Here is a 69,344-nt window from a genome sequence, read left to right as displayed (position 1 = left end):
CAGAGTTACGGGCATGAAAAATCCCCTTCGATGTTACCAAGACGAAAGGGATGTGTAGGAGTAGATTTTATGTGGCAAAATGCATGAAGTCACAAGTGGCAAATCTTCACTTATTCTACGGCCAAGTGTGAGAAGTTAAGACATATTAGAGATGACTAATAGCCAAGGGTAATGATGGGTTATGATTATGTGTCAAATTAGTGCAAGAGCCAAGCTTAAGAATGGCATGTGGCCATGCATTTTGTCTCCAAATTTGGCATGTGGCCATCCATGAAGTCTTCAAATGCCACGAGAGTGTTTTGTGTCTTAAGAGAGATTTTGTGAGAAATTAAAAATAAAAACAGAATTGCTTCCCTTTATAACACCATATTATTAATCACTAATTAACTAAAATTTAAATTAATAATATTACCCATCAATTATTAAGACAACGGCGAATTAATTAACACCGTTATAATATTCACGTATTTTAATTTGCAACACGTCGAACTTGGATGATTTTGTTCACGAAAATCTTCCTTCGCGCCTCATAAAATTTACGATCCAACTAAGATTTCTACGTGTCCACCCGAATTTTAAACTAATAATACTTAGCTTTATGATCTAAGTATTATTACTGGAAACGTAAATTTTCCGAATATCACATAAATACTATTTCCAAAATTCCGGACGTCACACCCTTCATTTGGAATTTTTCTAAAAATGAATAAACGAAAAATATTATCATCATCTACGAGAATGTTTAAATATAAATTATTGTCAATAATAATAAAAATTCATTGACCAATTATTTCAAGTTAAACAATCGGTCATTTTAGAAAAATATTTTTCAAATCATTTATTTTTTGCAAAATAAACGGAACCTAAAGAGAAAATCCAAAAAAGCCAGCAAAGCCAAAGTACGGACCTTGATTAATCTCATGCGGAAGGCATTTAGCTTTCCCTTTTTACAGCAAACAAGGGCAAATACAAAATGCTAAACTCCGGACACTTGGCTTCAAGTTTTGTTCTTGGTCGCTGGCTTCAAGTTATTAGTTATGGATTTACACAAATGTGACTTGATAATATGATGTTCAGATTGTCTAAAATGAAAACACTTATTTCAGTTAAATACAAAAAGTACAACGGCATTTGTTCAAGAATCTTCATAATTACAAGGGAGAATCAATGGATAAAGGTAGAGCACAATGAATGTTGTGGAGATATTAGTTTCACTTAGGAAGAACCATCACTCCCACCGGCCATCCCGCACCCTTGCCGCCCTGGGTGCGGCAGTGGTAGCAAGGGCTGCAACCCTTACTGTTTGGTTTCTTCCTTTTTATTTTATTTTTAATTTAGTTTATTTTTAAAATTTATATAAATAAAATTTGTATTAAATATCATATTTGGACCTAAATGATGTTGTTTTAGGGGTTAATGCCACCAAAAACTCCAAACTGGTGCACTTGTGACAAATTTATCCAAAACTAATTTTTTGACCACTAAAAATCCTAAACTAGTACACCTGTGACAAATTTACCTTCGGTTAGTTTCCATTAAATTTTTTCGTCAAATTGCTAAATTGGATGACACGTAGCAGTTGACAAGTGTACCTAAATTTACCTTCGGTTATTTTAAAGCATGTGTCACATAGTTGACTTATGATGATCATATTGTAATTAAGATCTTTTACCAATGAAACATCATTGATAGTAAGTCCTCCAATTTTAACAGTTCCTTTTCCAACAATTTTTACTTTGTTATTTCCTCCAAAGGAAACACTTCCACCATTTAGACTTTGAAATTTGATAAACATGCTTGGATCTCCTGTCATATGTCTTGAACAACCACTGTCCAAGTACCGTTTCCTTTTTCTTTTGCTGGTAACCTGCAAAAATCATATACATTCAAGCTTTCTTTGGTACCCAGTTTTGTTTGGGTCCTTGAGAGTTAGTAGTATAGGCTGTTTTTACAAACTTTCTCCGAATTGGTCTCCAAATCTTAAGACAATCCTTCTCAAAGTGCTGTGGATCTCCACATTTTGAGCAATTAAGTGCATTTCAGCCAATAGGTTTTACAAAATTCCTTTGGAAGTGATTTTTGTAAGCTTGTCGAGGAGGTCTTTGCCTTAATCTCTCATTGACTTTTGGAAAATCAATCAAATGATCACTTTCCTTAACGAAATCAAGTCCTGATTTGTTGTAATAAGGAATTTGAATGGAAAGTATATGTTACAGTGTTTTTGAACCATTTGAAAATTTGGAAGTAATATCAGAAAACTTCCTTTTCAAAACAAAATTTTCTTCAGCAAGTAAATCTCGATTTTCCTTGATTTGATGAAATTCTTTTTGCAGAAAATCGATTTTGTTCTTTTGAGAAATATCTTGTTGCCTTAGCACTGAATTCTCCTTTTTTAGTTTGGAGATTCTCTTAAGAGCAGCTTTAAATTCTAAGCATAATTCATCAATGTAATTTGACACTTCAATTGGAATTTCAGGATACTTTACCTCAATCTCAACTTCAGTGCCAGAATCTGAGTTTGAACTTGAGTCTAAGTCTGAGTCTAAGTCTAACTTGGCCATCAGACAAAAGTTTGAGATATCTTCATCACTGTCTTCACATTCTGTGTCACTCCAGATTTCTGCTTTCAAGGCTTTCTTTGCCTTTTCAAATTTGCTCTTGTTTTTCTTCAGAAGTGGACAGTTTGGTTTGATGTGTCCACACTTCTTGCAATGGAAGCAGATTACTTCTTTTGATTTTTCTGTATCATCAAGGGTTTTCTGTTTCTCAAATGACTTCTTCCCTTTGAAGTTTCTTCTTTTCTTTATGAAGAGAGCCAGTTCTTCATCATCAACATCCTCTTCTTCTGAATCTGCATCATCAGAATCAATATTAGATTTTAAAGCGATTGACTTCTTACCTCTGGATTCATTCTCCTCATTCAGTTGTTCAGTTTCATATGACTGAAGAGTTCCAATCAGTTCATTTACTGATAGAGGCATGATCCTTTGAGTTTCTCGAAGTGAGGTTTTTATGTTATCCGATTCCTTTGATAGTTCCCTTAGAAGCTTGTTCACTTTCATTGCATCTGAGACTGATTGTCCTTGATATGCATGACCATTTATTATGTCAGTAAATCTGTCATACATATCTGTAACTGATTCTCCTGACTTTATTATGAAGAATTCATATTGTCCAAGCAATAGATTGATTTGAGTTTCCTTGGCTCGATCTATTCCTTCATATGTTGTATAGAGAGTGTCCCAGATGTCCTTTGCTGATTCACAGGAAGCAATTTTCTTATATTTAATAGGTGCAAAAGCACAATAAAATGAATAAATTGCTTTTGAATCTAAAGCTTCTCTTTTTGATATTTCAGCTTGAGATAATGGAACTTTTTTTGATTTGCCTCTATCTAGCTTTTCTTTTGAAGCAGAAGCTTGTACAGAAGACTTAGGATTGACTCCTTTGATGACAACATCCCATTGCATGTGATCAACTGATTTGATGAATGCCTTCATCTTGTTTTTCCAGACGCTGTATTCCTTGCCATCAAAATATGGTGGTCTGTAATTGCTTTGTCCTTCAATGAGATCTAGAGCACTCATGCTAGCCATAAGATCGTTAGCTCATAAGTAAAAACACTTCAATAAATGAGCAACCTTGCTCTAATACCAATTGATGTAGCTAGCAAGTATCATTTAGAGGGGGGTGAATAGGTGATTTTAGTGATTTTGAAGAATTTAAAGCGGAAACGATTTATAATCAGTAAAGTTGGAACAATGTTCATATTCTGAATGTGCTAGTGTGCAGTGTAAACAATATAATGAGAGATTAGGGATAAAGAGAACCGCACACAAGAAGTCATAGTGATTCGACTTAGATCAAGCCTACGTTCACTCTTCCACACTGACAACCTATTGGCTGGATTCCACTATATGATCAAAAGGGATTACAAGTTCTGAGTGATAACACTCGGTGAATGATAGAACTCTCTATCTCATGCAATCACTCTTACAGAATGTTCCTCGAAATCTCAGTATTTAGCTCAGGAAAGACAAGTAATAGAATCGGAATGTACTCAGACTTTGGACTTGTTGATTCTCAATTTCGTTCTCTACCTTCTGCTCCTCATTAATCTCTTTTTATACTCTTCAACTTCCAAACTAGCCGTTGAACAGTCTTCAAAGGATCATCTTCCAATCTTCACCTTGGACAGATTTGTACAAAATGGACTGAGTAGCCGTTGCTTGACAAAATCTGAATCCCACAGAATCTGGTCGCCCATATGTCGCGTCGCGCTTTTTTTTGGGTTCTTTCGGGGTTTGCGCACTAAGGAGGTATTTCCGTGCAAGGGTCTCTCCTAGACCATACCTCACGTGATAGTAGATGGTAATTTTCCTATTTGATCTAAGTTTTTGATTTTGGAGTCGCCACTAATCATTATTGGTAGGTTGACTAGAAACCTAATCGGGGTATGGGAGAAATACCACGATTCTACAAACCAGAGATTCTGAGTACGGGGACTTGGTTACGCTAATGATTCCAAATTGAGATCCCTAACGCCCTTTCGGTACCTAAGAACGATACGATGTCTAACGTGTCATGCAAGTTTCCGAGGCTTACCCACTAATTCTATCCATTCTAATTGCGGGGAAAATCAATCAAGAATTAAATGCGCAATAAAGGCTAATCAAACCAAACAATCCTAAATTGTCTCTAGAAATCAAAATGCACCCAAAAACATCCAAATCCTAATGAAGCCCTAAAAGCTTGTTCATTTCATAATTTGTGTCTTTTTTTAGGGTTTTTTAGGGATTATAACCCCTGAATTTGAGGTTTTCTAAAAATGCCACTTGGGCACTTCCAAAAATTCAAATTTTACTTTCCAAGGTTGGCCACAGTGTTTTTAAACCATTCTGTGAATTTTTGAAATTTTTGATTTTTGATTTTTTATTTCGAAAATTGAATTTCTGGGAATTTCATTAACCGAGAATTGATTTTTATGAATTTTCGAATTTTCGAATTTTTTTAGATTTTTCTGAATTTTTCACATTTTTTATTTGTATTTTCTGAATTTTCTGAATTTTTATTGATTTTCTGAAAATTTTTGAATTTTTATGAAATTTTCTAATTTTCTGAAATTTTTTATGTTTTCCAAATTTTTTCTGAATTTTTTTATTTTTTATGATCTTTTTATTATCTTTTTTTAGTTTTTTAGATTTTTTATTTGGATTTTTTATTTAAATTTTCTCGCAGGGAAAATGAACCGGACCGGCCCGGTTCAACCCGGTTCGGCTTGACCGAACCGAGCCTCACTGGCGCCGGTGCCGGTCGTCTTCTCCAGCTGATACGGTGCCCAAAACGGCACCATTTTGACTCGATCTCTTTGGGGCATTTCCCCGAACAGCTGGTGGGCATGATTCTGTATTACACATTTTCGAGGCCGCCACTTTGGCCACTATTCCGGCGACTTTCCGGCCAACATAACCGGTCCAAATCCTTCTCCTAACCTTCCTCTACGAATCCATGTCAATTTTGTTACCATTAGACACCCCTAAACCATTGATTTTTAAGTTCAAAGTTCCCTACTTGACATGATTTTCTGGATTTTTCAGTTTTAACATTGTCAAGGTAGCTATTTCAACCTAGCCTCCGAGGCCACATTTCGGCAATTCCATCCAATCCAAAACCTTCATTGTATGTCCCTATACACATCTATATTCATAATATGGCCATTTGACATTCTTAAGCCATATATTTTCGAGCTCAAAATACCCTACTTAGAACTGAAAATCAATACAAAACGTAACATGTTTAACATGCAAATCATCTAATCCAGATCGTCCTAGCCATTTCTAGTGATCAAAAATCAATCAATGAGTAAGAAAAACTGACCTGGATCGGCCAATGGCCACTGATCACAATCTAGTAAGGTTTCAGGAGTTTCGGCAAAGGATTTTTATGGACGACTCGAGCTGTTTTTTCGTTTCGTCGATCCAAAATACAAAAGATGAGAAACCACGTGATCAGAAACATGAAATGGGATCTAAATAACATTCTAAAACTGTGAAATCTCGAAAATCGCACAAGAATGCATTCGGTAACTCATTTGGACGTTTTATCGAACATGTAAAGTGCAGTAACTGAGCGTTTTTACCTTCAAAAATGGAGGCCGAAACCAAGATTCCGAGATGATCAGAGGCCACGAAATGGTTCACCGATACGCCGTATTCAAGATAATAGTGCTCGTTTCCCCGGGGAAGTCACCGGTTGGCCGAAAAAGTAGTGTTTTCCGGCCTACCCGGTCAACCGGCGTGACTGGAACGGAGGGGGGAGGTCACGACCAACTCACGATTCACCGGCGCTCCGCCGTCTAGGGTGGCGTTGGACACTCGTGGGGGGGGGGGGGGACCTACGACCCTCTCTCTCTTTGGTTTTGCTCGGTTTCTCTCTCTCTCTCTCTCTCTCTCTCTCTTTCGGTAATTTCCTCGAGCAGCTTCTGTTCTTCGCGATCAGTTTTTCTCCTCTTTGTAGCTCGATTTCCCGCCCAAAGTTGGTTATCACCGACCTCCGAATCGGTTGTAACGAATCTCAGGTTCCAGCTGGAAATTCTCCAGCTGGAATTGGAGTCAAACACATGTTCATTTGATCGGAGAAAGTTGAAGTCGCGGGTCCGAGAAGATATTTTCTCTTTCTAGGCATGCTGTTCAGTCGACCAGGTAGCGGGGATGAAGTTCTGGGTCGGGTCGGGTTAGACTCGACTGACCCGGCAGGCCCGATTTCGTCTAAAAATCAAAATTAGACCCAATTTTAACCGAATTTTCAAAATTAAATCCCAAAATTGAATTCCTCATAACATTCTAAACCCAAATATGTAATTTTCCCTAATTTTTGACAAAATCATGTCCGAAATTTTTTAATTTTTGTACTCGGGTTATAGAGTTTTGTTCAATTCAATACCTTAATGACCTGATTAGGCAAAATTGGTGCCAAAATTGAATTACCCACATCATATTAACCCTAGAAATGATGGTCTCATGATTCGATAATTTCGTATTGGACACGATTCCCAATTTGGGTTCAAAATTCCGAATTTTCAATTGAATTTTGGGGATTTTTGATTTCTTTAACAAATTGTGCAATTGGACCGACCATTATATAATTCAAGGTCCCAGAATCATTTGTTGTGAAGGCACTATGACTTAAAAATGACTAGAAAAGATTTAATTGCATTTTTTGTTCAATTCGGGTTTAATTTTGCCTAATTTTGGGAAAAACATATTCCCGATTGAGATTTTTAAAAATTGATGATGTATTAATGAAATTGGATTTAAAATAAGACTAATGACTATTTTTATGGAATTTTATGATTCCATTTGCTATTTTTCTTGATTTTCTCATTTATTTTGACTAAAAGAAATTAAAGGAAAATGCAGAAAAAAGCTAAAAAAATATTTTTGGTTTAGAAATAGGTTTCTAGGCTTGGCCAAGATTCCTAGTCTTAATTTTGAGATTTTTAAAAATATGAAAAAAATGAGCTAAAAATCAAGTGTTAACGGCTGCTCCTCTTTGAGATTAAGCTCGTTAGAGCTAAAAATCTAGGGGCTCCTCGCCTGTAGGACTTTAGAAATTACCTAGGGGCTCCTTGCCTGTAGGACTTTGGAAATTACCTAGTGGTTCCTCACTAGGACTTTGAATTTGCCTAGTGACTCCTCGTCAGTAGGACTTTGAATTTGCCTAAGGGCTTCTCGCCTGTAGGACTTGAATTTGCCTAGGGGCTCCTCGCTTGTAGGACTTTTGAAATTGCCTAGGGGCTCCTCGCCTATAGGATTTGAATTTTCCTAGGGGCTCCTCACCTGTAGGACTTGAATTTGCCTAGTGACTCTTCGTCAGTAGGACTTTGAATTTGCCTAGGGGCTCCTCGCCTGTAGGACTTGAATTTGCCTAGGGGCTCATCGCCTGTAGGACTTGAATTTGCCTAGTGACTCATCGTTAGTAAGACTTTGAATTTGCCTAGAGGCTCCTCGCCTGTAGGACTTGAATTTGCCTAGGGGCTCCTCGCCTGTAGGACTTGAATTTGCCTAGTGACTCCTCGTCAATAGGACTTTGAATTTGCCTAGTGACTCCTCGTCAGTAGGACTTTGAATTTGCCTAGGGGCTCCTCGCCTGTAGGACTTTTGAAATTCCCTAGGTGCTCCTCGCCTGTAGGACTTGAATTTTCCTAGGGGCTTCTTGCCTGTAGGATTTGAATTTGCCTAGGGGTTCCTCGCCTGTAAGACTTTGGAAATTGCCTAGTCATTCTTCACCAGTAGGACTTTGGAAATTGCCTAGTGGTTCCTCACTAGTAGAACTTTGGAAATTGCCTAGTGGTTCCTCATTAGTAAGACTTGAATTTGCCTAGGGGCTCATCACCTGTAGGACTTTGGGAAGGTTTCAAACAATGAGTGCCTTACCATGAGTTTTATGATTTTGAGGTTTCACTAACCTTTGTATGTTTTTTTTAGTTGACCAAAAACTATTTTTAAAAAAATGGTTTTGAAATTAATAAAAATTGTTTGAAGCGTGGTTTTTTTTTAGTTTACCACAAACTGTTTGAAAACTTGATTTTAGATTGACCCAAAACTTTTGAAACCTTGTTTAGAAACATGCATTCTTTACATTAATGCATTTCAGACAATCAATATTTCCTTTTCAAGGAATTATTTGAACAAAGTGCTTGCAATCTTTCAAGAAATGCTTGAAATGATCGTTTGGAAGACCTTCATTAGAAATGATTTGTCTCAATCTATGAACTTGATCTTTTCTTTATCTGATTGAAATGGGAATTTGTCGGATATCCCTCAATTTTATCTCTCTTAACTAATCCTCAGTTGTTCGGAGATGTTCGCAATGTATATAATCCAATTGATCCGATAAGGTCTTTCGGAGGATTGTAATGTTGGCTTGGTCAATGACTATTCAAAGGATAGGCATTTTGAAAAATGATTTCATCATATCTGACTTCAGGTCTACAAGTTAAGAACCTCGACGACAAGACAAGATATTATTGCATACACTTCTTTGAGCGATAACTTCTTGTCATAAAGTCATGTTTCTACTCTCAACATCCCAATCTGAAGAGTCTTTAGAGAGAGGTTGTATTGTTGGTATTGGGTAGGCTAAAAAAGGCTCATTTGTTTGAATTCAGGGTTTTTATGAAATTGGTGATCTTCTTGGCATCACCACCCTTTTTCTTTTGTCTACTAGAAATCTTTCTTTTATGAACATCAGAGTCCCCTAGACATTCATTACACTCTCTTTTCTTTTGCTCATTCTCACTTGTTGTGATTTATGATCTCCCACAATCTTGGCTTTGCTTTGTCATGACCTTTTTTGTCATTTTGAACTTTCTTTTCTTTTTTTTCATTTTTCTTGGGCATTGGCCTCGCTTTTACCAAGCACACTGATTTTTTTCATGCCCTTGATTTTTTTGCCTTTGACCATTTTGAATTCTAAAGACTCTGTATCGATCATATGCTCATGCTCCAGTATGAAGAGATAATCACCAATTTAGGGTTCTGAAATGAATATTTAGGCTCAATTGGGCTTTGCCAAAGGTAATATATTTGGGTATAAGAAATGAAGTGCTCTTCTTCCTCTTGGGATGTCTTAAGTTCGCATATGACTTCATCTGAAGTTATCACAGAAAGATTGATGCCAGAGTATGTAATAAAATCTTTCTTGATCCTATTCTCCATAACTATCAACCACAAACCTCCTGATATGTCCCAATATGGGGTGATTCTTAACAGGGTTGTTTTGGAAAAACTTCTCCACTGTTTCGGCTCAAATTTAGTTTGCAGGGGATAAGCATGTGTTTGGGATAGTGAAATGACTGCCTTTCATCATTTCAATCTATGTACTCATTGCGAACATCCCCTATTTCTTTCGGATGAGTTTTTTCTCACTCACTCCTCTACTTTGATTTTGAGTATATAGGGGACGTGTTTGGATACGGTTTACCTTTCATCATTTGAAGGTCTTTCCATTCGATTTGATCCAAACCTTTTCTTTGAAATTTTTCAAAACTTTTTGTCAAATTATCCCTTTTTAGGGAATTTTGATACTTAATGTATTCTCAAAGAAAGCGTGTTTCAAGACTTTTGATTTGAAACATTTCTGAGGTATTTTCTTTTCAAAACAATCTTTTTTGTTTTGCTCATTTTTAGTGTCATTCCGTTTGGGGAAGAAGAAGTTCGATTTTCTCTTAGAAAGGCAACTTCTTCAACATATGCACTCACGATTTAGGGATACCTGTCTGATCAACTTACCAAGATCCCTCTTGTTTGTATGTTTTTTCTTTGGTTCCATTGGGGACTCTTCTTTTGTTGCTCCTTTTTCTTTGTCTTCCTGGGGATGACAAAAAGAAAAGCACATTAGGGAATATCAACGGAAAATTGAATTGGAAGTGATACTTTCCTCTATTATTTGACAACTTCATTGGGGATTCTGAAACCATCAACTGGTTCGGACTCCTTTTGCTTTCTTCTGCAAAACAAATAAACATGTTCATGAAATGCGTGGTATGCATGATATGCATGATATGCACATGTTCTAAAGTAACCCAAAGCTCTTCTTGAATGTTCGTCTTCATTTCATGGGTAGAAAATTTTGACAGCATCTGCATTTACAGGATAGGCCAATTCTGTTCCAGCCATATCTACAAGAATAAATGCTCATCCAGGAAGGACTTTCTTGACAATGTATGGACCTTCATAATTCGGAGTGAATTTGCCACGATGATCTGAATTATTGAAGATGATTTTCTTCACTACTAAATCATCTGTTTTGAAATGCCTTGGTTTCACTTTTCGGTTAAAGGATTTGGCTACTCTTCTCTGATAGGCTTGCCCATGGCATATAGCTCTTAATCTCTTTTCATCGATCATATTGAGTTGTTCATATCTTTGTTGAATCCATTCAACTTCTGAAAGCTTCAATTTGGATAGTATCCTTAACGAAGGAATTTCTGTTTCAACAGGTAGCACTGCTTCCATTCCATAAATCAAGGAAAACGGGGTTGCTCAAGTTCATGTTCGAATTGAAGTTCGATATGCCATCAGAGCATACGACAACCTTTCGTGCCAATCACAATAATTTTCCGCTGTCTTGGCCAATATCTTCTTGATATTATTATTTGCCGCTTCAACTGCTCCATTCATTTGTGGACGATATGGGAATGAGTTCAGATGTCGGATGTGGAAATGTTCAAGTAAATCATCAACAATCTTGTTGTTTAGATTTGAGCCATTGTCCGTAATTAATGCTTCTGGAATTCCATACCTAGCAATGATGTCCCGCCTAATGAGTCTTGTAACATTCTTGGCAGTAACATTTGTGTAGGAGTTTGCTTCAATCCATTTGGTGAAATAGTCGATAGCAACTAGGATAAACCGGTGCCCATTTGAGGCCTTGGGGTTGATTGGACCAATCATATTAATGCCCCACATTGAAAATGGCCATGGCTCAAACATTTGATGTAGCTCATTTGGCGATGCATTGATTCTGTCTCCATAAACTTGACATTGATGACAACATCTCACATGTTGGATGCAATCTGTTTCTATTGTCATCGAATGATTTCCCAATCTCATAATCTTTCGGGCTAAAAGATGTCCATTCATGTGCGGTCCACATTCACCCTCATGAATCTCTTTCATGATCTGTTCAGCTTCTGTAGCATCCACACATCTTAGTAGGGTTGAATCAAATGATTTCTTGTAAAGGGTTTGACCACTGAGGAAGAACTTGTTGGCTATCTTCCTTATAAATTTCCTGTCTCCTGGTTGGCTTCCTTCAGGAAATTCTCCCGATTAAAGATACCTTTTGATGTCATGAAATCATGGTTCATTGTCAAACTGTGCCTGGACCATCATGCAATGAGCTGGTTGTTCAAGAATATTAATTTTTAATGGCTTTATATCCATACCATCTTCAGCTTGTAGTAAGGATGACAAAGTTGCAAGAGCATCTGCAAAATGATTCTGAGCTCTTGGGAGATAATCGAATGTTATTTCTTCGAATTTTTCTATCATCCCTTCTAAGTATCTGTGGTAAGGAATTAGTTTGGCATCTCGAGTTTGCCATTCACCAGTTGTTTGCAATATGATTAGTATAGAATCTCCATATACTTGTAACCTCTTTACTTTCATTGAGAGGGCTAATTGCAAGCCGATGATGCATGCTTCGTATTTAGCGACGTTATTGGTGCATGGAAATACCAGTTTCGCAAATACCGGATAGTGTTGTCATTCTGCGGAGATTAGTACTGCCCCGGTTCCTGATCTAGATAAGTTGGTTGCACTATCGAAATACATGGTCCATTTATCGTCGACCATTGTTAATATATCATCATCAAGTTGTTCTTCAGGATTGGCAATATTCTGCGAATTTTCTGCCAACATGTCTGCTATTGCTCGTCCTTTGACTGACTTTTGGGATGAACTTCTGATGTCAAATTCAGATAACAAAACTTGCCACTTTGCTAATTTCCCGACCAAGGATGATTTCTCAAGAAGGTACTTCATCGGATCATTCTCAGTCATTAGCAAAATTTGATGATGGAGGGTGTATTACCTTAATATGTGTAACACCCAAATTAACATAACGCACGTCTTTTCGACTGCCGGGTAATTCATTTGTGATGTTATGAACTTCTTGCTCAAGTAATAAATGGCTTGTTCTTTACCATCATTTGGTCTTCTTTGTACAAGCACCGCTCCTAACGACTCATAGTGAATCGTCAAATATAAGATGAGCGGAACCCCAGGGATTGGTGGTACCGGCACTGGTGGACATACCAGATATTCTTTGATCTTGTCAAAGGCTTGTTGACATTCCGCATCCCACTTTACTTTGGCATTTTTCTTCAATAATTTGAAGAATGGTTTAGCAGTCTCAGAAAGCTGATAGATGAAACGAGCAATGTAATTTAACCGCCCTAATAGGCTTCTCACTTCTTTTACAGTAGAAGGAGTTTTTAAGTCACATATTTCCTTGATCTTAGAGGGATCTATTTCGATGCCTCTGCTACTGACCACAAATCCTAGCAGTTTGCCAGATTTTGCCCCAATACACACTTGCTGGGGTTTAGTCGCAACTTGTATTTTCTGAGTTTTTCGAACAACTTACGAAGCACTTTAACATGATCTTCTCCTTATTTGGATTTTGCAATCATGTCGTCCACATATACTTTGATTTCTTTATGCATCATGTCATGGAACAACGTTACCATTGCCCTTTGATATGTGGCACCAGCATTTTTCAAACCGAAAGGTATCACCTTGTAACAAAATGTGCCTCATGGTGTTATGAAGGATGTCTTCGCCTTATCCTCTTTCTTCATGAGGATTTGATTATATCCTGAGAAATCTTCCATGAATAAAAATGTTTCAAACCTAGCAGTGCTATTCACTAATACATCGATATGTGGAAGCGGAAAATCATCCTTAGGGCTTGCTTTATTTAGATCGCGATAATCAACACACACCCGTACTCGACCATCTTTCTTCATTACAGGTACTATGTTGGTAACCCATTCCGGATATGGTACCACTTCGATGAAACCGACTTTGAGCAATTTCAGAACTTCTTCTTTTATTTTCTTTGCCAAATCCGACTTCGTTTGCCTAAGTTTTTGCTTCTTTGGCGGAATACTTGGATCGATTGGCAAAGCATGTTTAACTATGCTTGGATTAAGGCCTGGTATGTCAGCATAAGACCATGCGAATATGGGGGTGTTTGGTTCAGCTTTGGGAAGGGGCTTTGAGCCCCGAAAGCCCCTTCCCGAAATGCTGGAGTGTTTGGTTCAGCATTTGGCCTAACATTGGCTAAATGCTAGCATTCCGAATGCTACTGTTCACCAATATTTATTTATTTTTATTTTTTTTGGTTTGAAGCTGTTCTTCACCAGGCAGTCGGCGAGGGCGGCTGGCGAGGGAGAAGGGCTGGCGAGGTCGGGTGACCACCGGCGAGCCAGATCTGCCGCCGCCGGCGGTCGCCCGAGGCCAGGCGACCCTCGGCGGGGGTCGTACGACCCAGGTGACGGCCGCCTGGGTCGCGCGACCTCAGGCGGCCGTCGCCTGGGTCGTGCGACCCCCGCCGACGGTCGCCTGGCCTCGGGCGACCGCCGGCGCCAGATCTATCTCGCCGGCGGTCGGCTCCGGCGATGGTAGCTTTTGTTTTGTTTTGAATAAATAAAATAATTCTCAAAGTCCATTTGCAAAAAAAATTTACCAAACACTATATTTTGGCCAAAGTAGCTTTACAAAATATTTTTACCAAACACCATTTGCATTTCCCCAATGAGCTTTCACCCAAAGGTATTTGCATTCCCCCAAGTAGCATTTTCAAAGTTGAACCAAACAGGCCCTATATCTTGATATTCTCTGAGCAAATCTATGATTCTTTCTGCTTCTGCTAAGAGAAGACTTTCTCCAATTGCAACTTTTTGAGATTGTCTTTATCGCCCAGATTAATAATGATCGTTTTCTCTAATGTGAGTGGCTTTGATTCTTCATGACGAATCCATTCCTCATCCTCGTTATCTTCTTCAATATCGCAAGCGATCTCCTCGGAAAGATTTGGACCACATAAGAACCTATTATGGATATGTGAATGCTCATGCTTGACATGTAACAAACATGATTAGTAATCGCATACGAAGTAAGTAATGCATGTGGTCCTATGAAAAACTTTCTGGAAATTCATTTTGAAATTTATTTTGGAAAAATATAAAGACAGAGCTAGTCCTCGTATCATCAGACTTCCTTGCTCTTAAAAATCATTTTCGCAATGAGGAGCAATATAGAAACCCAAAGCCTCAGGCCTCACGAATGAAGATAATGTTCATCATATGTTTGGTTTTGTTTCTACATGTCCTTAACAAAACATTTGCTCACTTTTATTGAATTGAAAGACGTGATTACATTTATATCAACAGGAATATAAATTGCAACTGAACTAAAATTGCAAATAAAATCACAAGAAATTTGAAAATGTAATCAACAAAATGCAATGGAAAAGGCTAGTAGCAAAAGTTCAACAGAATCTTCCTACTCCAGTGCGTAGGTATCTTTTGCTTCAGTTGTGATGACGTTGATGGTATTCTCTTCGAATAAATCAGGCAAAACAGATTCTTCCTCTGCATGTAAATCTTCTTCTTGAAGTAACTTGGAAGGTCCAGGAAAAGTTTCCTTGATGTGAATCTGATGATAGGGAAGCTTTTTAGCTTTACCCTTCCATACGGATGGATTAATGATGCGATCACCTCGGCTTCCATAGCCTCCATGATTCTTTTGACCTCAGCCTTGGCCTCCATGGTGATGTTTAGAGCTATCTAGAATATAACCTACTCTGTGTTTCATTCTTGTGGCAAGCGAAGTAATAGGTTCCTTGATTCCTTGGGATTCAATCCAAGACCATTACCGGGAGTAAATCCATACCGACATAGCACCCTTCCAGACGCAATGGATGATGTTGAGAACTTTGGGGATTTTATGATGCAACCGGCAGGGATTTGCACCATTGAGATTATTTTAAAGTAATGATAGCTTGGTTCTTCTTTCACTTTGGGTTCGACATACGGTATTGCACTCTCTTTGTAAGTGGTGAAATTCGTCTCCCCATGTACGGTGATCATCTTGCCATTAATGACGAACCTGACCTTCTGATGGAGACTTGAAGGAATAGCACCAGCTGTATGAATCCAATGTTTTCCGAGTAACAAGTTGAAAGTCCTCGGAATATCTACTACTTGGAAATCAATTAGGAAAGGCACAGAGCCTATGTTCACCTCGAGATCGATATCGCCAAAAACGTCTTTCTTCATTCCATCAAATGAGCGCACAGTTACCTTAGAAGATTTGATGAGCTCTTCATTAATTCTCAAGCGATGCAGTGTGCTTAGTGGACACAAATTAAGTGCGGAACCATTATCGATAAGCACATGTGATACCTCTTTGCCATTAGCATTTGACGGCAATATATAGAGCCTTATTATGGGAACGCCTGTCGATTGGGAAATCTTCATCGGAGAAGGCAATTTGATCTTTCAGAAGAATAGTGCCAACAAAGTCTTCCAGTTGTACTTCATTAATTGTCTCCGGGACGGTCACTCATTGAGAAGCTTCATAAGCACCATTTTGTGGCTTTTTGAAGTCTTGAAGAGATCCAATAGAGAAATCTGTGCCGACATCTTTCTTAGCTGTTCAATCACCTCAAATTCGCTCGTCTTCATGATTAAAAGCAATTGTTTGACATCTTCTTCAGTTACTCCTTTCTTTTCATGCTCATCTTCTTTCGGGACATAACATCTCCCCGATCGGGTTATGGCATCAACTTCTTTAGGAGAGTAATCCCAAGGTACACACCTAGTATCAAATTCATCTTTTGGAGGGAGAGTGATGATCACAGGCTGTGTTTCTTCTTCTTCAATCTTTAGTTGATCAATGGGAAGTTGGATAGTGATTGGTTCGACAGGACCTTCTTCCTCCTTATATTTATCTACCTCATCAAGCTTGATCAGAAATGGTGTAATCATTGATACCATATTTCTATTGGCTTCGTCAGCATCCATTCCACCCCAGCCATAAGGTGTGATTATTTCATTCTTGAATGCCCATGGAGGGGGTGTATATTTGACTCAGTAATTATACCGGCCACTATCTTGACCCAGGAAATCAACAACTTCTCCTTGTCTTTGTGCTTTGCGGACAAATCGCCTATCACCTCGGCATGTCTTTTTCTTCTTTTTCTCTTGTCGATCTTCATTCTCTTCGAGATTTAGTTGGCTGATCGGGATCTCGTCCATGCCACCCCATCCATTAGGTACAATGTCTTTATTTTTAAATGCCCATGGTGGTGGAGTATATTTGACACGGTAATTGTATCTATCACTGTCTTGACCGAGTAAGTCTACGGTTTCGCCTTCCTTGGATGATTTCTGGGTGAAACGCCTTTCACCCTGTCGGACTTTTTCTTTCTCCTTTTCATCCTCATCTATTTCATCTTGGAGCATTTCTTTCTTAGACGAAGCTTTCTCCTCAGGACCAATTTCATCATCCATACCACCCTAGCCATAGACACAATTACTTCATTTTTGAATGCCCATGGCGGTGGGGTATATTTCACTTGGCAGTTATATCTTTTGGAGTCTTCTCCTAAGTTGTCTATAATCTCGCCTTTTAGGAGTGCTTCTTGACGAAAGCGGACATCTTCTAATCGAGAATCTTTAATCTTGACTTCATATTCATCTTCATCGTCAGACTTGATCATTGTTTTTTCATCTTTGATCATGTTTACTATATTGTGCTCAGGAAGAGAATTCTGATGTACATTTGGCTCGGGCTCTTGGAAGTTCAATATCTTCTTGTCAATGAGTTGTTGAACCTTGTACTTTAGAGTGGGACAATTATCTACATCATGTCCCCTTTCTCCCATGTGATAGGTGCAGGTTTTTGATTCATTGTACCAAGAAAATCTTGCGGGATTGTCCCTTGACACTTTTTTGGCCACCAAATGCCTTTCTAGAAGCATTGGTAATAGTTTCGACAGAGGTCGGGGCAATGGTGTGTATTGCTTCATGGGCCTTTTCTTTGGCTCGAACTGCCTCGGGTTTTTCCAATCGATATTTGATTGCTTTGGAAATGATGCTTGATGAGTATTTGGGCTAGACACCACAGCCACTTCTCGGATGGGTTCTTTGTCTTTTCTCCCGGGGTAAGGCCTCCGTGTTGCTGTTTCTTGAGCCTTCTTCTCTTTCAATCCCCATTCAATTCTCTCACCTACTTTTACCAACATAGTGGATGTTTGACAGCCTGATACATGAAGCTTATCATAATACTCCATTGGCAATGATTTTAGAAAGAGTTCAATGAGCTCATCTTCACTTATAGCAGGCTTTACTTGTGAGGCAACAGCTTTCCATCTCTGAGCATAGACTCTAAACCCTTCATTCTTCCGTTTCTCGATTCTGACGAGATCTTCTCTAGTTGGGAGTACTTTAACATTAAACTTGTACTGGCGAAGAAATTCTTCCGCCAAATGGTTTTATTCAGCGAAGTCTTCTATGTTGAGGGCCGTGTACTATGCGAGGGCCGCTCCTCTCAAACTGTCTTGAAATGTGCTAATAAGAAGTGACGTGTTATTTGAATATCTCGCCATCTTACGGAGATAATACTTCAAATGGATTTTGGGACAACCAATGCCATCATACTTGCTCGCAAACTCTGGTTTTTTTTATAATTTTCTGGAACAACCACCTTCGCATACAGTGAGAACTTGTCGAACCTTTGAAGTTCATAACCTTGACTTGCTAGGCACTCTTCAATTTTGGCCAATCTCTTGGCCTCTTCTTCATCCTTTGTTTTAGATGTCTTCTTAGTTGGATCGTTTTCTTCCAAATTTACCACCTCAGGTGTAGTTTTTGGAGGATTTTCTTGAACCGGTTCTTTGTTTTTGATTGGTTCTTCAATTGGTGTTTCAGTAGTATTTGAAGTTCATGCATTTGGAGTAGTAGGATACTGTCCTCGGGATGTGAGAATAAGAGCCTTTATTTCTGCCATCATTGCAGCCATTTGAGTCATTTGATTCTCGACTTTAGCTAGTCGAGCATGGGTTTCTTCTTCCGCCATTCTAACTTGTAAGCGTGTTCGAGGTCTTTTGCTTTCTGTTGCTAGAAAACCTGATCTGTAAAAAGACCCGATATTAACACAGTAAAATGATCACGAAACCCTACATTCTTTTAATTGTATGGTTTCGTGAGATTGCCGAGGATAAGAATTTTTATACAAGCCTTAACCTTGTATAAAATTCTTCATCAATGTCTTTCTCAAGCAATCATACAATTCAAAGAATTGTAATCCATGGTAATTCCTTTATGTTTTGAAATCATGTTCTGGAATTATCTATACATGTTTAGAAAGTGATCAACCCATCATTGCATATAAAATTTGAAATTGTTTAACATTGTGATTTTAAACTCAAATGGGAATCTAAATCATCCAATCCTAGGCTTCTTGCTAGCTAAGGTAGCTTCCGCCTTTTGGTATTCCTCTTATTCCTTGGTTCGAGATTCCCATTCTTCGACATCGATCACGACCTCTTCAGGGACGTAGGGTTCCACTCCAAGCATGCTTGGAACAATGTATTCTGGGACATATTCATCTACAGGATCCGGTATAATGCTCAATGGGATATATGGCTTGACATCAATTGGACGCTTTTCTTCTATCCATTTGATGTATTCTTTGGAGGCCATGCAAATCTTCATATCTTCTTTCAAGCTTTTTGGCCACTCGATTATTTGTTCGAGTGGGTTATCCAAAGATAGGATGATCTTGTCAATTTTAGCTTGAAGGCTATTCTTCTCCTCTTCGGGTATAGTTCCACTTGGGATGTTAAAGGTGAATTCTTCGGGATTCCATGCCGGTGGAACTTGCTGAAGTATTTCGAATTATCTAATAACCCTTAGAGGGTAATAAGTTGTTCATCCACTCAAACCAAGCAATGGTACCGCATTCCTCTCTCGGCTTGTAATCTTCGCCTTGTCAATCTTTGGCCAATTGATCCGTCATTGGATTTGATCAGGAGTTAGGACTCTAATGAAATTGGCCCAATCTAAGAACAATTGTTTGGGTAATTTGCTTTGGAGACGAATATATCGTTTAATTGGATTTATCACTGAATAAATTTTGCGAATGTTCATGAAACGACACCATGGTCGAATGTGTGAGATGAACCATAATGACAAAAGACCAGTAGAAGCTTAAAAGATCCCCCTCCCACGATTTTGGTATATGTTTAAGGAAATGATAGTTTGGGCAAGAAGCATATTAGAAAAGTCCCACTTAAGATATGCTTGTCTCACGATCACAGTGACTAAAGGGTCTAATCCCGTTTTAGACACGGGGAATAGAATAAAGCTGAAGAAAGTTAGAATGAATACCCGGGCCGAAGTGTTTGCCATTTCCCTAGGAAGTTTTGAAAAGTTGGCTACTAGGAAGGATAATGGAAATCTACCCATGTTTGATTTGATTAGCTTTTCGATTTTGGAAGTTTTGGGGTTAAGGAATTCAGCTAGAAAGCTCACAGGATTAAGTCCAACGGGTAGCTCTACGACCGTAGGCTTAAAATTAATTTCAATGACGGCTTGATATTCTTCTAATGTTGGTACCAATTCATGTTCTCCAAGTTGGAATGTGGCGGTGGAAACCTCCCAAAAATGTGCCAAAGCTTGGACTAAGCTGACTTGATGTCCTACATGCATGAGCTCGAGAAGGTGTCCAAGCCTTTCTTGGATATAAGTTTGGCTGTCCTTGGACATGCCTTTCCACCAAGCAACAAGCTCTTTTCGAGGAATGGGAATTACTTGGATGTCTAGTTTTCCCATTGAGCCTAATTATGCAAAAAGATTTGTTATTAATCACCATGGATTACGAATCAATTTTAATGCCTCCATTTCAATCATATGTCCTTTTGAAGAAAGGCGGAGGTAAAATACACTTGCATGTCTAGAAAGTAATGCAAATGTCACTTTAAGTCCGTTTAGACCTTAAAAGAGCATATACTTGAAATCATGAACAAATTCAATGTGTGATGTAAATGCCCATTCTGTCATACTCTATTTAGATCATAAAGTCCTAAACTATGGTTTACAACTTCGAATACATTGAAATGAACGAATAAGCACTTGAATTACATGGAAAATCCGCCATGGACCTATACATTTCATCTAAAAATGAAAGAATAGTCAAATGGAGTATGACGCCATAATCATGTATTCTAATATGAAAGGGCATTTAGACCAAGCATTGAATGATATTTAGGCATTTTTTTTTTAAAATGGGCCAACTAACTTGCATAATTGTAAAAGAATGGAATGGAACGATACTTGCTTACCAGAACGTTTTTGTTTGGTTTTAGGTATACCAACCACAAAGAAGTGAATGCAACTAGTGACGTTTTGATGCCTAAAAGGGTAGGATATGCTAAAGGTTCAAGGTTACCACCTTAATGGACAAGAGATTCCATTCCAATAGGCAATCGACCCAAAGTAATGGAATATTATTCCACCTCGGTGATCGATATTGCATTTAAACGATCCCATGAGCAATCGGCTCATAGTTTCGCTTAAACACATACCTCCTAAGGGAAATCCTAAATGTAGCCGAGGTTGGGCCACAGGTGGTGTGTGCTAATAGTGTAGTGCTAAAGCAATTTAAAGACATGCATAGCAATTAATAACCAAACAGCACTTCTAAAATTCATTCAAACCACATTCAATCCCAACACCATCCTGCAAAACAAGGGTTAGCAAAGACCGCACCCCTTATATTACTCGCCTGCAAAACCATTTAACACTATCATTAGCGGGACATACCTGGGATCCTTGCAAGCACAAAACACAAGCGTATCGTTCTATCTAGGCATAAGTCCACTTAGAAAAGGTACTTCCCCAGCGGAGTCGCTAAGCCTGTCGCGCTACGCTTTTTTTGGGTTCTTTCGGGGTTTGCGCGCTAAGGAGGTATTTCCGTGCAAGGGTCTCTCCCAGACCATACCTCACGTGACAGTGGATGGTAATTTTCCTATTTGATCTAAATTTTTGATTTTGGAGTCGTCACTAGTCATTATTGGTAGGTTGATTAGAAATCTAATCGGGTTATTGGAGAAATACCACGATTCTACGAATAAGAGATTCTGAGTACGGGGACTTGGTTACGCTAATGATCCCAAATTGAGATCCCTAACGCCCTTTCGGTACCTAAGAACGATACGATGTCTAACGTGTCATGCAAGTTTCCGAGGCTTACCCACTAATTCTATCCATTCTAATTGCGGGGAAAATCAATCAAGAATTAAATGCACAATAAAGGCCAAATAATCCTAAATTGTCTCTAGAAATCAAAATGCACCAAAAAACATCCAAATTCTAATAAAGCCCTAAAAACTTATTCATTTCATGATTTGTGTCTTTTTAGGGTTTTAGGGTTTTTTAGGGGTTATAACCCCTGAATTTGAGATTTTCTAAAAATGCTACTTGGGCACTTCCAAAAATTCAAATTTCACTTTCCAAGGTTGGCCATAGTGTTTTTAAACCATTCTGTGAATTTTTGAAATTTTTTATTTTTGTTTTTTTTTTCAAAAATTGAATTTCTGAGAATTTCATTAACCGAGAATTGATTTTTATGAATTTTTGAAAATTTTTATGAATTTTCGAATTTTCGAATTTTTTTAGATTTTTCTGAATTTTTCACATTTTTTATTTGTATTTTCTGAATTTTCTAAATTTTTATGGATTTTCTGAAAATTTTTTAATTTTTATGAAATTTTCTAATTTTTCGAAATTTTTTATGTTTTCCAAATTTTTTCTGAATTTTTTAATTTTTATGAATTTTTTTTATAGATTTTTTAATTATATTTTTTTTAGTTTTTTAGATTTTTTATTTGGATTTTTTTATTTAAATTTTCCCGCAGGGAAAATGAACCGGACCGGCCCGGTTCAACCTGGTTTGGCTTGACCGAACCGGGCCTCGCCGGCACCCGCGCCGGTTGTCTTCTCCGGCGGATACCGTGCCCAAAACGGCATCGTTTTGACTCGATATCTTTGGAGCATTTCCCCGAACAGCTGGTGGGCGTGATTCTGTATTACACATTTTCGAGACCGCCACTTTGACCACTATTCCGGTGACTTTCCGGCCAACATAACTGGTCCAAATCCTTCTCCTAACATTCCTCTACGAATCCATGTCAATTTTGTTACCATTAGACACCCCTAAACCATTGATTTTTAAGTTCAAAGTTCCATACTTGACATGATTTTCTGGATTTTTCAGTTTTAACATTGTCAAGGTAGCAGTTTCAACCTAGCCTCCGATGACCTTCTGGCCACATTTCGGCAATTCCATCCAATCCAAAACCTTCATTGTATATCCCTATACACATCTATATTTATAACATGGCCATTTAACATTCTTAAGCCATATATTTTCGAGCTCAAAATACCCTACTTAGCACTGAAAATCAATACAAAACGTAAAATGTCTAACATGCAAATCAACTAATCCAGATCGTCCTAGCCATTTCTAGCGATCAAAAATCAATCAATGAGTAAGAAAAACTGACCTGAATCAGCCAATGGCCACTGATCACAATCTAGTAAGGTTTCGCGAGTTTCGGCAAAGGATTTTTATGGATGACTAGGGGTGTTTTTTCGTTTCGTCAATCCAAAATACAAAAGATGAGAAACCACGTGATCAGAAACATGAAATGGGATCTAAATAACATTCTAGAACTGTGAAATCTCGAAAATCGCACAAGAATGCATTCAGTCACTCATTTGGACGTTTTATCGAACATGTAAAGTGCGGTAACTGAGCGTTTTTACCTTCAAAAATGGAGGCCGAAACGAAGATTTCGAGACGATCAGAGGCCACAAAATGGTTCACCGATACGCTGTATTCAAGATAATAGTGCTCGTTTCCCCGGGGAAGTCACCGGTTGGCCAGAAAGTAGCGTTTTCCGGCCTACCCGGTCAGCCGGCGTGACTAGAACGGAGGGGGGAGGTCACGACCAACTCACAATTCGCCGGCGCTCCGCCGTCTAGGGCGGCGCCGGACACTCGTGGGGGGGACCTACGACCCTCTCTCTCTTTGGCTTTGCTTGGTTTCTCTCTCTCTCTCTTTCGGTAATTTCCTCGAGCAGCTTCTGTTCTTCATGATTAGTTTTTCTCCTCTTTGTAGCTCAATTTCCCTTCCAAAGTTGGTTATCACCGACCTCCGAATCGGTTGTAACGAATCTCAGGTTTCAGCTGGAGATTCTCCAGCTGGAATTAGAGTCAAACACGTGTTCATTTGACCAGAGGAAGTCAGTGAAGTCGCGGGTCCAAGAAGATATTTTCTCTTTCCAGGCATGCTGTTCAGTTGGCCGGGTAGAGGGGATGAAGTTCCAGGTCGGGTCGGGTTAGACCCGATTGACCCGGCAGGCCCGATTTCGTCTAAAAATCAAAATTAGACCCAATTTTAACCGAATTTTCAAAATTACATCCCAAAATTGAATTCCTCATAACATTCTAAACCCAAATATGTAATTTTCCCCAATTTTTGACAAAATAATGTCCGAAATTTTGAAATTTTTGTACTCGGGTTAATAGGGTTTTGTTCAATTCAATACCTAGTGACCTGATTAGGCAAAATTGGTGCCAAAATTGAATTACCCACATCATATTAACCCTAGAAATGATGGTATCATGATTCGACAATTTCGTATTGGACACGATTCCCAATTTAGGTTCAAAATTTCGAATTTTCAATTGAATTTTGGGGATTTTTGATTTCTTTGAAAAATTGTGCAATTGGACCGATCATTATGTAATTCAAGGTCTCAGAATCATTTGTTGTGAAGGCACTATGACTTAAAAATGACTAGAAAAGATTTAATTGCATTTTTAGTTCAATTCGGGTTTAATTTTGCCCAATTTTGGGAAAAACATATTCCCGATTGAGATTTTTAAAAATTGATTATCTATTAATGAAATTGGATTTAAAATAAGACTAATGAATATTTTTATGGAATTTTCTGATTCCATTTGCTATTTTTCTTGATTTTCTCATTTATTTTGACTAAAAGAAATTTAAAAAAATGCAGAAAAAAGCTAAAAAAATATTTTTGGTTTAGAAATAGGTTTCTAGGCTAAAACCAACATTCCTAGTCCTAATTTTGAGATTTTTGAAAATATGAAAAAAAATGAGCTAAAAATCAGATGTCAACACCATACAACAAGAATCTTGGTTTCTATAAATATAGCTTTATCCGTTGTGATATATACTTGCCATAATGTTTGATTTGTCAATCAATTATTGCCTTAGATTGAGTCCATCAAAACTTTTCTTTTGTGAAATCCACACCAGATCACTAGCCGTTATGTTTCGTTTTGAATAAATTTTGAGTTTGAAGAATTTCTGGTTCTTGCTTTGCATTCAGAACTTAAGTCAGCGTAGATTTTCAGTAAGGTTTGAACCTTTCAAAAGTGACGCTTGAAGCTCTTCATCAACTTGATATAAAGTCTGAGTGACTTTTTAATAAAGTCTGAACTTCTCATTCTGAAACTCGTAGAGTCTGAAGTTTTCCTTCTGAACCTCGTAAAGTCTGAGCATCCAGAAAGTTAAGTTCTCTTGAAGTAAAGTTGCTACTTCCAGAATATATTTACCTGGATCAAAATACTTCATAGTACATGTCAGATTTACAAGATTAACATGGATAGTTTTATCAACTTCAAAATCTATTAAGAAATTTCCCCAATAGATCTCGCCGGCCTCTAGCCTCTAGCCGGTCGCCAGTTTGGTGACCAGCTGGAGGAAAGGAGGGGGGGAGGAGAAAAAAAATAAAAAGAAAAGAAAAATAATAAAAATTCAAAAAATATTAAATATATTGTTAAAAATTATCAACGTCAGCGTCAGCCACCGGCCAACCGACGTCAATGTTAGCAATATCCGACCAAAATTAGCCGGAAGGACTGAATTGACACAAAGACAAAATATTTAGGACTCAATTGGCATAAAAAAAATTTATGACTCAATTGGCATCAATGCAAAAGGTTTATAACTTTTTCTGACACCTTTCCTTGAAATTTCGGGTGCCGAATCCCATGTGTGGTGGAAATACTTGTGCCTTCAATATGATATATGATGGCTCCACCCAGCTAGCAAATTCTTCACAGGACACATTCACCCTAGCCAACCAGCCCATCCCCAGCTACACCTTCGGCTTGAGCTGAGGCCCGTTGTCGCTCCTGCCCCAAAACCAGAGCCTGTACTAGTCCATGTTCTCGTATTGCTTGCCCAATTTCAGGTCCGCCAACTTCTCCGGGTCGGTTCGGCTTGGGCCGGTGGGAGGTCTTCACTTTGTTATGTCAACTTGAAGGGCATAAGAGTAGGGCGCAAAATTGTGGATATTCCACCAAGTGCACCGGCTTTCAATGCTACCACTGGGGCAAGAACCATCTTTGATTCAGGTACAAGGCAAGGCCAGGCCTAGCCACCCAGTGACTCTCTTTTTTCAAGAAACTTTTTTGTCATTAAATTATGAAAATGAATTTTCCCTTCTTTTTGGATGAGCCAAAATGATATCTCTCAATGTATTCCTGATTGCTAATCACAATTTATTTTTTTGGGTTGGATATTTAATAAAATTTTAACACAATGATGTTTAGGTATAGCCTGACTGATTTTTCTTTTTTAATTCATCAAATACAAACAAAAACGAGAGCCTCCCCCATCATTTTGGCGATTGGAATTGGATTAACTACAAAATATTTTTTTTTTATCCTCATTTGGGGCTTAAAAGCTATTACAATCTTTGTATTTATTTGTTGAACTTGCAATTATTTGCAAGAAAAATGTAGCTTAATATTGCCTCACCTCAAAAAGACCAGTTGCAATCGATAATTTAACTACAAAGTATTTTACTTTCTGGAGGAGGGCATGAAATTTTGCATTACAGACGGAATAATTATTTGGAAGATGCATATTATTTTTCTTAATTAATTCATTACATTATGCTAATAGAGTTAAATAAATTGCGGGTGTCAATACAATCTTAATTCTTTCAAACTCAAGATAAAAATCATTAATACTGTGATTATCATCACATCCATTTTAAATTTTAACATTAAATCAAGAATTTAAAAAATGAAAAGATTGTTCTGATGGTTTTCTTCTCTTTCTTTTTTTGGTTTTTCTTTTCAACCTTTCTTATTTACTGCCGTCGGTGCAACGTCCATGCACAGTGTTCGTCCGGAAGAGAATCAGCGGGAATGTGACGGTAACCTCGTTCGGAGGCTTCGACACCTGCTTTTGGGGAAATTTGATTACTGATGAAGATAGAAAAATAGTAGTCTATCTTTGATACTTTGATGTGTGATGAGTCACTATCCTTAAGGTATTATTTGCCGTCACTATTGTAAGACTCGTTTCTCTGCGGCTCTTTGCGGCTTTGGTGTATATCCCGGAGGTATATTTGTTCTTTGCATACATTGGGGAAAGAAGTGGACAAGCTTAAGGTGATGAGGTTTGTTTTCCAGGAGTTAGAATATGATTTCGACGAATTGAGCGATTTTAGTTTCACAGACCTTTTGGAATCTAGAACCGTTTATAAACTGGCCAAAGGTACCTGCTTGTGGTGGATGAAGTTCGGTGCACGGATGACTGGTTCGAGGAGTTATATAAAAAGTTTGAAGCGAAGGGCGACAGGCAGGTTTTCTCATGGACTCCCTAAGGACAATGATGTTGCATTGTTGGTCACCACCAAGGATACCCGAACTCGGCAAGAAAATGGTAGGCCATGATAACTTGTATCACCTTCCTCTGGAGGCAGAAAAATGTTTGGAGATATTTTGGAACTACATTGAGAAGTATCACTTACATGAGAAAAAAGGTTTCAAGTTACATCCAACACCATGGCTTTGGCTTACTACTGCTAAGGCTTTCGCAGAGATTGAAAGAAAACTGTCTGAAGATGATGGTTGATCTCTCTCCCTCTCTCTCTCTCTCTCTCTCTCTCTCTCTCTCTCTCTCTCTCATTTCCTCCACCTTGATGTCTACTTTACCCCATGCCGATATCTCTGTACTTCCATCTGTACAATTAGCTTATCATCTGTATATAATATCATTACAATTAATGCAATTATAATTTCTTGTACTCTGTTTGTACACTTTTCTGCACGTGTAACCTTTTTTATGCCGAGGTCTTGTAAATTGTAGATGCAGCATGAGTTCTCAAACAGGACGTGTGACTTCCCTTTTTCCGTTTCACATGATGCAGCTAAATAATGGTACAAATTCAGATGAATGATGGATTGTGTCCTTTCATAAAATTGTTAGATGCACAACTATAACATTTCGTTAGTATAATTAATATATGTAGCCATGAAAATTGTGTCAGATTGAAATAGTATTACATTCTTGCCTCACAAACGGCTCATGCTACTCAGCTATAACTCTGCTAATATAAATGATTCAGCAATTAAAAAAAAATCTCTGCTAATATCAGTGACTAGAACGCCAATCAAATGGCCAAATATTAAAAACAAACTAGAGGTCTCATACTTTCAGCCGTGCAAACAAATGACCATTGCAAGTTACAAAGGATATTAGACAAACAATAAAGTCAGATAAAGCTTCCCTAGTAAAGGACTATTCATTTGTCATGTTACAGTATTAAAGCATGAGCCTAACTGTCACTACACCCTTCTCAAATAAGAACAGTTTCTGCACAAACTCTAGTTTTTCTCCCTTGTACTTCTTAATGACAGTTCACGATCCTTTCTTAGAGACTGTCAGTATACCCCTGCTTTTGGACCACAACATATTGTCGTCAGCACAATTTTCCTTCTCGAAGTATTCTAACCGAGGAAAGTATTTCAGCACGTCTTCCATGTTTCCAATTTTCAACTGCTTAAGGTGTTTCAACCGTAATATCTCAACTGATGAACGGTCAGTCTGTTGCAGTTGATCCAATCTTGCCACTTTCCCTCCAATGATGTACAGCTTCTTTACTTTCTTCAATTCTGGTTTTGTCTCCTCTGGCATCCCTATGAGCTCTAATTTCTCCAGTTCTTGTGGAAAATCCCAAAGTACCGAAGGCTTTGCATGCTCTCTAGTAACTCCCCATGAGATGGTCAGAGAGCGAAGAGACACAAATTCCCTCAACAATGTAAATTCTGTATCCCATATGGCTGCTCCACGACCTATGTATATACTTAGCCGTCTCAGTTTAGTCAATTTTCGCAAATCACTGATCCTGCAAGGGTTTTTCCTCGCAGTCCCTATAACAAAACCCTTTAAGACCTGGAGGGAGGACAGTTTCTCAGTCCCTTTCGGCATGCGCTCTATAAGGTAACACTCTGATACATCCAAATGCGTGAGCTTCTTCAATGATGCTATATCCTCAGGCAACTTTTCCAAATTGTGGCACGCTCGGAGGTCAAGAATCTCTAGGCTGACTAGTTGGACAATAGAATTAGGAAGAGTCGTGATCCTAGAAATTCCTCGAAGACTTAGGAACTTCAAATTCTTATGATTAACCCCAAGATCTTCCAAGAACCTCTGATCATCAACTTCAATATGATAGCCTGGCGCATGCAGCCATCATCCTAGTTGAAGAACCGCCAATCTTTTCATGTTCAAAAGCCATCGGGGTGGTAGACTAAGGTATTCCTGATTAACATTGAACACCGTGGAGATATCTTCAACTTTAGCCAGCTTTCTATCTGGTAGACTGTTTGCTCCACCTAATAAGTGCAGGCGACTGCTGCTGAAGGAGCACTTTTGGAGAACTTCAGGAGATGTTTCATCCTTCAAATTGAAATAGAAGAAACCCGCTTCTTGCACCAACGAGATAAGCATGTAACGGATGCATGGGTTCATTTTACATCTGTTCATGAGAGAGCTTGGGTCGTCAATGACGGGTTCAATTAGGCCTTGTTTTCTGAGCTTATCATAGACTTCTTCACCTACTTGCTCTGCCGTCTCGCCTCCTCTTTGGGAAACTAAGCCCTCTCCTATCCACCAATATATTAAAGTTCTCTTCTTTATGATGGAATTTTCGGGGAAAATTGCAAAAGAAAGAAGGCATAGCTTCAACTGAGGACTCTCTATATTGTGATAACAAAGCTGAAGGTTCTTCATAAGATGGTTCTTAAATATGTGTTCTTTTGCCAGCTCAAGCCATTCTTTTGAGATTATCGGAGGTTGAACTGCCTTCTGTCGCTGTCGGTGTTTGGCCTTCCTACTCTTCCGGTAATCTTTCACAATGCGCTCTAACTCGCCAAGCTTGTCCTCAACAAGGTTAACATTGGTTTGAATGTTGGTGAACATATCCAGCATGCTCTTTTCCCAAGATTGCACTTTAAATATCAAATCTTTCATGTCATCAGACATGAATCTACCCGGAGAGTTTTGCATTACTACGATGAAATGATATTGGAATAGATTGAAGATATGGTGAAGATATCTGAATACTAATAAACTGCCATTTTAAATAGAAGTTGGAAAAACTTTACGAATGACGCTTACAAGGATTGGCAAAGAGAATTTGGTACTTGATGATCCCAGGCATCGAAGGCAAAAGGCAGAGAAGAACTAGGGGGAAACAACAAATATTTGATTGTCCATGAAAAATGGGAACACAGAGCTGCAAGCTTTGCATAGTGAAAGAGAATGTTGTTGATACCTTCCATTATCAACAGAAGACTCGGCCATTACTTTGTTTGGGTTCAATATGAAGTTTTCTGAGTGGGTTAACAGGTAATAGCTTTCCGCTATTTACCAAAGAAAAGGACCAAAACAGGAAAAAAGAGGGAATAACTTGAGATGGGAAGTGGGACAAGGGAAAGGTAGTTGCTCGTGACCATGGAAGGAATTATTTCTTTCACCGAACAAGCAGGGGACAAAGCATAATCTTTACTTTGCTACATTAGTTTCATTTCTTGCTAAGCTTTGGGAATCACAATGAAACCGTTTTTCAGACTCCTCATGTTCCTTCTCCATTCCTTTTATATCTCTCGAAGGCAGCAACGATTATTTTACCAGTGACTTCACTGATTAGTGAGTTATGATGGGTTTTCTTTGTGAATGATGGGCCGCTCATGATGGGCTAACCCAGCCCATGAAAGGAAATAACTGCACTTGGCAGTTATTGTCTAGACACAAAAAAGTGAGAACATACGTAAGAGTGTGAGTGGGTTTGTATTTTTCATTATCAGATTCTCACAAAAGGAAAAAGAAGAAGGGATTTTGTTCAACGATCTAAGGATTGTTCTCTCTCTCGACGTTGCAAAAGGAACATTTAATCCGTGGAAAACAAGGTACGTCCCTCTTGGTGATGTATTTTAACGATCGGTGATTCAAGTTTATACTGGGTACGTTTTTCGTATACGATTTTTGGGCGATACTCGTTAGTTCGAGTTTTATGTCGTTTAGGAATTTGTTTCTGTCTTTTCGCATTTCTAGGAAATTGTTTCCTTCATTGGTATCAGAGCGAGTGTTCTTGTTTCCTGATCGTTGCTAGTGTGCATAACACGGAATATTGGCCGGAATTCGTGAAACGGCGCCGACGAACGCTCGGGTACGAAATACCGACACCCGACAATACTGGTCCGCATTGTTTTTCGAAATTCCGTGCGGTAAAATTAAATTTTAAAACTGTAGGGTCGTAGTACTCGTCGAAACGAGAATTTTGATGGGTGGCACGCTGCAGGGAGGAGCCGCACGCCCACACGCGCCGCCGCAAGTGGCGGTCTTGCCGGCACGTGCGTGGCACGTGCGTGGCGGTTCCTCCCCGCGCGCGTGCACCGCACGCGCCATGAGGGCGTGTGCGGCGTGGCTGACGTCACGCTGACGTCAGCTATGCGGTTGCTCAACCGGGTTTTTCAGACCCGACTTGACCCGATAGTCCACCCAACCCGTAGACTTGACCCGTTGACCATTGACCGGCGTTGACCATCGTTGACCTGCGTTGACCGGCATTGACCGGCGAACAAAAAAAAAAATTTTGTACCTTGGATTATGAGTAATCCTTTTATTTTTCTGCATTTGTTGCAGGAATAATGGTACGAAGATATCGAACTCCTATTATCCCTAGAACGGCGGCTCAAAAGAAGAAGCTTGAGAAACTAAGAATCAAGCTAGCTCTTTACCGGTGGGATGCTGATGATGACATGATGACACACATCATTAAGGTCAACCAAATGATACAAGATATCATTTGGAACGGTTTCGTAATGCCAGAGTATGTGATGGTCGGAGCCCTCAAATGCACCATTCCTGATGAGTTGGGAAGAATGATTGATAGGGTTAGGGACACCTTAGAAGGTCCGAGCTATAAGATGATTGTGGAGCAATTCATGATAGAGTACATACGGGTCGGGGCAAGATGGACGTCAACCCCTGCATTGAATCGGTCTCGGCGCAATACGTTGCCCGAATCTAGGGGTTTTCCGGGTGCCTCCATTTGGATGCCAAAGAAAATAGAACTTCCTGAGGATTTTCATGAGTCATTTCCGGTTTATAGAAAGAGGATCACCACCTGATTGTGTTTATCTTTTTTTTTCGTAAGCTCTTATGGATATGTTCACTATAGGTTGGTGTTAAATATCTTGGGTGGATAGTTCTTTTTATGTTGGTGTTTATGTTTATTTCCTTTGATGGATTCATTCCTTATGTACATAGTGTTAGGTAAATGAATGTTGATGGATATTCATGTTGTGAATAGTTTATAGTACTATTCTGTTTTAATATTTATCTTATTAGTATCATATGGAGTTGAGTGGGAGTTCTAAAAGTTTTAGTAACTTTAAAGAACGTAATTTTACCTTAATGATTACATTAACGGTAATTTCACATTAGTTTTTTTTATGATGATTGGGAACATAGTGAACTTTCGAATCTAAAGCCGATGTGAAATTATTCATTAATATAATCAGTTTGTGTAAAATTGATGCATAAATGAGTGGCATTAATAATTCGTGCGTATATATATGAAATGCTCAGATACCATGGCTTCAGCATCAAAGAATATAGTTGTTGAACTGAACAAAAGAGAGACGCTTAACGGTGATAATTATGAAATTTGGCATATGAAAATCCAATATGTGCTGGAAGAGCAAGAGGCTCTTGAAGCTCTTAACCTGGTTATGGTAGAGCCTGAAGACGGAAACACTGCACAACATAAGAGAGATAAGGATGCATTTGCTGTATGGAAAAGGAAGAACTCCCTTGCTCGCATCACGTTGCTGAGTAGCATGGAAAATGATGTCGTGCGAGAGTTTAGGCGTTTTGAAAATGCTAAAGAGATGTGGGGAGCATTGGCAGCAAGGTTTGGTCATACATCTGTAACCAAGCTTAGACAGCTCACTATAAGATTTGACTCATATAAGAAGCCACATGGTCAGTCCATGAAACAACATTTAAGGAAAATGTCAAACATGATTAATGAGCTGAAGGATGCTAGCCATATTCTGACTGATGAGCAGCAAGTGCAAGCAGTGATTCGTTCTTTGCCTCAAAGTTGGGAGCATATGAAGTTGCACCTAACTCACAATGAGAACATCAAAACCTTTGAGGATGCAGTGCGCCACTTAGAGCTAGAGGAGGACCGTCTCCTGGCGGATAAGCCGGTAATTGACATTTACTATGCAGGTTCTAGCTCACAAGGGCCTTCGAGCTCTAAGCGCAAGCGTCCTGATTCGTTCAGAAGGTGGAGAGGTAAGAGAGCGAGTTCTTCGAGGAAGAAACCAAGAGATGAACAACACCAAAGAAGGAAAGCGTCCTCATGAGAAAAAGATGTCAAGAGTGAAGTGCTACAACTGTAGCAAGAAATGCCACTTTGCTCGCGATTGTCGTGAGCCAAAGAAGGTTAACTCATCTTGTATTATTGAGAACTTTGTTTATGTATCAAGTTCTATATTTCTAACTGAATCAAATCCTTTATGGACTGTAGATTCGGGAGCAACAGACCATGTAGCGAAGGATAGAGAAGCCTTCGTAGAATTCCGACGAGTTCCAACGGGAACTAAATGGATTTATGTAGGGAACAACTCCAGAGCTGAGGTTAAAGGAATTGGCACCTGCCAATTAATTATGCGTGGTGGACGCACTTTGTTCCTACATGATGTATTATATGCTCCGGAAATTCGTCGGAACTTAGTGTCTGTTTTAGTGTTGATTCGACTTGGTTTTAATTTGAACTTCCATAACAATGGTGTAGACTTGTATTTAGGTACGAGTTATTATGGTTGTGGTTATTTTCTAGATGGTTTTATTGTACTGGATGTTGATTCTGTAAATGTCAATGTTTGTTATTCCCACTTCACGTCTTCTACTTCGTGTGATAATGATGTGAACGTATGGCATGCTAGGCTTGGCCATATAGGCCAACAACGAATGAATAGATTAGCCAAAGAAGGCTTAATGGGCAATATTGAAAAAGTCGATTTGCCCACTTGTGAACACTGCCTAGCTGGGAAAACAACAAGGAAACCATTTGGAAAAGGAACAAGAGCTGAATTTCCTTTGCAGTTAATCCATTCTGACATTTGTGGTCCAATAAATGTGAGGGCTAGACATGGGGCTGTTTATTTTGTCACATTTATTGATGATTATACTCGATTCGGATATGTCTATTTGATTTCTCATAAATCTGAGGCTTTTAGTTGCTTCAAGATATTTATGAACTTGGTGGAAAATCAATTAGATAAGAAAATAAAAGCATTGAGATCCGATCGAGGTCGAGAATATCTATCTGATGAGTGCAGAAATTTGTGTGATGAAAAGGGAATAGAAAGACAGTTGTCTATTCCCTATACTCCTCAACAAAATGGTGTTGCGGAAAGGAAAAACAGAACCCTACTAGAAATGGTTAGGTCCATGATGGCGCAGGCTAACTTACCAATCACCTTTTGGGGTGACGCTTTATTAACTGCTGCCTACATACTTAACCGTGTGCCTTCTAAATCAGTTATTTCCACTCCGTATGAGTTATGGACAAGTAGAAAACCCGTTTTGAGTTTTCTGAAACCTTGGGGTTGTGCCGCTTATACACATGAATCTTCTCATAAGTATGGGAAATTAGGTCCTAGAGGTAAGAAGAGTATCTTCATAAGGTATTCGGAAACCTCAAAAGGATATGTATTTATAGGTGAGCAAGAAAGTGGGAGTATAACTGAATTTGAATCACGAGATGTCACATTCTTAGAGAATGAGTTTCCTAAGAAGGGCGAAATAGGCGAGAACTACTCACTATTTGAAACCTTGGATCCTGATAGTGAAATCGATAAAGTTCGTCCAAGTGGAAGCAATGTGAGAAGTGAAGAATTGAATTCGACTCAATCTCAATTGCAACCTTTTGATGAGACGATTCCGTCATTATCTAATCCAAGTGGGAGCATAATGGAGAATGATATACCACGTGTGCAATCTCCCATACGGCGAACAAGTCGCAAAAGTATTCCCCGACGACATTTTGACATTGAAGGGGAAACTTTCATGATCGCTCCACAAAATGAAGACGAGCCAAGGAATGTAAATGAGGCTCTAAATTGCCCTAACAAAGAAAAATGGATGATTGCAATGAAAGAAGAAATGGAGTCAATAAAGTCAAACCATGTTTAGGAACTGGTTAATCTTCCAGAAGGACGCAAAGCTATTGGGAATAAATGGGTTCTCAAAATAAAACGCAAATCCGATGGCTCAATAGAAAGATATAAAGCTCGCATAGTGGCGAAAGGGTATAATCAACAGGAAGGAATTGATTATGAAGAAACTTTCTCTCATGTAGTGAGATTTACCTCAATTCGCCTTATTCTGGCAATAGTGACAAGCATGGATCTTGAATTACATCAAATGGATGTAAAGACTGCTTTTCTAAATGGAGAATTAGAAGAAGAAATTTACATGGAGCAGCCAGTAGGCTTCATTGTGAAAGGCCAAGAACAAAAAGTATGTCGACTTCTAAGATCGATATATGGCCTTAAGCAGTCTTCGAGACAATGGTATATACGTTTTTATAATGCCATAGTGGCGTTTGATTTTACAATGATTGATGAAGATCATTGCGTGTATATCAAAAGATCCAAAGATCAATTTGTGATTTTATCATTATATGTTGATGATATACTGATTGCCGGAAGCAATATGGAGTTGGTTAATACTATTAAGAGTTGGTTATCGTCCAATTTTGAGATGAAAGATATGGGTGAGGCTGCATATATTCTTGGAGTTAAGATTTCAAGAGATCGTTCCAAGAGATTATTGTCTCTTTCGCAAGAGACTTATATAAATAAAGTTCTTGAACGATTTTGTATGCAAGACTGTAAACCCATGGATACTCCTATTGCAAAAGGTGAAGTATTGAGCCATAGGTTGTGTCCTAAGACTCCACAAGAGAAGGAACAAATGAAACGTGTTTCTTATGCTAGTGCTTTTGGAAGTTTAATGTACGCTATGATGTGTACAAGACCTGACATATGTTTTGCAGTTGGGATGGTAAGTAGGTACCAATCCAATCCAGGTCAAGCACATTGGAAAGCCGTAAAAAGAATCATGAGGTGTCTAAAGGGTACTGCTAATTATTCACTGAGTTATCAAGGCAAGGATCTGCGACTTGAAGGCTACTCAGATGCTGATTGGGGAGGAGATTTAGATGAAAGGAAATCTACCTCTGGTTTTGTTTACTTACTGAATAATGGCGCCATATCTTGGAGCAGTAAGAAACAAACATGTATAGCATTGTCCACGATGGAAGCTGAGTTCGTGGCGTTGTCAGGAGCAGTACAAGAAGGTGTTTGGCTTAAGAGATTTTTGGATCATTTAGGTGTTGCTAAGAATGCTGAAAACTCATTGTTAGTCAATAGTGATAGTCAAGCAGCGATAGCATACACCAAGGATCCGAAATATCATGGCAAGACCAAACATATAGATACCAAGTATAACTTTATCAAGGATATGGTTGCACGAAAATATGTGAACTTGCAGTACATATCTACGCAAAAAATGATAGCTGATCCTATGACGAAGCCAATTCCAAGAGATATTTTCTATGGTCATGTAAAATCTCTGGGACTGCGTAGAAAGTGATGTACTGAATATTATATTTTTCCCTGAGTGTTCACATTTAATGAAGTTGCTCTCTCATTATTAATGCCTATGAATTTATTTAATATTTATGCATCTCAATGCTTAGTGCATTATATCAAGAAAGTATGTCTAACAGATGAGATTAGCCCACTTACACGGGTAATCGCCTCTATTTACTGTGCGATAAATAGAGATGAGACAATTTTTTTAAGCTTATTATCTGGGTGATAATTGAGAGCTCAAGCTTAAATTACAAATGTCGCCTTAACTGAATATTAAGATGAGGATATAATATTTACTATGTCCGAAGGTAAAATAACCCACATATTTTACTTTATCTGTCAATGATGTCAGATGTGAGTTCTGATGAATTCTTTAAAAGAGCAGATACGTGAACTCAAGTCTAGATATTAAGTATATCTAAACTATCATCTATACGGCATTAAGTATAAAGACATGCGCTCCTAGGGGAAGGAGAGAATGCCGTAATACGTATTTCATACTACGTATGCATAAAACGACCTATAAGAGTGGCAAAAGTTTTTGATCTCAACTTTATGCCGTGTGAGACTCTTGAGGATAAGAGTTCCTCATTAAATGCCCTCACGACTCTAACTTATTCTCAAAATTTCTATTCAGTGTTCGCTATCTTAGGGTGTTGCCAATGGTCATGAATAATTCGATCTAATGAGGCATTTCTAGAAAAGCGAATTGAACTGAAATGGAGAGGATTAAGGAAAGGGGAAGATCAATTTATTTGTGATGTCATATTTTTTTTGTATTCACAGGTCGATCAATTATGATTTTGAGTAAATCATAGTTGTGAATACAATATACGAGATACTAAAAGAGATCAAGAGAGATATAAATGTGACTGATTGATCTAGGGTATTGCATACTATATCTACTCGATAACGTAATGCCCAATTTGAGCTGCTATGTGTTCCTAACAGATGCATAGCAACGAGCTCTCGAAGTATGCTGGTCGCACGGATTATTTGTTGATATGAACATTGCATAAAAGAGAGAGTTAATGTTTAGCCCACCATGTGCGAGTGGGAGATGATGGGTTTTCTTTGTGAATGATGGGCCGCTCATGATGGGCTAACCCAGCCCATGAAAGGAAATAACTGCACTTGGCAGTTATTGTCTAGACAAAAAAAAGTGAAGAACACACGTAAGAGTGTGTGTGGGTTTGCATTTTTTCATTATCAGAAACTTATTCTCACAAAAGGAAAAAGAAGAAGGGATTTTGTTCAACGATCTAAGGATTGTTCTCTCTCTCGACGTTGCAAAAGGAACATTTAATCCATGGAAAACAAGGTACGTCCTTCTTGGTGATGTATTTTAACGATCGGTGATTCAAGTTTATACTGGGTACGTTTTTCGTATACGATTTTTGGGCGATACTCGTTAGTTCGAGTTTTATGTCGTTTAGGAATTTGTTTTCGTCTTTCCGCACTTCTAGGAATCTGTTTCCTTCAAGTTAGAAGTGAGATTCTACTTAAATCATTTATCAATAATCCATCCGGAGAAAACTTGGTGCTTTTTCTTAGGATGAAGGTAATCAAGAATTCCCATGTTATTGTGGGTTAACTCGAGGGATGGCATTGCTTTTCTTTACCATCAGAAGAAACAGGATTGTAAGTTACAGGTATTCCTCAAGAAATTCAGAGGAAACTACGAGAAAATCCAAAAAAGCCAGAAATAACAAGGTAGAGACCTTGATTGATCTCATGCAGAAGGCATCAGCTTCCTTTTTTACAGCAAACAAGGGCAAATACAGAATGTTCAACTTCCGACACTTGGCTTCAAGTGTTTACTCTTGGATTTGCACAACTATGACTTGATAATATGGCGTTCAGAAATGTCTAAAATGAAAGAACATTTGTTTCAGGTAAATACAAAAATCACGACCACTTTTGTTCAAGAATATTTTCATAGGGATAAATGTACTAGAAGTCATAAAACTTGTTACGAAAGTGTCATTGAATCCTAAAATTCTAAAAAATGCAATCAAGTCCTAAAACTTATAAAATTGATGTATTCAAGTCCTTCCGTTAACATCGTAAATTTATCTAACAAAAAATGCTGATGTGGCATTATTAAATTAATTTTTCTTTGGTACATGGCATTTTTTATTTTTTTTTTCTTCAAATCTTATTTAAATTAAATTAAAAACCAAAAAAAGGTTAAAATTTTATTTAAAAAACAAAACTGAATGAAAAAAAAAAAAAGAGAAGGCAGGGCCTTGCCGGTGGGGCGCCACTACCACCACCCATCGCTGGAGGGGTTAGTGGCGCCCTAACCTGGCCCTAGCAAGGGTCGTCGGCCTTTGCCTGGCATCGCCCAAATTTGGGAACCCTCAACCTAGATTTGGGTGAGCCTCGCCTAAGGCGGGTGATGGTTGCTTGCCCTCTCCTCCCCTAGGGCTGGCGTTGCCTAGATCTAGCACTCTCGCCTATGGCTAGTGAGGGTCGGCCACCCTCCCGTCGCTAGCCCCTCCAACGATGCGTCGTGGCGGCGGCAACGCCCCATCGGCGATGCCTTGCCTTCTCTTTTTTCTCACTTTTTGTTTTTTAAATAAAATTTTAGCTTTTTAGTTTTTTAATTAAATTTAAATAATATTTGAAGAAGAAAATAAAAAAAAATGACACGCATGAGGGAGAAATTAATTTAAAAATGTCACATCAGCATTTTCCGTTAGATAAATTGACGGTGTTAATGGAAGGATTTAATTACACAAATTTGATAAGTTTTAGGATATGACTGCATGTGAGGCAACCCTCGCCCCAGGCGAGGCCTCCCTCGAAAGCCATAGGCGAGTGCCGGCCTCACCTGGGCGAGGAGTGGCCAGCGAAACCCTTGCCCAAGCGAGGCCGGCCTTCACCTATGGCTTTCGAGGGCGGCCTCTCCCAGGGTGAAGATTGCCTCTTCAAGATGAGACTAGCCTCGCTTCGCCGACAACTGGTGAGGCGACCCTTGCCTAGATTTGGCGAGGGCCGGCCTCGCCCATAACTGGTGAGGGTTAGAACTCAATTACACTTTTGCAATAAATTTTAGGATTTCTAATGCACTTGTTCCTTATAATTACTAAAGTGGCTAGCATGGATCACCAAAAGAGGGGTGAATAGGTGATTTTAAACAATTCTTAACCAATTTAAAACGGAAGCAAAGGATCAAGAACAAAGTCCGAACAACATTCAGACTTTAAATGGTCTTTGATAGAAGTTATGTAAGTGTGTAGAGTAATAAATGAAAAGAGCTTTAAGGGATGAGAAAATCTACACAAGACGTATAGTGGTTAAGCTTAGATCAAGCCTATGTCCATTCTCCCACGCTAAAAGTCTACTGACTGGATTTCACTAGATGATCAATAAAGAGATTACAGATTTTGAGTGATAACACTCTATGAATGATAGATCACTTTATCTGACTTAATCACTCTTATAGTAAGTCTCTTAAGATCACAAATTTTAGCACACAAAGGACAAGTAGCAAAGACTGGAGTATACTAAGACTTTGGAATTGTAGATTCTGGATATCGTCTCTCATTCTGCTCGTCGACACTTCGTCTCCTTTTATCCTTCTCCACTTCTAATTTAGCAGTTGCACAGTCTTCAGAAGATCATTTTCTAGTCTTCACCTTGAACAAATTTGTATAAGAAGGATTGAGTACCCATTGAGTGATAAAGTCTGAATCTCGCTGAATCTGGTCACCCATACAATCAAAGTCTTGGTTTCTATAAGTAGAGCTTCTCCATTTGATAGTAAACTTGCCCCAAAGTTGATTGTCAATCAATTTTAGATATTTTGTATCATTAATTTCCCTTGCAAAATAACTTTTGAGATCGAGTCAATCAGGACTTTCCATTTGTGAAATCCATGCCAGATTACTAGCCATTGTGTATGTTTTGAGTTTGCGTCAAAATCTGGATATTGTTTGATTCTATGTAATCTGGTCTTGCATTCATAACTTATGTGAGGATGGGTAGTTCATTAAAGTATGAACCTTTCAATTCCATTATAAAGTCTAAAGTTCTTTATATGTCGTATAAAGACTAAACTTTTCGATTGCAGTATAAATTCTGAACTTCTCTTTATGACATTCATAAAGTCTGAACTTCTTGAAGTAATAAATTTTCCATCTTTAAATTATAACTTCTTGAATCAAAATACTTCAAAGCATTTATCAGACTTACAAAACATTCATGAACAGTTTTGTCAACTTCAAAATTTATTAGGAGGTTTTCCTAACAATTATAAGGGGAAGAAATGAATAAAGGTAGATCACAATGAATCTTTTGGAGATACCAATTTAATTTAGGAAGAGCTATCACACTATTTAAATGGCTTGATGGTGACTATCCTCGGGTTACATAAATGCTGGGAAAATTGTCCAAAAGTTCTAAATCTATTGCACTTTTGCTAATTGAGTCCTAAACATTTTTACGTTTTGTCAATTGAGTCCATCCGATCAATTTTTGTTAGAAATCACTGACGTGGACGTTGGCCATCCTACATGGCATGGCAGGTATTAACATGGATAATTTTTAATAATATTTTATATTTTTATTTTATTTTCTTTCTTTTTTTTTCCTTATTTACTTTTTTTTCTTTTTTTATTATTAAGGGCCGGCAAGGGGCCACTGGCTAAGTCCCGGCAACCCCCGCCGGCCGCGGGCAAGGGCTCACGGCCCTCGCTAGCCACTTGGCGAGGGCTTTTTAATGAAGGCTTTCATTTTTTTCTTCTAGATGTCATAGTATTTCCCTTCAAAGTATGGAGGTCTAGTGTTGCTTTGTCCTTCGAAAATACCCGGTCCAAGCATGCTAGTCATAACCGATTGTTAACTCAGAAGTAAACACTTCAAATAAGCATCGGGCTCTGATACCAATTGATGTTGGCTAACAATATCACCTAGATGGGGGGTGAATAGGTGATTTCAAGAAATTTGACAAAATAATGGGGAAATAAAACAGTAAAGTTTGATATAAGCGTGATCGGATAAAATAGAGAGCTGATATAAGCACTAACTTGTTATATCAAACAGTGTAGTGCAGTGCTTCTGTCAAACAGTAAGTAAATAAGAGCAAAGAAATAAGGAACAATGCACTTAGAGCTTATAGTGGTCCGGCTTGATGTAAGCTTACGTCCACTCCCAGACTAATAGCCACTAGCTGGATTCCACTAGAAATCTTCTTGAAATTACAGTAGAACCCAAGCTGATAGGTCTCACTACCTCACACCTAAGCAAAAACTATTACACCGACAACATTTCTCAAAAGATTACAATGTGAATGCTCTTAGAAGACAATGTAAAGATTATAAAGCTCTTTCTAAAATTGGAATTATGAACTCTTGATCTATCTTCTTAAATTGGAATTATGAACTCTTGATCTATCTTCTTTCTTCCATGCTTGGCGCGATCTCACCTCAAGGCGAACCACCTAGAGGTTTGGCTAATGAATTACTAAGCCTAAATTTAGCCCGTGTTCTCCCAAGCTCATACTAATTCGCAATTTAGGTTTAAGTTATTAACATGCAAATGATTTTAATCTCGAAGTTGCCTCTAATAAGTTTTTTGGAAGGTCGATTAGATACTCAAGTAAAGTATCGAGAGAACAACTTTACTCCTATAAATAAAAAATTTATGGATTTGAGGACTTGATTATACTAGATTACTCTAACGCCATTTCGGTACATTTTCTATTTTATTTAAAATATATATATTGCAGGCAGCTGGAATTGATTTTAACCTTATCCACTAATTTGTGAGGTGATCATGTAGGTGTACAACCATTAATTTAACACTCAATAATCAAAGCGATAAATAAATTGCGAGGAAAATGAGAAATTACTTACCTCAAAGCAACGTAAGCATCTGCAATGCTAATAAAAAAAACACATATTCAATCTTAATATGGTTTCTAATTAGCATGCAATTCCAATCAATTTTTTGGGTTTTCTCTTATTTAATGAAAACTAAGTTTTATGCAATGTATGCTACTAATTTAACATGACATGCAACATATAATTTACTTAAATGCATTATTTCTAATGACGATTAAATGTGACTATGCTATCATGACATGCAATTATATGACCCTAACATATGATCACTAAATGACATACAAGCAATGACGTGATATGCATGATGACATAGATGATGACGTGGCATGAATGATCCAATCTAATTGTATGACACGCGCATGATATTTTTTGGTATTTTTCATGAAATTCGAAATAAATAGATGCTCTAATTTAAATATTTGATCTAAGAATCTAACCTATTCTAAAATAATGTTTTTCGTATTTTTCATTAAATTCGAAATTAAAAATTACCCTAAATAAACTTTAAAGATTAAGATAATATTTAACTTAAACCGGGAAATAAGCCATTCTAACTCCTAACTTAAATTGGAAAATTATCCTATATTTCTAGAATACACATAAATATGCAATCTACCGAAACTATCCTTAGGGGTGAGCGGTTCCAGGTTCCGTACAAGTTCCACTTGGAACCCGGAACCTACTCATTGGAATAGGTTCCTCATTTTTTGGAACCTGGAACCTACCTTGCATATCTTGAAACTTGGTCACAGGTTCCAGAGTCAGTTCCAGGGTCTACCCAGGTTCACTTGTATTATTAATTGAACGATTGCAGTGAATTATCACCTTTTATAACCCCCACTTGCTGCTACAATCCATTGATCACAACTCATATTTAGACATATGAAAAATATGAAACATAAACAAAGTAAAAGTCTCGGTCATAAAATGGAATCTCAGACTAGTGGTTCCAGATTATACACTCATCATCGGATGCCATGGAATATTACAGGATTGCACGAAGACATAGACAAAGAAAAACACAAAAACTTGTTCTAGGTCCAGGTTCACCAACCTAAAACCTACTCGTCGAAACAGGTTCCTTAATTTTTGGAATTTGGAACCTACCCTGCATAACTAGAAAGGTTCTCACCGGTCTGATTCTCAGGTTTCAGGTCCTACCTTGCAATCATGCTTACCCCTAACTATCCTAACTTAATAAGGAAATGTTATCTAGCATGTATTAGAGCTTATTTTTAATTCTATTTAAAATCTACCATAATCTATTAAGAAAGATTACCTACGATTTTCCTAAAACATGCAAAATTATCAAAGCATCTAACCCAATATAAATATGAGATATTTTTTATTTTTAATTAAGAAAAGATTCGAACAAAAGATAAGCAATCATTGCAAAATAATATCTACCCAATCCGCACAATACAATTACGAAAATTCCATCCATTCAAATTTGGAAGCAAATAAATCGATCATTGTATCCAAAGGGTTATGGATAGGATGATCGATGTTCTATGTGAATGGGAATCATATCTCGGGATTAAGATCGAATTGCCGCCCATGTGCACGTTATCGATTAGGAAAATTTCCAAATTTTGGGATCATAAATCTTTAAAGATATGCACATTATCACTCAATTATCCCAATTAGATGACGATAATTCAAATTAGGCAATAAAATCACATATTCAAATTCGGATAATGATCATTACCTAATTCGAAGATATCATTTCCAAACACGACAGGGATCACGAACGGCCAGCAGTGCTTGATCGGCGGTGGTTCACGGCAGTATCGACGGTGAGGGGTTGCCAATGATAGTCTGAAAGATGTGGCTGGCGGACAGCGAGGATAGCTTCGGTGGTGACTCAGTGATGGCTTGCCGATGGGGCTGTCTCAGCATGGATGATTCCCAGCTGGCGATACGCAACTGGGACAGTGGAGGTAACGCCACGGGGGCGAGGGCTTGCGGAGCTCGCAGCGGATCACGGCGGGGTGTCGTCGTTGAGATGGTCTTCTCGGCACAGTAACTTGCAAAAAAAGGGAAAAGCAAGTGTTGCTTGGTGACTCGTCGGCAGAGGTGGCGTCGCGGCGGGGCTCACAATGCAGGAGCTCTCGGGTCGCACCGCGATGGGGAACAACGACGTCGAGGCTGGAAGTGCAGGGAACCAACGGCAGCATCGTCGTCGTCAAGGGCAGAGAAAGCAGCAGATCACGGACTAGGGCATCGGGCTTCGTCACGGCAAGCAACGGCACGTTGAAGGAAGCAGCAGCAGCAACGGCAAGGCTGACTTGTCAGGGCAAAGGCCGCAGCATTGCTTGTCGATGAAGGACAGCAGTTCGATCCGGCGGCTGCTTGTGGGTTGCAACGCCGACAGGGAGTGCTTGGTCGTGAAGGTCTCGGCTAGGAGCTGACCGGGTATTCCTCTTGCTCGCTCGCTTTTTCCTCTATTCTTCACGTGTCTCTCTAAATGTTATGTGAATTATGACTTGCCGACCTGTAATTCTGAAGCATAACGTTATAACGTTAACCGGGGTTTCAATATTAATTTGGATAATGACATAAATGGTTCTTGAACTTTAGTCTAATGTGTAATATGATCCATGAACTTTTAATTTATTCAATGTGATCCCTAAACTTTACCCCAATGTGCAATGCGGTCCTTAAACTTTTAATTTGTTCAATGTGGTCTTGAACTTTTGGTACATATTCAATTTAACCATTGAACTATATGAAAATGTTCGATGTTATCCTTCTATTATTTCAAGTTTAGGAACACTATTGAACATTTTCATATAGTTTAAGTACTAAATAAGTTCAGGAACCACATTGAACAGTTTAAAAATTTAGAAATGACATTGTACACTGGACTAAAGTTTAGAGACCACACTGAATAAATTAAAAGTTTAGGGACCATATTGTAAATTGGGTTAAAATTCATGGACCATTTATGTCATTTACTCATTATAGAAATTATGATGTTGTAACAAACTTTGTTGGTTTATCACATAAATATATATCAATATAAATATAAAAATCCGGGATGACTATCAAAATTTATAGGACCACTACAGAGACTAGTTTCTACTGCTCCTAGGATAGATTCGTCATATTCTAAAAGCCTTGCATCTCTTAAAACAAGGAGTAAGGAAGTATTTAGTCCTTTGGTAAGAGGTTTTGCTCATACTTGGACTAGTCCTATATGAATGTAATTCCATTTCTAGGCGTGCTTCTTTATAGAATCTTTATTTAAAAGTTGTATTGAAGCAAAAGAGTCAGAAAGAGGGACATCTCTTTCTTCTGTAACTATTATATAATCATTTTTCCCAAATAATTTAAATTTAGAGTATTCATAAATGTCATGAATAATCCAGTTTTCTATTGATTTATTAAAATCTTCTATACTAATTTCTTCTCTATTTATGGGTCCTTGATCGGAAGACATTTGTGATATAGAACTTGAAGAAGATCCAGATCTTCTTAATAAATTCATCGCAAGAGACTACTTTCTTCTTTCTATGGTTCTTTAACAGATGCTAACCAACGGTCTCACTACCTCAACAAGTTTTACTGCCGGGATCACACCTGACACACAAAGAACATAAGAAAGATCTCCACAAAGGAAATCGCCTCAACTGTCAGATGAATTTTAGAAAGAGTTACTATATCTTCCCACTTGGCTCTGATATATATAACGGGTTTTGTGTTCAAAGCTGCGACGAGTGGAAGGAAGACTGTGTCAATTCTCCATTCTTGTTGGATTCGGAGTGTGACAGGTTACATCAAACACCGTGGCTTTGGCTTATAGATGATGAATTGTGTCCTTTCATATACTTATAAGATGCACGACTATAAAGTCTGGTTAGTGTAATTAATAGTTGTAGACATCAAAGTATCAGATTGAAATTGTATTACATTCTTGCCTCACAAAGGCTCATTCTACTCAGCTATAACTCTGCTAATATAAATGATTCAGCAATTACCAGTAACTAGTACTCTAATCAAATGGCCGAAGATCTCAAACAAACTTCATGAGGAGCAATCATATGACCACCGCAAGTCATTACAAAGGAAACTAGACAAACAATGAAGTCAGATAAAGCTTCAATAGTAAAGGACTATTCATTTGTCATGTTACAGTATCGGTACATGAGCCTAACTGTCACTACACCCCTTCTCAAATAAGAACAGTTTCTGCACAACTATAGTTTTTTCTCCCCTGCGCTTCTTGATAACAGTTCACAATCCTTTCTTGACTTACCTACTCTTGTACCACAAGATATCGTTGTCAGCACAATTGATTCTCTCAAAGTATCCTAACCGAGGAAACTTTTTCAGCAAATCTTCCTTGTTTCCGATGCTCAATTTCTTAAGGTGTTTCAGCCGCAATATCTCGACTGACCATTGCTCATTTTGTTGCTGGTGATCCCAGCTCTCCAGTTTCCCTCCAATGATGTACAGCTTCTTCATTTTCTTCAATTCGTGAGGATTCAACCACTTCGGTATCCTTTCCACTGGGATACCTATGAGCTCTAGTTTCTCCAATTGTTGTGGAAAAAACAGATTCATTGCAAGACTTGATTGCAGTGCCAGAGAACTGACTCCCCAAGAGATGGTTAGAGAGCAAAGAGATGCTACCTCCTTCAACGATGCAAATTCTTCATCCCATATTGCTGCTTCACGGCCTATATATATACTTAGCCGTCTCAGTTTAGTCAATTTTCGCAAATCACTGATCCTGCAAGGGTTTTTCCCCGTAGTCCCTATAAAAAACCCCTTTAAGACCTGGAGGGAGGACAGTTTCTCAATTCCTTTCGGCATGCTCTCTATAAGGTAACACTCCGATACATCCAAATGCGTTAGCTTCTTCAATGATGCTATATCATCAGGCAACTTTTCCAAATTGTGGCATGCTCGGAGGTCAAGAATCTCTAGGCTGACTAGTTGGACAATAGAATCAGGAAGAGTCGTGATCCTAGAAATTCCACGAAGACTTAGGAACTTCAAATTCTTATGATGAACCCCAAGATCTTCCAAGAACCTCTGATCATCAACTTCAATATGATAGCCTGGCGCGTGCAGCCATCGTCCTAGTTGAAGAACCGCCAATTTTTCATGTTCAAAAGCCATCGGGGTGATAGACTAAGGTATTTCTGATTAACATTGAACACCGTGGAGATATCTTCAACTTTAGCCAGCTTTCTATCTGGTAGACTGTTTGCTCCACCTAATAAGTGCAGGTTGTTGCTGCTTAAAGTGCACGTTCGAAGAACCTGAAGAACCTCAGGAGACATTTCAATCTTCGGCTCGAAATAGAAGAACCCTGCTTCTTCCGCCACCGAGATAAGCGTGTAACGGATCCATGGATGCATTTTACATCTATTCATGAGAGGGCTTGGATCGTTATCGTCGGGTTCAATTAGGCCTTGTTTTAGGAGCTTATCGTAGACTTCTTCACCGACTTGCTCTGCCGTCTTGTCTCTACTTTGGGAAACTAAGCCCTGTCCTATCCACCAATATATTAAACTTCTCTTCTTTATGATGGAACTTTCGGGGAAAATCGCGAAAGAAAGAAGGCAGAGCTTCAACTGAGAACTCCGTTTATCGTGATGACTAAGCTGAAGGTTCCTCAAAAGAGGGTTCTTGAATTTGCTTTCTGTGTCCAGCTTAGGCCATTTATTAGAGATTATCGGTGGTGGAACTTCCCTCAGATTCTGTCGATGTTTTGAGGATGATTTCACCTTCCTGCAATTTTGCACAAGTTTCTCTAACTCGACGAGCTTGTCCTCTGACAAGTTGACATTGGTGTCTAGGTTGGTGTGTATAGCCTGCGTGATCTCTTCCCAGGATAGCACTTTAGTCAAATCTTTCGTGTCACCAGACATGGATTCATCCATAGACTGCCCTTATTACGATGAAATGATCTGTATAGGAATAGGATTGAAGATATAGTGACCGATATTTGAATAAACTGCCATTGTAAATAGTAGATAGAGAAGCTTTACGAATGACACTTACCAGGATTGGCAAAGAGAATTTGGCATCTGATGATCACCGGCATTGAAGGCCATAGGCAGAGAAGCACTAGGGGAAAAAAACAAACATTTGATTGTCCATGAAAAATGAAACATTGAGCTCCAAACTTTTCGTAGTGAAACAGAATGTTATCGATACCTTTTATTGTCAACAGAAACAGGGGACCTAGCCATTGCTTTGTTTGGGTTCAAATTGAAGATTCCTAATTGTGTCAACAGGTGATAGCTTTCCCCTATTTAACAAAGAAAAGGACCCAAAAGAGGGAACAAATTGAGAATGGGAAGGGGGACAAGGGAAGGTAATGCCTTCTAGACCCATGGAAGGAACTTTTTATTTCTTGAAACTAGCCAGGTACAAGAACATATTCTTTACTTGCTACATTAATTTCTTTTCTTGCTATGTTTCTGGCATCACCGTGAAATCACTTTCAGAATCCTCAAGTTCCCTCTCAGCCGATGGCAAGGCTCGTCTCATATCTCTCAAAGGCACCGACGAATATTTTACCGATTATGGGAATCTACTTAAAACATTTATCAAACAATCCATAAAGAGAAAACTTGGTGCTTTTTCTAGGATGACGGAAATTGAAACTTCTCATGTAATTGTGGGTTAGCTCGTAGTATTGAATTGCCTTTACCATAAGAAGAAACAGAAGTGCAAGTTTGAGGAATTCCTCAAGAAACTCAAAGGAAACTAACAGTGAGTTTGTTTCACGAAAAAAGAACAACTTAAAAAATGCTTTCGTAAAAATGATCACTTGTAATGCTTATAAAAATAAACGAACACAAATATTTTCATTATCCACAAAAATATTTAAACATAATTTGTTGTTAATAATAAAAAAAAATCATTGACTAATTATTTCAAACGATATAAGCGATCATTTTAGAAAAATACTTTCTAAATCATTCATTTTGTATGAAATAAGCGAAGCCTAAGAAGAAATCCAAAAGTACAGACCTTAATTTATCTCACGCAGAAGGTATCAGCCTCCCTTTTTTACAGCAAACAAGGCAAATACAAAATGTTACACTCAGCTTCAAGTTATTAGTCATGGATTTGCACAGCTATGACTTAATAATATGACCTTCAGATTTGTCTAAAATGAAAGAACACTTATTTCAGGTAAATACAAAAATTACAACGGCATTTGTTCAAGAATCTTCTTAATTACAAGGGAGAAGCAATGAATAAAAGTAGAGCACAATGAATGTTGTGGAGATACCAGTTTCACTTAGGAAGAACCATCACACTAAGCACAAGATTTGGGCCAAGTAAATGGCTTGATGGTGACTATCCCTGGGTTTGCGTAAATGCCACCCTAAGCACAAGATTTGGGCAATTTATACTGCTTTTTAAGGAATTGTGATGCCTCTGAGTCACTCCTGTGGCATAATATTCTCAAAAGCATGTTGGAGTCGGCGCCAAGCTTGCTTCCGCCACCTTGCATTTCCATGCTACTCGCAGATTTTAAGTCCTCGATCAGTTCTCGCGTCTACAAGAGATGATTTAGTAAATAACTATCTATAATAGTCAAGTAATCGAGGACAAATTGCATATCGAGATATCAAGATGGGAAATATATGGATTTTACCAGGAGATAGAACTTAAGATTTTCATGTATACGTGATTTATAACCTACAGTCCTTTTGGGATTCATAGAGGTAAAAATGAGATTCATGTGATAGCTCAATATCTTAATTCAGACTCATGTGTTGATAAAGAGCAAGGACTTGGCCCATCTAGTTTTCTTGCAATAGTACTTATTCAAAACGCCTTGTTCTTGTCTATTATCAATGGCCGAAAAACATAACCAACCCAGGGCACATATAAAGCTTTGATTACTAAATTGCTTGAGATTGTGATCCTTACTTCAATGGATGAAGAAATAAACTATATGTAGCAAAACAGCTAACCTCATAACCATGCAACTTTATAACATGACGGACTCGGGCCACTTGATTTTCGACTACACCCCGTGGGAGCCCATCTCCTCCGGAGATAAAGAACTCCTGTAATGTAAATGCACACATATAATGAGGTGTCATTGTCCAAAAGTAAAACAAACATCACTGATCAAAAGTCTCTTGCAAATATATCAGGTATAAACTTGTATTCACATCCACTTACCTTCAGTATTTCTAAATCCTCCTCCAATAGTTTTGCATCTCCAGGGTAGAAAACTCGCAATGGGCCTCCATTCAAAATAACTCGAAGTAAACCATCCTGCAAGAAGAATAGTGTAAGTACCATAAAAGAGTGACAATGGATTCAGATTTTTAGCCCCCTAAGTAAGTAAAGCGACACCAGTGATGCTTGAAGAAGACTGGTCACAACGCGATCCCTGAGAGGTTCCACAATAATGTGACACAACTGATTCAGTTCCTGCAACATTCCAAATTGAAAAGACTCATTGTTACGATTCTGGGGCTAATTATATCATCATACATATATGAGCACATAATCAGAGAAGATTAATATTATTCAGATCAACATCAATCAACTACGCTAATGCCCCAGAATCTTAGAATCTAATCCAGTGCAGGAAATTATCTTTCTCACTTTTAGCAGCTGTGAGAAGATGAAACAGATTTAAATGAAAATTTTAGAGGAAAAACCCACCACATCAAGTGGTTCCACCAATGACTCTAATCTCGCCTGAGAAACGCTCGGTTTATACAGATTCTCAATGAATGCTTCCCTCAAATCCCAGAAGACAATCTTGGTTCCTGAAGTTGAAGTAATTAAACTCTTCAGCAATGAGTCAGAAGGAAAAGAGCGAGAAAAGGAGTAACTCTTACCAGTAAACTCGCATATGCGATCAATGGCTGAATTCAAATCTTTTCTGCTCCCATCAAATGCTTTTTGCATCAAGCTTTTCGATTTTCCATCTAAAGAATATGGTCAGTTTAAGATGAATAAGAATAAGATCAAGTCGGACAGTAAAACCTCCATTCAAAATGCTCATAAAATAAATTTATCCTCATAAGAAACAATCCTATTGTAAGATTTTGTGGGACCACTGCCAACTACTCTAAAAGCTTTAAGTTGTTAGATGAAGGTGTGGTTTATCTTACACTCCCCCTTACGCTTAGTCTGGTCTTTTTGCTTAGTACTAAGCGTGGACATATTTAATTGGGGAGGCAAATAGGGCCTCGAAAGATTTGAACTCAAGACTTCCTGCTCTGATATCATGTAAGAATATGTGGGACCATTGCTAACTACTCTAAAAGCTTAAATTGTTAGATAAAGGCGAGGTTTAATATTTAAATAATCTTACAGCTATATTAGATCTTGGAAAGCAAAATTGACAGCCACAAACATTGGAAGTATGCAGAGCATTAGTTCAAGAAGAAACTTAAAATCTTTCAAGTCCAAAGAAACAGCTGAAATAAATGAAATCGCAAAGATGAGAAGATTCATCTACTTCAAGAGAGACATAAAAAAAAAGCATGAAGAACCAACCCAAATGATGAAGCCAGGGTTTATGTCGAATGAAAATTTTCTTGACGAGTTCAGGACATTAACAGTATGTCTCAATAAGCATTCTTCAATGGACAGAGATAAAAATAATCTAAAGCTATTCATGTAAGCTTGAGTTTAAACTTTCACAATAGTGGCAAGATAGTTTCTATAAGAGACGAGTGGTTCATTTAAAGCATATAAAGCGATAGCCAAAGTCTCATCAATATTTGAAAAAGAGAACTTCCTGCTTCCATAAAATTTTAAGGGGGGGAAAAAAGAACTTACTACTCAAGTTGTCACGTTGCTTCCTACTCCATCGCTCGTATATGCTATCTTCCAACTTATTAAGTTGACTAATTGCATACTGTCAGTAAAAAAAACAAACACATTGATTAGTCAACAATGACTTAACCAAATTGGCAGTGGCACCGAACTAGTGTCAAGGCCTGCACACTGTGTAAGCTCTGTCTCTGTTTTCCTCCCTCCCTCTCCCTCGCTCAGAAACCTTTGCTAAGTTAATTTCGACAGTTCATGAAGTATACCAAGAACAACTGCCATTGATTATCTCCAATATGGATTTTATTTATTTCTCTTCACTGGCACTTTTCAGTTCTTCAGCTGGAATATATATTTGCAAACCATGTCATTTCACCGAGCATGCAAGACTGAATTGCTAGTGATTATTTGTGTTCCTGCCTACATAAAATAAACCAGCAGGAAAGATCTACCAAAATACATCATAAATATCTCTGTGTGCTTCAAAAAATTTAAAACTCAAAGCTGTTCTTTTTCTCAGCATTTTAGCTTTTTATACAACTCTCAACTTTTTTTCCTTTTATAGCAATGACTGGCACCATTATTTTGTGGTGCATTTTCATGGAACAAAGGATTGACATTTAGTGTGTTCCCAAATTCCAGGGACAATATGAAGGTGGATATCTTCCCGTACACATGCAAAGAGGAAAGCAACACTCACATATAGAGTATTTAACTGCACACACAGTGTTGGCGTTGTTCGAATGTTAATTTCAACTGATCTCCGATCATCAGGAATCCTAGGTGTATCGAAAAGCTCCTTCTTCACAAAGGCCTTTATCCCAGCTTCCTTTTTGAATCGGGTAAGGACTGGCTCTGGTGGAATCAGCTCCTCTTTGCTGGCTGCACATACCAAACATAATGCATTGAGTACTTCACAAGAATAACGTTATTTTCCTAACAGACCATAAAGGAAACAACAACTATGCACGAGAACAAATCTCAAACGACCGAACTGGGTTGACATTTAAAAAACAACATATGGCTTCAAGTCTTAATTTTGTTGAGGAGAGAGAGCAAGAGAGAATCAAACATGCAAACCAGTACAAGGCATGTTGCTTTTTTTCTCAAGAAAAGAAAATCATTTGAAACAGAGGACATTCAGGAAAACATACCCAAGTTATCAGTGACTCGATTAGCATATACTTGAAACGCGTTGTCAATGCCACGGAGCATGCTATTTAATTCTGTAGACCTCATTGGAATCGTAAGAGCGAAGAACTGATCAACAGTCTGCAACAAGCAATATGCACAGATGGAATTAGTTCTCCCTCAATTAAGATAGTATACATACGCATTTTCTGCCAGACCTCAAAGGATAGAACATTCCAGAATCTGTCTTATTCATTAAAATAGTAAAAAAAAAAATTGATAAAGTTCGGAGTGCAAACAAATCCATTAGCCAAGTCTCATATTGAACTCTTCGGTAAGTTTTCTAGAGGAATTTCCCAAGTTTTTGTTTTCAGCTTTTAAAAGTTTAGATAAAACCTTGTTCAATGTGACTTTTCAAGGGTCTTCAAAACTTGTTTCCAATAAAAACCATGAAGAATAGTTTTTAGATTTTGGCATAACTTTTGAAAATAATTTTGTAATGTTCTGTATGTTTCTTCCAATTGCAAACATGGACGCCCACAATGAAAAAGGGAGGGAGGGAGGTCCTCTATTCACACCATTCCCTCCCTCCCAACCCCAGCTTGCTTCGTTAAGAACCTTTGACTGATCAAATATCAAACACAGAAAATTGCACCAAAAATGAAACTAATTCGTTTATGTATGTGTAGTAGAGGCTTTCTCATAAAATATTTTATCAGCAGAACTTGAAAATTCTCTCTTATCAGATTTTGATTGATTAATTTATGAATGGTCATGTTAACGAGTCCCAAGGCACTTGTTAAGTACACTCTATTTGGAATAATTCGATTTTCACAATACACTGACTGTACATAACATGTGGGCTATCAGTGCATTGGAAACTGTAAAGTTTCCTTAATTTGTTACTAAACAAGTGCCCTTGGATAATCGTTAACATAATCCATTTATGAATCTTGTGAAATCAACACCAATTACACTCTCATTATTATCAGATATTTATTGAGATGAGGTCTGAAATAAGGTTTTTGTTCTCTCTTTATGAAACAATGGCTATAAAATATAATGAAAAAGGTTTGTTTCAAGCACGAAACATGTATTAAAAAAAATGAAAATAAAAAATAGTTTGTATTTTTCATTTTCTTTAAAATGAAATGCATTTCCTAAAGGCAAACAGGCCCTTAACTTCAACAACCATATCCACCTTAAGCAATCCACCACATATCTTCACGGGAAGTTTATGAAACAAAAAGAAAAGTAGATAACAACCTCCTCAATGATCCTATATACTTCAACAATGGAACTCCCATGCCGCTGCTGAGGTGATATTGGATCCCACCGCTACAAAAGTGTTCAAACAAAGATTAGGCTTTGTAATGGAAGAAAATCCAGAGGTAAAGGATCCAAAACAATAAGAAGATAATTAATATACAGAGCATTATGCCATTGTTCACTGAGACAAACAATTTATGATCCACTTTCGACGTAGATATAGTCAGGAAAAGAAGATTAAGCTAGACTGAAAGTACTAATAACACTCATGAGTTCAATTCCACATGCGAACCTCAAGTTGATAAAAAAATTTAATGGGAAAGCACCCAAACCACAGGCTTTTCATGAGAACGCGGTACAATAGGACCAGCATATGGTGTCACAGTCTACATGATCATGGTTTTGATAAGAAAACTTCATCAAAGGACTCCATCGGAGTCCATTTAAAAAGCTCAGAAAAAGAACCGGTTAACATGAAGATCGTCTTCATTCATCTCTTTCCCATCTTTGTTTTACTCTAAACAGCCAATACATGAAATCTTGGAAACAAGCAGCAGGCAAAAATTTATTCAGAGCTTTTAAAGTTTAAAACAAATCAAGAAATGCCACACATACCTCTTGCTGAATAGCACGCTCAACCCAGCCGAGAATTCTAGCAAGCTGTGAATTGACCCAACGCAACACCAATGTTCCAGATATTAATTCAATCTGGAAAAAGGAAATGGCACAGTTGAAAAATGGATAGATAGCAGGAGAAAGTAAGCAAATAAACATGCAAACACATATATACATGTCAATGCAAAAGAAGGACATAACCTTTTCCCACTAGTAGTTCCTACACACATACTTGTCGAGGACTGAAAGCAGAGCCCAACTACGATCAAAACCTAGAAGCATTATGTCAATTGTATCACCTGGTATGGAATGAGTTTCTTGTTGTAGAAATCAGCATTCTCGTCCCCACATGTAGAGGATATAAGTGACTTTATATACTGCTCAAGGCTGTCCGCCGCCGGGAAAACAGATGCAACATCCTCAGTCAAATGCTCAGCATGATCAATGAAAGGTTTCTAGAGATTTCACAAAGATTAAAATCAAGTGAGAAGACCATAATTTTGAAAGATAAACCTGAGTGACCAACCCCCAGGACATAAGCTTACCAACTTCTGACCATAAAGCTTGTGTGTAAGGGAAGCTGAAACAATAGCAGCCTGTGGATGCCATTGACGTAAAATGGGCATGAAGATGCTTGAATCTGTTTTCAGAAGTTTCTTGGTCTCATCGGCAAGCAATGACAAAGGATGCTCATGAGTTGCCTCTAATTTGTCAACCACTAGCAATATCTGCATGGAGAAAGAAGTGTGAAATAATAGCCCTACATGAACTAACAGGAAGCATTTGCCCTTTAAGAGTTTTCTGTTTCCACTTCCAGACCCTCAAAAGAAAGCTCAGCTATTCAATAAGAGGAATCCCCAGATCTCAGGTCCATGTAAGATGCCACATGACATACCCTCTCATAAATGGTAACATCAGAGATTGTCCAAGCCAAATAGACAGATTAGTATGACGCATGTTAGAAAAGAAAAACAATATACATAATTAATTTCTCACATGTCATTCTAATGATAAAAGAACCAAAGTAATAACTTTCAGCCATTCAAGCAACAAGCTACTCAAATTTATGAAAACTCAATTTTCTTTACTACACTCTTCTTACCCTGAAATGCATGGACCTTTTTAAAACAAGACCCGTTCATTAACAATGGCACTTCTATTAAAAGTAGGGTATCCTACTTAATTGTCTTCAAAGTAGTGAACTCAAGAGAAAGCAAGGACATCTACATGGATCAAAAACTTCTATAGTTCATCCTTGTAAAAGTTGCAGTCGACCTCCGGACTTAGTTGCCTTAATGTGTTTGAACAAGAATGTTGAGATGGGTTTTATCCATGTAATCGCTCTCAAAGTGCTGATCTAAAGACAAGGATAAGTGTATGGCCTACACGAAAATTATTATATGATGATATATCTAAATCCAAATGATCTCGACGCATCAGCATATGCAAGCTCAATCATCAAGCTATAGATCAAAGAAAAGTAAATTTAAAGATTAAATCCTTTTATATTATTTTGCTATTGAGAAGAAGACACAAAAAGAAGACAGCGACAATAAATTATTCTAAACAACAGACCGCATCTGTGTCCAGAAGAAGAATAAGCAGTCCAACAAAACTCATGCTCATCACTATTAACATGATTTCTCCAAAACAATTTCAGAAACAATTGAAATCACAATTCTCTAAATATCAGGGTTAGCTTGTGGCCAAAGAAAATTCATAGAGAATTGGAAATTGTAGCTGCCACTGCAAGCAAATTCAAAATCTTTGTAGATATGAACTGCCAGAAGAAATTAATGAGCAACTTACTCTTGCAAAGGCATACTTGATGGAGGATGATATGTATGACTCTATCTGATCTCTATCACTGACAGACCCAGACTGGATTGCCTGTGTTGACATGAAAAGTGTTACAAAACTTTACATCCCAGTGAAGCCATGCATTTATTGCTAACAATATATAGGTATGAGTCGACTTTGTTCGAAATTAACACAAGCATGTGTTATGGAATGAACATTCACAAATGCGGTGTGTTAATAAGATGCAGGTTTTTATGGATGTGTACATTAAATGGAAATACACTTCATTGCTGCATTCTGGACAAAGTGACAGTCCTGTCAGTGGAGGATTAAATAAATAACCAAAGTTAGCCCAGATATGTGAAACAAGAAATGAAGATTGCCCATCAGGTAAATTGACCTCTATGGTGAGTTGAAGTACAAAGCCATGAGAGAGGCTTAAATGGCTAAAATTCATACAAGACATTGTAAGGCTGGATCATGCTGAATATATGAAATAACAATAGTTGTTCTCACATATAAAGAAATGCCGCATATAAATGGATCTGAGAGAATCTGAAAGGAGATGAGGTGCCAGAACATAACTGATCCTATTAACTGCATGTATTTAAATGACAGGACTCAGTTTGTTTCCAACACCATTTTTACTGCTGCATTTAACCTGGCTTTTATCTGTTATCACCATGCAACACACTTTATTGCCAAATCAACTGTAGAATACCAGCATCCATACATGTTCAGGTTCTTCCAAAAGAAGCCTCCGAGAAACCATTGCAACTTTCACAACATTCTCCATCAAGACTGATCCCTGCGAGGTATGTGAGATTTTCTCACTTGCTATATATCATGTCAAGGTAAAATAGAGAAGAATGACCCTTGCAAAAAATTTAGTCTTAGGGCCTCAAGGAGGAGAACAAAGTATGTTAGTTTGATGGACCCCCAAGATGTCCATAAATAACGCAACAGTATCTAAAGAAGCTAGAAATTTTGATCTTTTACTGATCACAACAGATGCAAAATTTGATCAATTAAAGGATAATTACAAGCAAATACCACCATGTGCATCATGACTAGATAAGCAAGCATAACATATCATATGGCACGATCTCTCATCAAGTACCCTAAAGAATTACCAGTGGATGTGCTGGACATCAAGATCTCCTAAATGTTAACTTTGTAATGGTATCACAATAAGTTTGACGGTAACAATAACATGCATAGAGTTTCTCAGACTGCAGCCAAGAACCTGAAGGCCTATTACCATGATCCAAGTGAAACCAAATCTGATGCTGCTCTGTCTTATAATGAAAGCGTAGCCCCAGTTCCAACACTATTATGACTCCAACCTACATCTATGTACTCTGTTCTAGCACATCAATTAGGCCTTCTTCTAGGTACAAGTATTACAGTATGACGCTCCTGAAGTGCGACTAGTGTGAGTTATGACAATGCGCATGAAATTAAACATCCAAAGACATGACTAATTCCGCTGCCAAGATGTGCTCAACAGTCTTAGTGATAGACATATGTTTAACTCCCCAGAATAAGGGCGCTCAAAGTAATGTTTCATTTAGCATTACATTCATTACAGGCAAGTTTTCACAGAGGAATGATCAGATGAGCCAAATCTCCAGAAGAACTTAACATGAACTTCAATGAGATAAGTGAAATATGTCGCAGGCCCAACATGCATGTCATAAACACATTTATGCCCATTCTACCAGCTTTTTTTGTTGAAAAAGCTACCATTCTCTCATAAGTGAAACATAAAAACAAAACTAGCACTAACAAAATTGGACACTGATCCCAACACAAAAATCAGACCTCTGCAAAGTGCATATGGTAGTCTTCTAGCTGCTTATCAGCCCATTTCTGAACAGGCAGTAGGAAGGACTGTAATAAGGACATCTCATGAAATCCATCCCCAACATCGACTTTGGAATGCAAGCTTCTTAAGTGTGACCTCTCTTGTGGACCTCTCTGCTCCTTTAAAGGAATTTTCTTTAGCTGATGAATGGCATGTTGAAGCATTCCTTGCTCGTTGGTCATAACATACTGTGGTCAAGCAACCGAGTACAGCGATAACTCAGAATGCAACAACGACATAAATAAAGACACAAGAAAGAATCAGTAGATTCCTCCATACAATCATAAGAACATGTCAGAAATTCTAGATGGGAAAAGTAATAGATGCAGCAAATTAATAAAGAGTCCATTAAGTGACTTGTGGGAAATCTTGAGCAAGTTTGTAATGCTATGAGGCCCAGACACTTCATACTTAGGCCAGATATAAGCTCACAGAGCATGATGATCTTACGTGTATATGAAACTACAACAGAGATTATTGACCCAAGCCTCCCGGAACAACACAAATTTATCCAGCAGAAGTTAGGTTTGAAACTCGACCAACACCACTATCCAATTCACCAGTAGAATAGTGGCAGGCGTGATGAAAAGAGAAGAATTTATCTACAAGAAAGCTTATTGTAGGAAAGGATCCACAAAAGTTCCTTCACTTCAAGTATTAATATCAGTGCTATCAATAAGGCTGCAAACACACAATTCAGAAAAAGGTCGCAATTCTTTTGCAAGACTTGGCTCAATCTATCAGCTCATGGCCCCTTTTGCCAGGATGGCCTTTAGGAGCATGTTAAGTAAGGTGTTTTTGAAAAAAATACAGGAAAGAGAAAAAAAAAAGTGATGCCGAAGGGAAGGGAGTGAAAGCCTGCAAAGTAACAGGCAAGAATATATGGGGCGGCACTTGCCAGCATTTTCTACTATATGAGGGGTAAAAAGTGTTAACACTTTGCCTTACCAAAAAAAAAAAGTGTTAACACTTTGAAAAACATCAACTTGAGAAATCCTCAAAAGCGCATTCTAGATACCTAATAACCATCACCAACTACCATAACATTACCTGACGGAATAGTATCCATGCATAGCACGTGTAGTGCATGGTCTCTGTGATTCCTAAAACACGCCACGTGGACTTCAAAAGTTCAAGTATTTCTTCAACTTCCTGTAAAAGAGTAAGCGAGAATAACTACAAGTGGAGCAGACAACAACTTGTGAACAAACTATCTCATCTTTGCACAAACTAGATAATAGGCTATAACTTATGCTACTTCTCCCTAGGGAGGAGCAATCAAAATTTCAGTTCATGAGAATATGGAAATTCAATTCATTTTTAAATATCTACTATGAAACGGAAACCAAAGCATGAAGTGATCCTCACCAGATAACCCAAAATCAGATGTTGTGTGTTTAGGATAGCTGCAACTTTAGCTTTGACTTATAGTTATAGCTGACTGTGAGTTATAGTAATATTCAACACCTCAAATCTCTAAAGTCACATATTTGTATTTGAAGAAGTCATACAAATTTTATTTTGAGATTCCCAAAAATCATATGGTGTTTGCCTTTTGGCTTTTATTCAGAAACCAACATTAGGAGGGCAAAGCCCCCGAAACACTTAAACTCTTGAACAGTTAAACCTCACTACAATACACATTAGGATATTTAAATCTCTTAGAAAGCGAAGGACAATAAGCACTAACTTCTGTCAGCTTTCCCTCATCCAAAATGTCAAAGACGCTAAGAAGCAGTTTCTCGTATAGCCTGACGTTTAGATGATACCCATCTGCCCAGTGGCAAATTTCACCAGTCAAGTCACCACGCGCTGGCCTTTCAGCAAGTGGAATAGCAATCTCCTTAAGATACCTCAAACATTCTGTCCGCTGTATTTCACCCACTGAAGGTGCGAGAGACTGCAAAAAATGAAAACGAACATAGGCAATAATCAGAGACATGAAAGCATGCAAATGAGGGATGAAGAAGCCTACTTTGCCAAAGTGCAACTCAAGAAGCTGTTAGGAAAAACTACTTCGCATCAATATCATAATGTCAAAACAGTCTTCTACACACTTAAATGGAAGAGTGTTAGCAGCATGCAGTAAAAGAAAATTGAAACTATCAAAGTTTGAATGATCAAAATTTATGAGTTATTGCTATTAGGCCCAAGAGGCTCTAGTCGACCCATTTGAATGACAATAGTTCGAAAGTAAATTCCCATTGCACGTTCGTGAAAGCAACACGACATGCATGAACAGAACCTCCCTGAACTGAAAAGTCAATACTAGAAGTAGCAAAGTGAGAAAGCTAACATAGGAGATTCCATAAGGAAAGAAGGTGAAGACCATTATAAGCTATAGAAAATGAATGATGACAACAGAATCCAATGGTATGAGCAAGTGGATGTGGAACTAACAAAAAGCGAACCTCAGATTCTTCAATCTTCGCCAGAAGCTTCCTAAGCTCACTCACTTTGCGTCCAGATTCACTAAATCCAACTGCGGCATGATTAAGAAGCCCCTCTTCCAACATGTTTAACTGCGCTGATACAAGACTTGTACGTTGAAATGTGGAATACAATAGCAATATTGCGTCAGATTAACTTATACCCAAATACATGGATAAATAACCGTACCAACATAGATCTATTCCAATCAATAATTTCAGTAAGGCAGGGAAAAGGGACAGAACTTACCTGCCTTTTTTGCCATTTTATATATGCCTTCTTGTCAGAAAATTCTGTACGGGAAATACAGCATAGCAATTCCAGCGGAATTAGCAGGGTGTCCATTCTCTTTCCAACCTTTCCTGCAAGCGCATTTAACAGCCCTTGTCTTGTTCTGATGTCCATTGCCTCGGAGATCTGCCCTCACAGTAAAGAGATTAACAACAGATATTTTGTTTTACTCTTCTATAATGACAAAGCAAAAAAAAGGTAAATAAGAAAAAAATGTGTCAAAAAAGAGAGAAGTTAAAAGTCTCTCCAAAGTCCAAAGTACCTCCATCTGTACACGCATGGACTCCAACAAACCAACCAATCCTGGCGCTCGTTGAGATTGGGACACTAAATTTTCACTTCTACTGCGTCCAAGCTTCCTCATCAACTTGGACCTCTTATCCTTCTTTTTCTCTTTAGATGGAACAATAAGGCCCCTGTTTTGGTGATATCATAGACGTGGGCAAAAGGCATGATTTAAGGTGCGGTTCAATCAATGTGCCAATTGAAAATGAGCTATATTACCATGTGAAATAAAGTTATTGCAAAAGAAACGAGATTATAAAAATATACCCTGCAGCCCCAGCGCAAGCCAGAAGGATTTCGTACGCACTTTCGCGGAGATCGTCATCAGTGATACCTAACAACGAGAAATTAAAGTTCAGTTATATCATGCCATGTGTTTGGTTTCCAGCAAAGTTAGTAGAATAATGCCCTCCAGTCCTGGTAAGATCAGTCAATGTCTAAGTTTTTAAGCAATAGATTCGAGCATACCGCTATGTACGCAACATTAAATAATTTCCTTTTTGGATAATTTAAAAGAAGAGTCATTCAAAGAGCACCAGAAATGTAACAAACTATGCAAAGATGCATAATCAACAACTAAAATGGGCATGAAACTTAACATCACAATGGTATCGCAATAATATATATGCATAGTGAAAAATGTAAAGCCTTCATAGTATAGACAGAAATTTAATCTCCTTAAAAGCTTTTCTCTTTGTACACACGATATCTCTGCACTCGAAAAGAAGCTCCACCAAGCTATTAACTCTTTCTCACTACCCAACAGGGAGGAAACCACATTATGGAAGTGCAGATCCATAAGGACAACAAGAAGAAGAGACAAAAAACTCAGCCATGTTTCTATCTAACATGACCTATCTTTCTTTCGGAAAATCTCAATAAAATGTGCCTTGAGAGCCTATCAGAGACTCCTACTGAAATTATGCGCCTTGCTCATCAGAGTTATCTAAACCCACACAGATAATGAAATTCCAAGGCAAATAAACTAGAGACATGTGCTATTTTAGTTACCTGTTGCAAATGGAGGCAACACTGGCACAAGATCGGCAGCATCATTGATACTCCGTCGTGACATTCTACGACTGTCAAGCTCCTCAATCTCTTCATCGTCCTCAAAGTCATCAATGTCATCTACAGTGAGTTCTCGTACTTGTGGAGAGTTGAAAGACTCTGCTCTAGATACACTTGATAAAACAGGTGACGGAGCAACATTAGGAACGGGAGATGGTACAGAAGGAATTGGTGATGACATGAAAGAAGAGATTGCTGGTGCCGTAAAAGCAGGAACATGTGGAGGCACCCTTCTCGGAGGTGAACCTGAAGACTCGGGATTTGTAACCAGAAAGAACTCATCACTGGAACCTGTGTTATTCTACAAAAGGAAAAAAAAAAGGCAAAGCTTCAAAACCAGATCAGCATAACAAAATCACAACGACAAGATAAAGCTTCACACAAACAGAGAGAGAGAGAGAGAGAGAGAGAGAGAGAGAGAGAGAGGTGTGTGTGAAGATGAAATAGGGGATAGAATCGCCCTCCAGCAGGCATCTCTTTGGAACGGTACATCAGCAACAAAAAATTAATAATTACAAAGAGCTCGACACAAAATAAAGCTTCATGAATTGAACAGCAAAGTGCATCAAATCAGGACGCCAGTAATAAATCACACGTTTGACAGTATGCAGTTGCCAATTACCCAACTACATGCAGGAAAAGCAATTTCTAATAAGTTGAGCAATATAATGACAATTGAACTGCAGGCCATAGCTTACCATAGGTGGTAACACAGTATGATCGTGATAGTCTCTGATAGCTTCGGATAGTTCAAGCATATCGCCTGCATCAACAAAGCGCAATGCAGATGAGAACACTATCGGGGAACAATAAATTGCAATGACCTAGAAAGCTGAGCACCTCTTTTAGCACAATTGAGAACATGATCGACACTGACTTGGTCAAGATCCACGTCATCTAATGAAACAGCACCAGGAGGCATCGTAACTTTCTTGATTAAGCTGCCAGAAAGTATGAAGCTCAGAAGAATACGCCTGTCTCGTCGATAACGTTGAAGAAGCTCCAGTGCATTTTCCCTAAATCAACCAAACAGGCAACAATGTCTTTGAAGTCCAATTGTTGGGGAACATGATGAATTCGGCATCCACTTAAAAAGAGCCAATAAAAAGACATGGAGAAGATATAGGGATACGTACTCTTCCATGGCAGTTGCAACAGTAATTTAAATTCGAATTCCACCGAATTTGATCGCCGCTGTAAAATAAATGCATGATCAGATTAAGAACACACCGCTAACATCTCACAACCATCCGCACCCAATTAAATGTCGTTATCCCTCGCAAGAATAATGAAGACGGGCACACCAGCAGACTTCTCAAGAACCACGACAAAGCACATCGTAATTACACGAGCAAGAAACGAAACAATCACGACGCACATGGCATTGGCCCAAACACAACAAACGAACGAACAAACAAACAAACAAACAAGCCCTTTTGCCCGAAAGATCCTGCCCCGTTGGTTGTCCCTTCAATCCACTCGATCCACAACACATCCAAAACTTTTCGCAAACGGATGCTGTCTCGGCAACAGAACTGCTAAAGAAACTCCATTTACTTCCCTTTTACCTACTTCGCTAAAAAGAAAGAAAGAAAACCCAGAACCCAACAGAGCTCCTGCTCCCTCAAATCTAAAGCTGGTCCCAGAAACTAAGTCCCCGCAGAGCAGAGTTAAATCAGCGCGGCCATGTTGGACAGAAATCAAGAAAGCCCATCACGAATCTCGCACCAGGCACTTGCATTGAGCGCAGCTAAACAAAACGCTAAAAGCTGAAACCTGGGCAACGCGGGGAGCAAAGGGGATCAGTTCACGTACGGTTCCGAGGCCGAATCTGCGAGAGGAGATCGAGGCGGGGACGGACTGGAGCGGAGGGGGAGAGTGGGCGGGAGAGGCGAACTTTTTTTATGGCGGTGAAGAAATGAGGAAGTGAGAGTGAGTGAGAGAGAGATGGGGGGGTGGGTTATGCGGTGAACGCAGAAAGAGAGACACTGCGCTTCGCTTCACATCGGAGAGTCCTGAATCGGGGAGGCTTCCGTCTGAGAGGAAGAAACTTCACGAGGGGAAGGGGGTGCTGAGGAAGTCAAATCTGAGGAGAGACTGCTGTAGACAATAGACATTGCTGTTTTTCTTTTCTTTTTTCCTTTTTCTTCTTTTCTTTTTGGGGGTAGAAGATTTCTCTTCCTATTTAATTTAAGGGAAAAAAATCGCGTAAAACCTCAAACTATATTCACCGTGACACATTTATCCTAAAATTTTTATTGTGACATCAAGAAAACCTCAAACTTACCCATTACGACACATTTATCCTAAACTTTTTTTTCTTGTGGAATAAAAAAACCTCGTACTTGTACTTATGGATTCAAGTACTCTACATTAAGGTTCCGTTAGATGATTTTTCAATCAATCACTCAAGTCATGTGAGTGCCATGTCAACAATGTTGCTTTCCAGCATCAATGTCGATAGATTTTTAATAACCCTCGTCGAAGGAATTTTAATGGAAAGTAGATGTGTCACACAAATACAAGTTAAGAATTTAGTGTCACAAAAAAAAAGGGATTAGGATAAATGAGTCACGATGGGTATAATTTGGAGTTTTTGGTGACTTTTGCCTTTAATTTTATGTTTTACTAAAACATCGCCTTGCAATTCCGGTGCAATGTACAAAAAAAAAATATCCGTTTGAATTTGATAGATATTACATGTACAATCATTACTCTAAAATAAGTAGGTGACATTGCAAAATTTTCCATTTATTAGCTTAAGGTGTGATTAAATTAAATTAAATTAAATCATGTATGTAAATTTTCGGGTTTTACATAATGAATATAATTAGATTCGTTAACAATATCTGCTTAACAATCGTACCTATATCAGGTAACCTGATCGCAAGTTTCAAAAGTATATACAACTCATTGGTATTATGCGACCTTTTATCTATTTGATGCCTATAATTTATATATAGAATGGGATTTTCTACACCATTAATGTTATATATTTTAGTAACCTGTAACAATACTCACTTCAAATTGTTATTCATTATGTCATGAATTTAGCACAATGAATTTGAAATTAGATAGGGAGGACTACAGAAAAGCAACGTTTTTATCTTAAATTTGGAATTAATTATATCTTCAAAATTGATTAATGAGTTCCATTGCTATGATGGAGTAACTTAGGCAGTGTGAATACATGGATGAAATTTTAATTTTAATTTCTACTGTAAGTTAAATAGTTCGATTACTTTTATTTTGTCTTTTGCTCTTGGACGTAATGGATTTTTTTTTGTCTCTTTCCTCTCTTTTTTTTGACATTCAATATCCCTTTTTTTCCTTTTCTCAATTACTCATGCATTATTGTAATGTTTATTTTTTTTTGTAAGTTATTGACATTTGATATCTTTGTCTTTAGAATTGCATCTTCAATAGATTGCCAAAGGGCAAAATCCAATAAAAAAAATTTGAATTTTTATCTCTAGTATATTAACCCTAGATTACAAGTTATATAGATATCAGGTGACCTATGGGCTATGACTAATATGTCATCAAAAGCTTATAAATATTTAATTATAGAAAAATCTTTAGATTCGCAAACACGTTATCATTTTGTTGGTGATCTCAATAAAAAATAAATACAATTTGCTGCTTGAATTTAGAAAGATTGCGACAGCATCCTATGATTTGATTGATTCGGTGAATAGTCATGGAAGGTGAGAACTAGCTAGGTCAGTTTAATGTTATTTATGGTTGACCACTGGATTTATGCAGTCAACCAATGCAAGTCATGTATATTCACTCTTGGGAAATTCCTCTTGATTTTGTACATTATCTTATGTAAATGTTCCAGGAAATGATCTCCAGATATTTAGCAGAATGATACTCAAGCAAACAATAACTAGAGATGAAACATATCTCGATATGACAAAAGTATTAGCAACTTCGTCAGATAGGAGTAGAGTCGAACAGCAAAACGCAGCATAAATCTGCTCACAAGGCAGAATGTGAGTATGAACTGCGGGTGAACATGAGCACCAGTAACTTCGGTTGTTCTCCGATTGAGCGTACTGCATTTTTGTGAACGAAGTGACTCGAGTTCAGCACGTATTTGAATGGTCGAGACATGGACCCCTTGACGTCAGCCGCAATGCAAAGAGTGTTCTTGGTCCTTATTCGCCCATGTTATAATCTGTTGAAACATAAGAAGGGGCGCTTTCATCGGTACTTCGAGCATATGAAGGATGTAGGGTTCTATATTCCGCTGCGTTGTTTTTCGTTGATGAACCCTACAGTGGTATCAGAGCTGCTTGTGATATATTGAAGTTGAATTGGAAACCTTAATTGTTGATACATATGATGTATGCCTGAAGTGAGTCTCAATTAGGGTTAGATGAATTTAAAATACGAATTGATATGATCAATTGAGAAGGAACGAAGCAGGGATGGATCGATCTTGTTCCGCTCGCGCCTGGGCTGTTGCCCGAGGCGGAGACGGCGGGCGGAGACGGTAGGCGGAGACGGCGGCGAGTCTGGGTCTGTTGCCCGAGGCGGAGACGGCAGCGCGCCTGGTCATCCGGCACGTCGAGGACTCGAGGCGTTCGGCCAGATGCGTACAGTGAGGGCGCGGGAGGTGGCAGCGATGGATAGTCTCCCGAGAACACAGAAGTGAGACTTTTGTCTATGTTTTCGGGGCTCTCCTGGAAAACAGAATTGAGACCGCAAGGGGCTCTGCCCCTTGACCCTGCGAGGGGCGCTGCCCCTCGACCCCGTAAGGGGGCGCAGCCCCCTTGACCCCTGCATGGAATTGGTCGTTCTCGTATGATTGATATATCTTTGTTATTATAAGTGATGCTTTGTTGATGTTCAGAACATGCATACATTCACCACTACATAATTATTAAGAGTCCCTCATAAAATTAAGTAATAATATGATGCCTTTCCAATCATACACCTATTAAGACTTGAATCGTCAAAAGATGGGCCTGCCAAAGTAGGGTGTCTTTAACTATTTGAGTAAAATAGGATGGATAATGGTTATTCATATGTTAAGATTGGTTTACTTAACGAAGCTATCAAAACGGTTTTGGGCCTTGAGGCATAGTGTTTGGGGATATGATATGAGATATCAACCCCAACAACCAAGAGTTGTATTCGATATAATTGACAAAGGGTTGTCTACCTAAATAACTTAGTCTTGAGCGGTAAGCCAAAGTTTACTCGAGTCTTGGTAAAATATGGGTCTTGGTCCACTATACTTATTGGGACATATATTATAAAAGTATAGTGTGAGTTTATTATAAGTAATATTAATGAACAATTCACTTTGCATATTTGTTGTAGATAATGGCAAATAGCTCTGCATCACACTTTTCACTGCGATCTGTCCTTGAGAAGGACAAATTGAATGGTTCAAACTTCTTGGACTGGTATAGAAGCTTGAGAATTGTTCTCAAGCAGGAGAAAAAGGATTATGTCCTGGAGAAACCAATCCCTCAGAAGGCACCTCCTTCCAACGCTCCCCATGCTGAAAGGAATGCTTATCAGAAGCATAAAGATGATGCATTGGATGCATCATGTCTAATGTTAGCTACCATGAACTCAGACCTTCAGAAGCAGTTTGAGAACGTGAATGCCTATGATATGATCATGAACCTGAAAATTTTGTTTCAGGAGCAAGCACGCACTGAAAGGTACCAAACGGTAAAGACATTAATTGAGTGCAAGCTAGCAAGTGGGAGCTCAGTTAGCCCACATGTCATAAAGATGATAGGTTATATTGAAAACCTGGAGCGACTGGGCTCTCCCATTAGCCAAGAGTTGGCTATTGACATTATTCTTCAGTCATTGCCTCAAGATTATGACACGTTTGTTATGAACTATAACATGCATAATCTGAACAAGTCTTTGACTGAACTGCATGGGATGCTCAAAACTGCTGAGCAGAATATCAAGAAGGACCCTACCCCTAATGTTCTCATGGTTCAAAAGGGGAAAGGCTTTAAGAAGCCAGGTAATGTCAAGGGTAAGGGCAAGGGCACTAAGCCTAAACCCAAATCCAAGACCAAACCGGGTCCGACTGCTGATGCTGTATGCTTCCATTGTGGGGAGAATGGACATTGGAAGAGGAATTGCAAGAAATATTTGGAGGATCTGAAGAAAAAGGGAAGTGAGACTTCCGATTCAGGTATTTATGTTATAGAAGTAAATGTTACTACTAGTTCTACTTCATGGGTATTGGATACCGGTTGTGGTACTCACATTTGTATGAATGTGCAGGGACTAAAACGAAGTAGAACACTTACAAAAGGTGAAGTGGAGC

At 38.3% G+C, this 69,344-nt stretch overlaps 1 protein-coding gene, 1 long non-coding RNA gene and 2 pseudogenes across 3 annotated transcripts; 1 reads left to right on the top strand and 3 right to left on the bottom strand.

The window, feature by feature from the left end:
* Positions 1-28,198: 28,198 nt before the first annotated feature.
* On the bottom strand, positions 28,199-30,229 carry LOC115671593 (disease resistance RPP13-like protein 4; annotated as a pseudogene).
* Positions 30,230-33,341: 3,112 nt separating this feature from the next.
* On the top strand, positions 33,342-33,876 carry LOC130138684 (uncharacterized). The gene is made up of 2 exons (XR_008817016.1): positions 33,342-33,428; positions 33,514-33,876. It is a non-coding gene; the product is annotated as an uncharacterized LOC130138684 (long non-coding RNA).
* A 12,637-nt stretch (positions 33,877-46,513) lies between these two features.
* LOC115672652 (disease resistance RPP13-like protein 4) lies at positions 46,514-48,704 on the bottom strand (annotated as a pseudogene).
* Positions 48,705-49,625: 921 nt separating this feature from the next.
* LOC115672518 (protein unc-13 homolog) lies at positions 49,626-65,084 on the bottom strand. Of its 2 annotated transcripts, none has more exons than XM_056313169.1 (27): positions 64,808-65,084; positions 64,168-64,225; positions 63,872-64,047; positions 63,730-63,794; positions 62,972-63,332; positions 62,228-62,294; positions 61,938-62,091; positions 61,634-61,801; positions 61,366-61,476; positions 60,645-60,854; positions 60,005-60,106; positions 58,912-59,142; positions 57,821-57,895; positions 57,097-57,177; positions 55,833-56,015; positions 55,587-55,742; positions 55,288-55,380; positions 54,670-54,741; positions 53,427-53,544; positions 52,973-53,154; positions 52,282-52,360; positions 51,333-51,422; positions 51,154-51,260; positions 50,839-50,916; positions 50,662-50,757; positions 50,448-50,543; positions 49,626-50,026 (listed from the first exon to the last, which is right to left on the bottom strand). In XM_056313169.1, the coding sequence occupies exons 2-27, from the start codon at positions 64,173-64,175 to the stop codon at positions 49,853-49,855; spliced, it is 3,333 nt and encodes a 1,110-aa protein (XP_056169144.1). In that variant the 5' UTR covers positions 64,176-64,225; positions 64,808-65,084; the 3' UTR covers positions 49,626-49,852. The 2 variants fall into 2 exon arrangements, with proteins under 2 accessions (XP_056169144.1, XP_030450221.1); XM_030594361.2 differs by having other exon boundaries at positions 64,847-65,084.
* Between the last annotated feature and the right edge of the window lie 4,260 nt (positions 65,085-69,344).

The sequence above is a fragment of the Syzygium oleosum genome, unplaced genomic scaffold (genome assembly GCF_021117445.2).
Source record: "Syzygium oleosum isolate NSW1041296 unplaced genomic scaffold, Sole_v2.1 Sole_v2.07, whole genome shotgun sequence".
NCBI lineage: Eukaryota > Viridiplantae > Streptophyta > Magnoliopsida > Myrtales > Myrtaceae > Syzygium > Syzygium oleosum.
This window is presented reverse-complemented; position numbering and strand designations above follow the sequence as displayed.

Excerpts from the sequence above, each read along its gene's own strand:
- LOC115672518 (XM_056313169.1), bottom strand. Across the intron at positions 62,092-62,227 it reads GCTTGCGCTGGGGCTGCAGG|GGGCCTTATTGTTCCATCTA; the intron begins GTATATTTTTAT and ends TCACCAAAACAG. Across the intron at positions 50,758-50,838 it reads GTCTTCTTCAAGCATCACTG|GATGGTTTACTTCGAGTTAT; the intron begins GTGTCGCTTTAC and ends TTCTTCTTGCAG.